Here is a 72,089-nt window from a genome sequence, read left to right as displayed (position 1 = left end):
ATTGTTTTTTCCTAGCTGCTTGCAATATTTTCCCTTAGTTTGGTAGTTCTGCAACTTTGCCACAATGTTCTGTGGAGTTCTTTTTTTAGGGTCTTTTTCAGAAGGTGTTTGATGAATTCTTTCAACGCCTATTCTCCCTTTTATTTCTATTATTTCTGGACAGTTCTCTTTGACGATTTCCTATAAAATAGAATCTAGGCTCTTTTTTTATCATAGTTTTTGGGAAGTCCAGGGATCCTCAGATTATGTCTCCTAGATCTATTTTCCAGGTGTATAGATTTTCCCAGTAAGTATTTGATGTTATTCTCCAGCTTTTCATTTTATTTTTTTTTTGTTTGTTTGTTTGTTTTGTTTGACTGGTTCTTGATTTCTCAGTGAATCATTCATTTCTATTTGTTCAATCCTGATTTTTAATGAGTTATTTTCTTTATTCACATTTTTAGTTCTTTTTGTATATGCCCAATTGAGTTTTTCAATGAATTATTTTGCTCTGTTGAATTATTTTTCCATTTCACTAATTTTTTTAGTGAGTTATTTTCTTTTTCCAGTTCACAAATCCTACTTTTCTGTGATTTTTTTAACCTTTTCTAATTCACAAATTTTGTTTCCCTGCACCTCCTTCGAATTCTTTATTTTTTCCAACTCAAATTTCAGGACATTTTTATTCTCTATCATAGCTTCTCTTTCCTTTCCCCATTTTTCTTCAAACTCTCTTAACTTTTTAATAGTCTCTTCTAGGAGAGAATTATATGATGGGGCGCAAGTATCATTCCCCTTTAGGGTGTTATCTGTAGACTCTCTGCTGTTAGCCTCATCGGGCTTGGATACCCGCTCTTTCTTTGTATAGAAGGTGTCATCGTTCTCTTCAGCTTCTTACTCATTGTTAAAAATCTGTGTTGGGTCTGCCCTTTTAGTAGGAAATTTATTTATTTATCAGCTATTTTTTTAGTGTGGCTGTGTTGTGATTGCATGCCCAGTGAAGGACCCTTGCTCTGTGGCCTAGCGACTGCCCTGAGACTAGAGGCTGAACAGTAATAACATCACAAACCCCAGCCAAAGCCTCCCATGGGGCCATGGATATTAGTAGCTGATGCAAAAAGCCACTGTGTCAAACAGGAAGTGTCTGCCTGGAGAGCACAGTTCCTGCTTTGAAGGTTCTGCTAGTATGGGAGTTTCGTTGCTGCTGGATTTTCGCTGCAGAAAGAATTCCACTGCCTCAGACTGAGCCCTGCACTATGTGGATTAGAGGCTGCCCTAAGCTGTGTCTCCCTCTGTTCAGGTTCTTAACTGCCCCGAGGAAAAGCCCCAGACAGCAGCAGAAGGCAGCTGCACAGCCATGCTGAGATGTTAGGTTGCTTCCGATTTGGGGTGATTATATTATCTGGCTATGGCTTTAATGTGGCTTTGATTTCTCTTCTGATCTGCTATTTTAAAAATCATCTAATCCTTGTGTTTTTTATCAGTCCAGCATTATTTTTGAGGCTGATTTAACTAATTGGTATTGAGGATAGAAGAGAGCTTACAAATTCGCGTGTATCTTCTCTGCCATCTTGTCTCCGCCCCCCATTTTATTTTTAACTCTTCATGTTTTGTTTTGTTATTTCTTAGTCTCTTAAACTTCATTGTCTTCCCCTTGCCCAAGTCTACTTTCCAAAAAATTTTCTTCTTCACGATTCTGTTCCTCCTTTTCTAGTTAATTAAATTTCCTCTCATAATCTTGTTTTTGGATTTTTTTCTTTCAAGTTTTTCTTCAATCTCTCTCATTTGATTTTTTTTTAATTGTTTGAATTTTTTTCTGACCATTTTTTCTGGTAATTTTTATAGCCATTTCATATTAGTCTTTGGGGTAGAAGAGACCTTATTTTTTACTTTACTGTTCTCCTCTGAAAACAAACTCCCATTTTTCCTTCTATCCATGATAAGTCTATGTTTAGGTTCTTTCTTAATTGACTGATCATTTTAAAAAATGAAATGAGAACTGTTTGCGTAAGCATTTCTAATCATAGGTAGATGGAAAGGTACCTTTAGCTTCACTTCAGAACTCTGACCTGGTCCACTCAGGCCACCAGTCTATCCTATCTCCCTGCTGGTCTGTTTCTGCCCCTCAGGACAAACCTTCTCTGGCAGTCCTTCAGATCATTTTCGGTTGGTAAGTCGTACATTTAATCTTCTTGAATTTCACCAGTCAAGCACTATTTTTGAGGCTGAAATCAAATATTGGTCATGAAGGCATGAGAGGAGCTTAGAAAGTTGTGTGTGCCTTCTGTGCCATTTTGGCTCTACCCCCCCCCCCCATTAATATTCTTTATCTCTTGTTTGGTCATACATCCTTCCCTTATCCATAAATCTGTCAGGTAAAATATTCCATTCTCTAAAGTGTGCTTATGATATCATCTTTTATGTCTAAATTCTGGACCCAATTGTAGTTTATGCTGGTATATAGTATGAGATTCTGATCTATACCTAGTTTCAGTTAAATTGCTTTTCAGTTTTGCCAGCAATTTTTGTTGAATAAGTATTTCTTATTTTATAGCAACATTATGGTGATATATAAATAGCCATTTAGGTAGGATTATAATTTTTTATGATATTTTCTCACCTAGTAGTACTCTTACTAGTTAGTGATCTTTCTCCCAGCTGTTCATTATTATTTACATAAAAAACAATTTTGTAATCATGTTTCATACAGTTCCTGGATTTGTCTTGGCAAGTAGAATTCCCAAGTATCTTTGTATTGTCTATAATTATTTTGAATGCAATCAAAGAATATTTATTAAGCCACCTACAAATGTGCAAGGAACTAATATAGGCATTTTGAAAATATAATGTAAAAATAATGCCATCAAAGGACATTTTGTTGGAATATGAAGAAGCTAATTTAGTATTCACTTTGATCGCTGAAATAAGTCTGAGACTAAAAGTGATGCCCAGAGTTCTGTAACTTGGCCTTAGAAAACACATTTTTTTCTGATATTCAATTCAATTTTGTATTCACACACACACACACACACACACAAAATTGAATTGGGTTTTATATGTGTGTATGTGTATGTATATATATATATATATATGTATATATATATATATATATATATATATATATATATATATATATATATATAGAGAGAGAGAGAGAGAGAGAGAGAGAGAGAGAGAGAGAGAGAGAGTTTTATAGAGTTACATATATATATCAAACTATATTTAATTAAAATTTCTCTATGTAAGTATAAACTTAAAAATTAGAGAGGGTTTGAGGGACAAAAATTGCACAAAAATTTACTAAAATATACATGTTTAAAATGACAATGTGAGCTCAGTTTTATGGAAAATACACAGATTAATCTTTAATTGTAAGAGTAGTGCACAATAAATAATATGTATCACATAATATGCAAATTTGTTCTCTGGTTCATTTTTTGTTTTACATTATCCATTGAATTTACACTCCTAAATTACAAGTTTAACCATTTCAGTTTATGTATCAAGAAGTTTTTACACTTCTCCATTTCTTCTAGTAAAAATTACAAGCAACTCTGTCATTTAAAGTCTTTCACAATCTCACTCCTGCCTATCTTAAGATTTTTTGTTTTGTCTAAAAGAGATGGTCTGTTATATCCTAAACTTTTTAGATCTGCCTTTTTGGAAAGTGTATGGAGATAGGTATTCAAAGCTACACATGGAATAAGGGCAGTATATGCTGGCATACTCTTGGAGTAGCTTTGTCATTAATTGACCTTGTCCTTAAAGAAATACAATAGCAGTTGCTCTATGTCCCTTCATTATATCAATATTTCAGTCAAATTGACATACTAGTTTTTTTTTTTTTTTTTCTCAGACATGACTTGCTGTTTTTAGCTCTGTGACAAGATATACGTCTCCCCTTATTGACTGTAATTCTCTTTTTTGTTATCCCGACACTTTAGAATCTCTAGGTTCCTTATGCAACTCTTGGTATTAGTTGCTACTGAAAAGTTTCTTGATACACCCGGATTTGTTTCCCTAGTCCCACTCCCTAATATGTGAATATGCATATAATTTATATGTATTCATGTATATACAAATGTCTTTTTGTATATATAATATACATCAATGGGTATGTATATACATGTTCACATACATTTGTTTCTATTTATCTGCATTCCTATTTAATTCCTCCCCCTATGTAACTAATTTAACAATGGGGAAGGAGGAAGATTAGGACAGCACTTATAAAGATGGTGGTGCTTGAGATGATATTTGAAGGAAACCATGAAATTAATGTAAAAAGGGAGAGTATTCCAGGAAAGGAGGATAGTCAGGACAAAGATAGAGAGAAAAAAGATGGGATGCCACATATGTATAAGGAACAATGAATAGATGAATGTGGCTAGGGTCTAAAGTAGATACCAGGGAGTAATGTGTGAGAAAGCTAGACAGGGTCATGTTGTAATGACCTCTAGATGTGAAATGAAAGACAATAGATTTTATCTTAAAGGTATTGGTGAACCAATGAAGTTAATTAAGTAGGTAAATGAGATTGTTATACTTGAGCTTCAGGAAAATCACTTTGATGGCTATTTGGATTATTGAATTATAATAAGGAGGGACTTGGGGAAAAGAAAAGCAGTCAGGAGACTATTGTAATAGGCTAGGTAAGTTAAATGAAAGAGTTTATATAAGACATGTGGAAATTATCTAGATATAAGCTAATATTTAGAAATGTATTAGATATATGGGGTGGATGGGAGAGCAGAGTTGAGGATGGTACTCAGGTTGCAAATATGAGTAACTTCATACTGTGCCCTTTACATTAATATGGACATTCAGACATGGGGAGAATTTGGGGAAAAGACACTGTTTTAGACATAGTGAGCATGATATACATACAGGATATCTAGTTAAAAATGTTCAACAGCCAATGGTGATGTAGGACTGAGATGGAGCAAAACTAGGGCTAGATAATCCCAGGCACATTTGTTATTTTTCATAGTTTTCTTGGCAAACATATTAGAGTGGTTTCTCATTTCCTTCTCCAATGTATCACCTTTTGTGAGAATTCCAAACTAACACCTATTTATCTTAGGTAACCCTGCACAGTTTAAGTCTTGTTTTCATTGAGCTACACAAACCCTTCCACCATATAACACTATACATAATTAAGGAGGAGCCAGACATATAATAGATGTTTAATAAATGTTTTTTTAATTCAGTTAAATAAGTTAGTATTATTTTTGTTTTGTGTAGTTCAACTTCTATTAAATTTATAAAGATTGATAAGGAAACTAGAAAACAAATTGCAGACATAAGTTATAAAACTTATGTTTGAATATTAATGGACAGTTAGTAACTATGTACCTGCACAAAAGTTTCTCAGACTCAATTTCCATTTGTAAAATTGAAATGATAATGTTATCATAACCCTCCTCAAGGAGTTATAAATCAAATACTTTTCCTCTTTTAAATTGTTATTATTTTTACAGGATTTAAAGTCAATAATTTAAAAATGTTATCTTTGCATTTTAACATACAATTAATTGATGACTTCATAATGAAATTTTGACTAAAAAAAAAACAATTAACTTGATTTATCTTTCCTTGCTTAAAATTTTCTGTTAGCATTGTGCTTTACCTCCATTTCAAGATCTTTTGCCTTTGCTATTAATCTCTGATGTGGAAACTTGTCAACTCTTTAAAAAGTAAAAGACTACTTTAACAGAAAACATTGAATTTCCCTTACAAGAAATGACTATTATCTCTTCGAAGACTCCAGCACACTATTTAAGGCATGCAACATGCTTTGACCCCAATCCTTTTCTCAACTCTAGTTTCTATTGTGCTAATTTGGTGCCTTATTGAGAAGTTGTCCACGTTTTGCTTGCAGGCTTGGACTCACATTAAAGAACCTTTTTACACAGTGTGGAACCTGGATGAAATTTTAATTAACCTAGACTGAATTTTTCAGGATAGTCTTTAATCTTTTTGAACATGAAGAATAAGTAGCAAAGGTTACCCTTGTAAGTTGTCTGCTATACTCAGAGCCTTACCTAGGTCTTTGTTTTCGAATCACAGAGCATGTCCTTCCTGATTAAGGAGAGTATTAGAGTTGTAGTATGAACTAATTTCAAACTATGGCTTGAAAAAAATGAAAGGAAAGATTTTTGGCAATTTAGAAATACCTATGGGATTTAGAGATATCAAGAACCACTGAAAATGTCTTTTTCTCTAAAACAAGCAATTCCACTGGGAATTGAGTGTAAACTGTCTGCGCTATTGTCTTTCTTCCCAGGTTACTTTTACCTTCTGAATCCAATTCTTACTGTGCAACAAGAAATTTGGTTTTGCACACATATATTATATCTAGGTTATACTATAACACATTTAACATGTATGGGATTGCCTGTCATCTAAGGGAGAGGGTAGAGGGAAGGAAGGGAAAATTTGAAACAGAAGTGAGTACAAGGGATAATGTTGTAAAAAAAAAATTACCCATGCATATGTAAAGTCAAAAAACTATAATTATAAAATTAATAAAATAAATAAATAAACAAACAAACAAACAAATAGATAGATAGATAGATAGATAAAATATGCAGTTCCTCTTCAGTCCCCCAATGTCATATGCTGAAAAGCGGAGATTTGAATTTATGTAGCACTGTTAAAGATGACTTTTACAACAGTATTCCCCACTACCATTTTTTGCTTGACAATTCAATTAAGTTGAAGTCAAGTTCACTGGTTTATGATTTGCAGACTTGGCTTATTTTCCTGAATTTGGAAATCCAGGGGCTTGTTTTTCCCCATCATCTATTTCATTCTTCATAGCAATTTCAAGATTCCTGACAGTGTCTCAGCAATAAAACATCAACAATTTTTTCCTAGTAGTATCCTTAGAGTTTTGAAATTTATTTTTACAGATCCAACTCATTTCCAGTTGATCAATGATGGACAGAAACAACTACACCAAGAGAAGGAACACTGGGAAGTGAATGTAAATTGTTAGCACTACTGTCTATCTACCCAGGTTACCTTCAGAATCTAATACTTAACATGCAACAAGAAAATTGGATTTACACACATATATTGTATCTAGGTTATACTGTAACACATGTAAAATGTATGGGATTGCCTGTCATCTAGGGGAGGGAGGAGAGGGAAGGAGGGGATAATTTGGAAAAATGAATACAAGGGATAATGTTATTAAAAAATTACTCATGCATATATATACTGTCAAAATTATAATTATAAAATAAAAATATTTTTACATATTTATTTATTCAATTTATTATTATTATTTATTAAAATATTCCTCCCTTTTCTAACAAGGTATTTGTGTGAAGGAAGATTGATTTCATATAGTTTGATCAAAACAACATATTCCAATGGCTTGAATGCAGAAGCAGATAAAAAAATTCAGTTGTCTTCTATTGTCATTAAGACACTAAAGATGGGGGTAGCTAGGTGGCAAAGTGGATAGAGCACCAGCCCTGAATTCAGGAGGACTGAAGTTCAAATCTGATCTCAGACACTTAACACTTCCTAGCTGTGTGACCTTGGGCAAGTCACTTAACCCCAGCCTCAGGGAAAAAAAAAGACACTAAAGATGTGCTAAAAATATATAAAACAATGCCACTCATTTTAATATTTTTAAAATATATACATCTACATTTCAAAAATATCATTTAGGTTAATATTTAATAATTTGTTGTTTTCCAAATGAATTAAATTAATATTTTCATCACTTTTGATTCCTAATTTTAAATTTCTAATAGAGTTTTAATTTCAAATAGAGTAAATACTAATAGTTATTATGCATTTATACATGTGTATACGTGTACCTTAATAATTTTAAACAGGTTAAAAAGATCCTTAGCCCAAAAATATTAAGTTCTGCTGGTCTGAAGATTTTCCTAACAGAAAATTCAGCCTCTTGCTTAGGTTTATACCGTCAATTTTCCTGAATTTGGAGTTATGTCTCTTATGTAGTCTTTACTGTTGGCCACAAAACCCCCTGAGATTTGTACTCTCACTCAGTTTGAGAAAATTAATTGGAGATCAGCCCTCCAACAAAAGAGGGTAGTCCTTTTTTCATATACATCTGTCAGAATAAGTTTTGGGAGGAGACCAAGAGAGGTGATGATTCTTTCATAGAAGCATTGCTATTGGGGCAGTAGGTCTTGGAATTGGCCACATCCTCAGGACCTTTTATGAGAATGGATTTATCAGTGTGCAAGCTGAAAGGTATGAGCCTATGCGTTTTTATCATAAGCACTTCTTCCTGGAGCAAAAACACTGAAAAGAATAAGTCAGTTCAGGAAAAGCTATATCTACTCTTGTCTAGCTTACTTCCTGCTTAGTTGTGTGTTTTAAAGAATATATTGTCTAAATTTAAAATTATTTTTCATTAATACCCATGCCTAAACCTATTCTTATCTTGCTGAAGGTATGTCTCTCTTTCTAGCAGAAAGGTGCAACAAGACCACATAGAAAGGAGATCAACTCCTTCTTCCCAGTACAGAGACTTTTGTTCTCTAGCTGGAGGCATAAGCACAAACTGTTTCATGACTAGCCTTCTAAATGCATTACCATGATGTATGTGAACCCAATTCTATAAATATGCCTCATAGAAATGAGTTATACTTGTGTGCCTTAAGAACAAAATAAAAATTAATTTTTCCTTTTGTATTAACCCTACTTATTTTTGTCATTTAACAATACACCCAAAGTCAGTTAACCCTTTATTCTCTTAATTACTGTTAAATTATGAAAATGTTTTTCTCTCTTACCCCACCCTAGATCATAAGCACCAAATCTTCATATAGATGATTCAAATCAAATCAAACTATGTTGTGCTTCTTAACATATTTTTTGTTTGCTATACTTATGATAAAAAACCCTGAACTTTGCTAATTTAAAAAGAACACTTAGAAGTCATTATTTTTTCCCCATTGGAAGCTTTATTAGAATTTCCAATCTAATAAACATCTTTTTAAAATAGTTTTTATTTACCAGATATTTGCATGGGTAATTTTACAACATTGACAATTGCCAAACCATTTGTTCCAATTGTTCCCTTCCTTCCCTCCCCCAGATGGCAGCCGACCAATGCATGTTAAATATGTTAGAGTATAAATTAAATACAATATATGTTTACATGACCAAACAGTTGTTTTGCTGAGCAAAAAGAATCAGACTTTGAAATAGTGTACATTTAGCTTGTGAAGGAAATCCAAAATGCAGGTGGACAAAAATAGAGGGATTGGGAATTCTATGTAGTGGTTCATTGTCATTTCCCAGAGTTCTTTCGCTGAGTGTAGCTGATTCAGTTCATTACTGCTCTTTTATAACTGATTTGGTTCATCTCATTATTGGACAGGGCCACTTCCATCAGAATTGATCATCATACAGTATTGTTGTTGAAGTATATAATGATCTCCTGGTCCTGCTCATTTCACTCAGCATCAGTTCATGTAAGTCTCTCCAGGCCTTTCTGAAATCATCCTGTTGATCATTTCTTACAGAACAATAATATTCCATAATATTCATATACCACAATTTATTCAGCCAATCTCCAATTGATGGGCATCCATGTAGTTTCCAGTTTCTGGCCACCACAAAGAGGGCTGGCTGCCACAAACATTCTTGCACATACAGATCCCTTTCCCTTCTTTAAGATCTCTTTGGGATATAAGCCCAATAGTAACACTGCTGGGCCAAAGGGTATACACAGTTTGAAAACTCTTTGAGCCTAGTTCCAAATTGCTCTCCAGAATGGCTGAATGTATTCGCAGTTCCACCAACAATGTATCACTGTCCCTGTTTTCCCACATCCCCTCCAACATTCTGCATTACCTTTCCCTGTCATTCTAGCCAATCTGACAGGTGTGTAGTGGTATCTCAGAGTTGTCTTAATTTTCATTTCTCTGATTATTAATGATTTGGAGCATCTTTTCATATGACTAGAAATAGTTTCAATTTTTTTATCCAAGAATTGTCTGTTCATGTCTTTGACCATTTATCAATTGGAGATTGGCTTGATTTCTTATGTATTATGAGTCAATTCTCTATAAAATTTGGAAATGAGACCTTTATCTAAACCTTTGACTGTAAAAATGTTTTCCCAGTTTATTGTTTCCCTTCTAATATCTGCATTGATTTTGTTTGTACAAAACCTTTTCAATTTGTTATAATCAAAGCTTTCTATTTTGTGATCAATAATGATTTCTAGTTCTTCTTTGGTCATGAATTCATTCCTTTTCTATAGGTCTGAGAAGTAAACTATCCTATGTTCCTCTAATTATTTATAATCTCATTCTTTATGCCTAGGTCATGAACCCATTTTGACTTGATCTTGCTGTATGGTGTTAAGTGTGGATCAAAGCCTAGTTTCTCCTATATTAATTTCTAATTTTACCAGCAATTTTCATCAAACATTGAGTTCTTATCCCAAAGGCTAGGATCCTTGGGTTTATCAAACATTAGGTTGTTAGAGTTATTAATAATTTTGTCCTTTGGACCTAACCTATTCCACTGATCAACTAGTCTATTTCTTAGCCAATATCAAATGGTTTTGGTAACCACTGCTTTATAATATAATTTTAGACCTGGTACAGTTAGGCTACCTTTATTTGATGTTTTTTTCATTAATTCCTTTGAAATTCTTGACCTTTTGTTTTTCCATATGAACTTTGTTGTAATTTTTTCTAGGTCATTAAAATAGTTTTTTGGGAGTCTGATTGGTATAGCGCTAAATAGTTAAGTTTAGGTAGTATTGTCATCTTTATTATATTTGCTTGCCCTATCCAAAAGAATTTAATATTTTTCCAATTGGTTAGATCGGACTTAATTCGTGTGGAAAGTATTTTGTATTTTACTCATATAGTTTCTGATTTTCAGATAGATTCCTAAATATTTTATACTATCAGTAGTTACTTTAAATGGGATTACTCTAGATAACTCTAACTGATGAACTTGGTTAGTAACATATAAGAATGCTGATGATTTATTTGGATTTATTTTGTATCCTACAACTTTGCTAACGGTGTGGATTATTTCTAATAGCATTTTAATTGAATCTTTGGGGTTTTCTATGTATACCATCATATCATCCTTAAAGAGTGATAATTTGGTTTCCTCATTACCGACTCTAATTCCTTTAATCTCTTTCTCCACCCTTATTGCCAAAGCTAGTGTTTCTAATACAATATTGAATAGTAATGGTGATAGTGGACAACCTTGTTTCACCGCTGATCTTAACGGGAATGGTTGCAATCTTTCTCTATTATATATGATGCTTATTAATGGTTTTAAATAGATGCTACTGATTATCTTAAGGAAAAGTCCATTTATTCCTATACTCTCAAGTGTTTTTAATAGGAATTGATGTTGGATTTTATCAAATGCTTTTTCTGCATCTATTGAGATGATCATATGATTTTTGTTAATTTGATTATTAATATGGCCAATTATACTGATAGTTTTCCTAATATTGAACCACCCCTGCATTACGGGTATAAATCCTACTTGATCATGATGTATTATCTTGGGGACGATTTTCTGGAGTCTTTTTTTAAAATTTTTTATAATTATAACATTTTCTTTGACAGCACATATGCATAGGTATTTTTTTTACAACATTATCCCTTGTACTCCATTCTATTCCGAGGTTTTCCCCTCCTTCCCTCCACCCCCTCCCATACATGGCAGGCATTCCCATACATATTAAATATCTTATAGTATATTCTAGGTACAATATATATATGTGCAGAACCTAATTTTGTTGTTGTTTCTGTTGCAAAGGAAGGATTGTATTCAGAAGGTAAAAATAATCTGGGAAGAGAAACAAAACAAAACAAAACAAAACAAAACAAAACAAAACAAAACAAAACAAAAAAACAATGCTCACAGTTTACACTCATTTCCCAGTGTTCCTTTTCTGGATGTAGCTGATTCTGTCCATCATTGATCAATTGGAATTGGATTAGCTCTTCTCTATGTTGAAGATATCCACTTCCATCAGACTACATCCTCATACAGTATCATTGTTGAAGTGTATAATGATCACCTTGTTCTGCTCATTTCACTCAGCGTCAGTTGATGTAAGTCTCTCCAAGCCTCTCTGTATTCCGCCTATTCGTCATTTCTTACAGAACAATAATATTCCATAACATTCATATACCATAATTTACCCAACCATTCTCCAATTGATGGACATCCATTCATTTTCCAGTTTCTAGCCATTATGAAAAGAGCTGCCACAAAAATTTTGGCACATACAGGTCCCTTTCCATTTTTTAGTATTTCCTTGGGATATAAGCCCAGTAGTACTACGGCTGGGTCAAAGAGTATGCACATTTTGATAATTTTTGGGACATAATTCCAGATTGCTCTCCAGAATGGTTGGATTCTTTCACAACAACACCAACAATGCATCAGTGTCCCAGTTTTCCCACAGCCCCTCCAACATTCATCGTTATTTGTTCCTGTCATCTTAGCCAATCTGACAGGTGTGTAGTGGTATCTCAGAGTTGTCTTAATTTGCATTTCTCTGATCAGTAGTGATTTGGAACACTCTTTCATATGAGTGGAAATAGTTTTCAATTCATCAACTGAAAATTGTCTGTTCATATCCTTTGACCATGTATCAATTGGAGAATGGCTTGATTTCTTATAAATTAAAGTTAATTCTCTGTATATTTTGGAGATGAGGCCTTTATCAGAACCTTTACCTGTAAAAATGTTTTCCCAATTTGTTACTTCCCTTCTAATCTTGTTTGCATTAGTTTTGTTTGAGCAGAAACTTTTTAATTTGGTGTAATCAAAATTTTCTATTTTGTGATTAATAATGGTCTCTAGTTCTCCCTTGGACACAAACTCCTTCCTCCTCCACAAGTCTGAGAGGTAAACCATCCCATGTTCCTCCAATTTATTTATGATTTCGTTCTTTATGCGTAAATCTTGGACCCATTTTGATCTAATCTTAGCATGTGGTGTTAAATGTGGGTCCATGCCTAGTTTCTGCCATACTAATTTCCAGTTTTCCCAACAGTTTTTGTCAAATAATGAATTCTTATCCCAAAAGTTGGGATCTTTGGGTTTGTCAAACACTAGATTGCTATTTTTATTCACTATCTTGCCCTGTGAACCTAACCTATGCCACTGATCAACTAGTCTATTTCTTAGCCAATACCAAATAGTTTTGGTGACTGTTCCTTTATAATACAGTTCTAGATCAGGTACAGCTAGACCACCTTCACTTAATTTTTTTTCATTAGTTCCCTTGAAATTCTCGGCCTTTTTTTGTTACATATGAATTCTGTTGTTATTTTTTCTAGGTTATTAAAATAGTTTCTTGGAAGTCTGATTGGTATAGCACTAAATAAATAGAATAGTTTAGGGTGTATTGTCATCTTAATTATATTTGCTCAGCCTATCCAAGAGTACTGAATGTCTTTCCAATTATTCAAATCTGACTTTATTTTTGTGGCAAGTGTTTTGTAATTTTGCTCATATAATTTCTAACTCTCCTTTGGCAGATATATTCCCAAATATTTTATACTATCGACCGTTATTTTGAATGGAACTTCTCTTTGTATCTCTTGCTGTTGGATTGTGTTGGTAATGTATAAAAATGCTGAGGATTTATGTGGATTTATTTTGTATCCTGCAACTTTGCTAAAATTCTGAATTATTTCTAATAGCTTTTTAGCAGAGTCTTTGGGGTTCTCTAAGTATACCATCATGTCATCTGCAAAGAGTGATAGTTTGATTTCCTCATTTCCTACTTTAATTCCTTGAATCTCTTTCTCGGTTCTTATTGCTGAGGCTAGCATTTCTAGTACTATATTGAATAGTAATGGTGATAGTGGATAACCTTGTTTCACTCCTGATCTTACAGGGAAAGGTTCTAGTTTATCCCCATTACATATGATGTTTACTGACGGTTTTAAATATATGCTCATTATTATTTTAAGGAATAGTCCATTTATTCCTACACTCTCAAGGGGGATGGGGCTGGATGGTGTTAATAGGCTTCCTCTACAGACTGGGGGGGAGGGCAGCAGCGAGGCACTAACAGGACCGCCATGGCTGTGCTGTGTCTGCACTCTGAGGCTGTGAGAACTCGATGAGTCACTCCAGGTGGTGGTTGGGGGTAGCCGGTTCCGAGAGACACTGGCTTTCCGGGGTTTTATTCTTCACCTCTGGTGTTTACTCCCTCTCTGCTGCTCCTGGCTTGCTGCCAAGATGGAATATCCACACTGGGGTAAAAATCTTTTCTCAGAAATGGCAGAGATCGTACCCCTCCCCCCTCTGTGTGAGCTGTGTGAGCTGTCTGTCTTGCTTTGGCTTGGCTGCCCTCAATCTGCACTCAGTCTGTTTGACCCTCCCCTGAGCAAACACAGACCTTCTCTGGCTATTTCAAGGATGTCATCTGTTGGTGATTATTTGTAGGTTTCTTTTCTGGTCAAGCATTAACTCTGAGGCTTGTCATGAAGTAAGTCCTGAGAGAAAACAAGGAGCTCAAGCAGCTGGCTGCCTCCATGCCGCCATCTTGGCTGGAAGTCCTTCTGGAGTCTTTTTGCTAATCATTAGGGAGATTGATCTATAGTTTTCTTTCTCCATTTCCAACCTACTTGGTTTGGGTATCAGCACCATGTCTGTGTCATAAAAGGAATTTGGTAGGACTCCTTCATTCCCTATTTTTAAAAATAGTTTATATAACATTGGAGCTAATTGTTCTTTGAATGTTTGGTAGAATTCACCTGTGAATCCATCTGGCCTGGAGATTTTTTCTTATGGAGTTGATTAATAGCTTGCTCTGTTTCTTTTTCTGAAATGGGACTATTTAAGCAACTTCCTCCTCTGTTAATCTGGAAAGGCTATACTTTTGGAGGTAGTCCTCCATTTCACTTAGGTTATCAAATTTGATGGCATAAATTTGGGCCAAGTAACTCCTTATTATTTCTCTAATTTCCTCCTCATTGGTGGACAGTTCCCCCTTTTCATTTTTAAGACTAACAATTTGATTTTCCTCTCTCCTTTTTCTAATCAGATTTGCCTAAGGTTTATCTATTTTATTGTTTTTTTTTTTTTCATAAAACCAACTCCTAGTTTTATTTATTAGTTCAATAGTATTTTTACTTTCACTATTATTGATTTCTCCTTCTAATTTTAGAATTTCAAGTTTAGTATTTGATTGGGGTTTTTTAATTTGGTCTTTTTCTAGCTTTTTAAGTTGCAAATCCAATTCATTGATTTTCTCTTTCTCTATTTTCTTCAAGTAAGCCTTCAAAGATATAAAATTTCCCCTTATTACTGCTTTAGCTGCATCCCACAAATTTTGGTATGATGTCTCATCATTTTCATTATCCTGAGTGAAATTATTAATTGTGTCTATAATTTGCTGTTTCACCCAATCATTCTTTAAGATGAGATTATTTAGTTTCCAATTACTTTTTGATCTATTTACCCCTAACTTTTTGGTGAATGTAGTTTTTATTGCATTGTGGTCTGAAAAGAAAGCCTTTACTATTTCTGCCATCCTTTACTCAGATCAAGCAAAAGCAAAAATTGATCTAATCAAAAGAGATAAGGAAGGAAACTATATTTTGCTAAAGAGTAGCATAAACAATGAAGCCATATCAATACTAAATATATATGCACCAAATAGTATAGCATCTAACATCCTAAAGAAAAAGTTAAGAGAGTTGCAAGAAGAAATAAACAGCAAAACTATAATAGTGGGAGATCTCAAACTTGCACTCTCAGAATTAGATAAATCAAACCACAAAACAAATAAGAAAGAAATTAACCCCTGCTTTTTTTACTTCACTTGAAGCATAATAGATTCTGCTCCATCCTTTTACCTTTATTCTGTAAGTGTCTCCCTGCTTTAAATGTGTTTCTTGTCAACAACATATTGTAGGGTTCTGACTTTTGATCCAGTCTGCTATCTGCCTCCGCTTAATGGGAGAGTTCATCCCATTCACATTTACAGTTAAAATTACTAATTCTGTATTTCCTGTCATCATAACATCCCCTGATTATGCTTTTTTCCCCTTATCCCCATCAAACCCCTTCCCCAGTATTAAACTTATCAGCCCCACTTGTGTCCTGCAGCCCTCCCTCTTTAATATCCCTCCCTCCTCCCTTTAAATCCCTTTCCCTTTCTTATGCCCTTTCCTTATTGCTCTTTTCCTTTTCCCTTTTCCTTTCCTTCTTTTTAATGAAATGAGAAAGAATTCTGTAAATATAATATGTTAATTATTTTCTCTTTGAGTCAATTCTGATGAGAGTAAGGTTTACACAATGTTTCTCCCCCTCTCCAACTTCCCTCAGATATGATAGGTTTTCTTTGCCTCTTTATGGGATGTGGTTTCCTTCTTTGTATCTCCCCTTTCCCCTTTTTCTTACACCATCCCCTATTTCTACTTCCCTTTTTTTTGTTATATCCTTAAAATCAAATTATACATGTAGTCTTAATGTATATCCACAACAGAAATATAGTTCTCAAGAGTCCCTTTTACCTTTTTCTGCTTCTCTTGAGTCATAGGCTTGGAGAACAAATATTTTCTTTTGATCTGGTTTCTTTACTTAAAAACATATGGAATTCATCTGATTCATTAAATGCCCATATTCTTCCATGGAAGGAAATGCTCAACTTACCTGGGTAGTTTATTCTTGGCTGCATTCCAAGTTCTTTTGCCTTGTGGAATATCAGATTCCAGGCCCTTCGATCCTTTAATGTAGAGGCAGCCAGATCTTTAGTGACCCTTATTGTGGCACCTTGGTATTTGAATTGTTTTTTTTTTTTTTTTTTTTTCCCCTGGCTGCTTGTAATATTTTTTCCTTAGTCTGATAGCTTTGAAATTTGGCCACAATGTTCCGTGGAGTTTTTTTTTTGTTTGTTTGTTTTTTTTTTAGGGTCTTTTTCAGAAGGTTTTCAATGTATTCTTTCAATGTCTATTTTACCTTCTATTATCTCTGGGCAGGTCTCATTGATGATTTCCTATAAAATAGTATCTAGGCTCTTTTTTTCATCATAATTTTTGGGAAGTCCAGTAATCCTCAGATTTTCTCTCCTAGATCTATTTTCCAGGTCTGTCATTTTGGCAAGTAGATAGATGATGTTTTTCTGCTGATTTTCATTTTTTTGGCTTTGTTTGACTGATTCTTGGTGTCTCAGTGAATCATTCATTTGTATTTGTTCAGTTCTGAATTTTAATGAGTTATTTTCTTCATTAGTTTTTTTAACTTTTTGTATGTGTCCAATTGAGTTTTTAAATGAGTTGTTTTGCTCCATTTAATTTTTTTCCATTTCACTAAATTTGTTTTTAGTGAGTTATTTTCTTTTTCCAATTCACAAATCCTACTTTCTTGGGAATTCTTTATCTTTTCTAATTCACAGGTCCCACAATCCTGACCATAGAAAGTTGTGAAGATGACAGGAAAGATCAAAACACACTTAAAAGAAGATAACAAAGCTCTTACATTTAAAACCTCTAAGAAAAATATAAATTAGTCTTAGGCCATAGAAAAGCTCAAAAAAATTTAAAAATCAAGCAAGAAAAGTAGAGGAAAAATGAGAAGAAAAATTCAAGAAAATCATTTTAAAAAAAGTCAACATCTTAGTAAAAATAGTTAAAATTCTAAAGAAATTCACACCTAAAAATAAACTAGATCAAATGGTAAAAGAACTACAAAAACAAAAACAAAAACAAAACAAAACAAAACAAAAATAATGAGAATGCCTCCTTAGAAAACAGAATTGTTGGGGGCAGAGCCAAGATGGTGATGAGGGCACATGACTTTTTCTGAGCTCTTCCCATGACCCTCAGACTAATTAGAAAATCCAGTCTCTGAATTAGTTCTGGACTGACAGAACCCACATATTTTGGGAGTGTAATATATTACCAATAGAATATAATTTTGAAGATCTCCAGAAAAGGTCTGTTTCAGTTGGGTACAGAAGGAGGTGGGCCAAAAAGCAAGCAAATTGAACATAGAAGTCAAGTGTAGGAAGCTCACAATCCTGGGGTGGTGTGGGCTTCGTGGCCTGGAGAATCTATAGGGCCAAATCTGCAGCAGTGTTGGTTACTCTGCTCTGATTGCAAACCAGTAGATCAGCAGAGAAATAATAAAACATACAACACAAACACAATAAGTAAATAGTTAATCCTGAAATGCCAGAATTTCATGGGACCTGGCCATGACCACCCAGCACTGGAGTCAATCAGCATTGACCTAGTCCAGCTGTTGCTGCTTGTAGAGAAAGCTTGGACAATCTCCCTTGTCTTAAAAGCAGATTGCAACTTTTTTTTTTTTTTAAATGAGCAAAAAAGCAGAAAAAGGAAAAAAAAGGAAAAACAAAACAAAACAAAACAAAACAAACAAACAAACAAACAAAAAAAACCACTCTAACCATAGATTGCTTTGATGGTGAAAGAGAAGAACAGATTTCTAACTCTGAGGTCACTAAAAGCAGATCATCTCCAGGTGAAACCCAAGTGGGTGATATAAATTGGTTTCCATCTCACAAGGCTCTCTTAGAAGAAATTATAAAAGACCTTAAAAGAGAACTAGAGAAAAATGGAGAAAAAAATGAGAACTTTGCAAGAGGGTTTGGAAAAAGAAATACAAAAATTATTTGAAGAAAATTCCTTACAAAATAGATTTAGTGAAGTGGAAAAAGCATCTGTTCCAAGTGAAAGATTATGATTTAGAGAAGAAGAGAACATCACACACCTTAAAAATAGATTTGACTATTGGAAAAAGGAAATGGAGAAAGGAAACAACTCCCTGTTTTTCGGGGAAATTGGAAAACATTTCACACTACAAAACAATTCATCTAAAAATTCAATTTTGACCTCCAAATATAGAACCCAAGAGAAGCATAAAAAGGTAAAAAGAAAAGAACTCTTGAGAACTATATCTCTGTTATAGGTATACACATAGAGTACATGTATAATTTGATTTTACTATTATGATGTAAAAAAAAAACTAGAGGTAGAAAGGAGATAGTACTGGAAAAGGGGGAAAATGGTAGTAAAATGAGGGAAATTACACCTTGTATAAGAGTCAAAGAAAATCTCTTATATTTGAGGAAAAGAAATGAGAGAGATGAACATTGTGTTAATCTTATTCTCATCAGATTAGGCTCAAAAAGGGAATATTAGATACATTTGGTTTTATAGAGAAACTTCTCTCACCTTATAGGGAAGTGCAAGGGAAAAGGAAAATGAAAGAGGGAGACTAATAGAAGGGAAAGCAGAAGTAGTAAAGAAAAGATACAAGAAAAGTGGGGCTATAAAAGGGAAGAGCTCCCTGAGGCCAATGTAGCTCATAAGCAAAATGCTGGGGAGGAGGGAAAGGGGAGTGGAAAAGAGAAAACCATAATTTAGGCTAAATAAAATGGTGGGAAACAAAGAATTAGTCATTTTAACTGTGAATGTGAATGGGATGAACTTTCCCATAAAATGGAAGCAGATAGAATACTGGATTAAAAGCCAGAATCCTACAATATGTTGTTTTCAAAAAGCACATTTAAAGCAGAGTGATACCAACAGAAGAGCCTAGAGCAGAATCTATTATGCTTCAAGTGAAGTAAAAGGACATCCTTATCTTAGATCAAGCAAAAGGAAAAAATGATCTAATTAAAAGAGATTAGGAAGGAAACTATATCTTTCTAAAGGGTACCATAGATAATGAAGCAATATCAATACAAAACATATATGAACCAAGTAGTATAACATATACATTTCTAAAGGAGAAGTTAAGAGAGCTGCAAGGTGAAATAAATAGCAAAACAGTAATAGTGGAGTATCTCAACCTTACTCTCTCATAACTCGATAAATAGAACCACAAAATAAATAAGAAAGAAGTTAAGCAGGTAAATAGAATACTAGAAAAGTTAGGTATGGTAGATATTTGGAGAAAATTGAATGGAGATAGAAAGGAATTTTTCTCACCAGTTCATGGAACCTATACAAAATTTGACCATGTGTTAGGAAATAAAGACCTCAAAATCAAATGCAGAGAAACAGAAGTAGTAAATGCATTTTTTTCAGATCATGATGCAACAAAAACTACATTCAATAAAAGGTCAGGGGAAATTAGACCAAAAAAAAATTGGAAACTAAATAATGTCAACCTAAAGAATGAATGGACTTCCAAGCAATATGGCAGCATGGAGGCAGACAGCTGCTTGAGCTCCTCATTTTTTTCTCAGAAATTACTTCATGACAAGCCTCAGAATTAATGCTTGACCGGAAAAGAAACCCGCAAGTAATCACCAACAGAAGACATCCTTGAAATTCACCAGAAAAGATCTGTGTTTGCTTGGGGGAGGGGACAAACAGACTGGACACAGACTCAGGGCAAGCAGTAATAGTGAGGCAGTCAGTTCACACTGCAGACCCGAGGGGGAGGGATGTGATCTGTTCAGTTTCAAGAACCATCAGGAAAAAAATTGGAAGCACTAGAAAAAAAGCAATTCAGATATGGAGGAGCCACAGTAAGGATAACCAGGATCTAGCAGCGTCCACATTAAAAGAACAAAGGGCCTGGAATATGATATTCCAAAGGGTAAGGAACTTGGTATGCAGCCAAGAATAGCTTACCCAGCAAAAATAAGCATCATTTTTGAGGGAAAAAGATGGATATTTAACGAAATAAATTAATTCCATCTATTATTGATGAAAAAAATAGATCTACACAAAATGTTTGATCTTCAAATACAGAACTCAAGAGATTTCTAAAAAGGTAAAAAGAAATCTTGAGAACTATATTTCTGCCATAAAGATATGTAAGGAACATATGTATAATTTGTCCTAGAAACTAGAGGTGGAAAGGAAATTATATCATAAAAAGGGTAAAGTGGTGGTACTACATCTTATGAAGAGGCAAAGGTGACCTTATTATATCTGAGAGAAAGAAAGGAGGGGGATGAACATAGTGTGTATCAATAGACATATTTCATTTATGGTGAAACTTCTACTTCATTGAAAAGTGAGAGGGAATGAGTAAGCTAAGGGGAAGGGAATACAGAAATTGTGAGAAAAAGGAGGAAAATAGGGAGAGGAACTTTAAGGTGGGGGAAAGATACTAAAAAGGGAGGGCTGTGAAAAGCAAGTGGTGTTCACAAGTTTAATACTGAATAGGGGGGGTAAGAGGGAAGGAAAGGAGAAAAGCATAAGCAGGGGTTAACAGGAACCTTTCCCAGTAAGATCAGGAGTGAAACAATCGTTGCCCACTATCACCATTACTATTCAATATTGTACTAGAAATATTAGCCTTGGCAATAAGAGCCAAGAAAGAGATTCAAGGAATTACAGTAGGTAATGAGGAAACCAAACTATCACTCTTTGCAGATGACATAATGGTATATTAGAGAACCCCAAAGACTCTGCTAAAATGCTACTAGAAATAATTCAGAACTTTAGCAAAGTTGCAGGATACAAAATAAATCCACATAAATCCTCAGCATCCTTATATGTCACTAACCAAGTCCAACAGTTAGAGTTACAGAGAGAAATCCCATTTAAAGTAAGTACTGATAGTATAAAATATTTAGGAATCTATCTGCCAAGGGAAAATCAGAAACTATATAAGCAAAACTACAAAACACTTTCCACACAAATTAAGTCCGATTTAACCAATTGGAAAAAATATTAAATGATCTTGGATAAGGCAAGCAAATCTGCAGCATTGTTATACATTACCAACACAATCCAACAGCAAGAGATACAAAAAGAAATTCCATTCAAAACTACAGTCAATAGTATAAAATATTTGGGAATATATCTACCAAAGGAAAGTCAGGAATTATATGAGCAAAATTACAAAATACTTGCCACAAAAATAAAGTCAGATTTAAATAATTAGAAAGCACAAAAGGTCGAGAATTTCAAGGGAAGTAATGAAAAAAAATCAAATGAAGGTAGCCTAGCTGTACCTGATCTAGAACTATAGTATAAAGCAACAGTCACCAAAACTATTTGGTATTGGCTAAGAAATAGACTAGTTGATCAGTGGCATAGGTTAGGTTCACAGGGCAAGATAGTGAATAAAAATAGCAATCTAGTGTTTGACAAACCCAAAGATCCCAACTTTTGGGATAAGAATTCATTATTTGACAAAAACTGCTGGGAAAACTGAAAACTAGTATGGCAGAAACTAGGCATGGACCCACATTTAAGACCACATACTAAGATAAGATCAAAATGGGTCCAAGATTTAGGCATAAAGAAGGAAATCATAAATAAATTGGAGGAACATGGGATGGTTTACCTCTCAGACTTATGGAGGAGGAAGCAGTTTGTGTCCAAGGGAGAACTAGAGACCATTATTGATCACAAAATAGAACATTTTGATTGCACCAAATTAAAAAGTTTCTGCACAAACAAAACTAATGCAAACAAGATTAGAAGGAAGTAACAAATTGGGAAAACATTTTTACAGTTAAAAGTTCTGATAAAGGCCTCATCTCCAAAATATACAGAGAATTGACTTTAATTTATAAGAAATCAAGCCATTCTCCAATTGATACATGGTCAAAGGATATGAACAGACAATTTTCAGATGATGAAATTAAAACTATTTCCACTCATATGAAAGAGTGTTCCAAATCACTACTGATCAGAAAAATGCAAATTAAGACAACTCTGAGATACCACTACACACCTGTCAGATTGGCTAAGATGACAGGAACAAATAATGATGAATGTTGGAGGGGCTGTGGGAAAACTGGGACACTGATGTATTGTTGGTGGAGTTGTGAAAGAATCCAACCATTCTGGAGAGCAATCTGGAATTATGTCCCAAAAAGTTATCAAAATGTGCATTCTCTTTGACCCAGCAGTGCTACTCCTGGGCTTATATCCCAAGGAAATATTAAAGAAGGGAAAAGGACCTGTATGTGCTAAAATGTGGCAACCCTTTTCATAGTGGCTAGAAACTGGAAAATGAATGGATGTCCATCAATTGGAGAATAGTTGGGTAAATTATGGTATATGAATGTTATGGAATATTATTGTTCTATAAGAAATGACCAATAGGCGGAATACAGAGAGGCTTGGAGAGACTTACATCAACTGATGCTAAGTGAAAGGAGCAGAACCAGGAGATCATTATACACTTCAACAATGATACTGTATGAGGATGTATTCTGATGGAAGTGGATATCTTCAACATAGAGAAGAGCTAATCCAATTCCAATTGATCAATGATGGACAGAATCAGCTACATCCAGAAAAGGAACACTGGAAAATGAGTATAAACTGTGAGCACTGTTTTGTTTTTCTTCCCAGATTATTTTTAGCTTCTGAAAACAATCCTTCCTTTGCAACAACAACAACAACAAAATTCCGTTCTACACACACACACACACACACACACACACACACACACACACACACACACACATATATATATATATATATATATATATATATATATATATATATATATATATATATATATATATATATATATATATTGTACCTAGGATATACTATAAGATATTTAATATGTATGGGAATGCCTGCCATCTAGGGGAGGGGGTGGAGGGAAGGAGGGGGAAAATTTGGAACAGAAGGGAGTACAAGGGATAATGTTAAATTACCTATGAATATGTACTGTCAAAGAAAATGTTATAATTACAAAAATTAATAAATAATAAAATAAAATATTAACGAGTCAGTTGCTCTCATAATTATCTATATCAATAACCAAGTTAACAAAGACCAAATAATTATCTCAATTGAATATGTATGGGAATGCCTGCCATCTAGGGGAGGGGTAGAGGAAAGGAGGGGAAAAATTCTGAACAGAAGGGAGTACAAGGCTTAATGTTGTAAAAAATTTCCTATGTACTATCAAAAATGTTATAAAAATTAATAAAAAATGAAGAAAAAAAAGAATGAATGGGTGAAATAGCAAATCATAGACACAATTCATAATTTCATCCAAGAGAATGACAATAATGAGACATTTATGGGATGCAGCCAAAGTGGTAATAAGGGGACATTTTATATCTCTATATGGGTACTTTCATAAAATAGAGAAAGAGAAGATCAAAGAATTTGGCTTGCAATTAAAAAAGCTAGAAAGGAAAATCAAATTAACCCCCCAATAAAATAAAAAAGCATTTGATAAAACCCAACATCCATTCCTATTAAAAACACTAGAGAGTATAGGAATAAATTGATTTTTCCTGAAAATTATCAGTAGCATCTATTTAGAACCATCCATAAGCAAGCATCATATGTAATGGGGATAAACTAGAACCATTCCCCATAAGATCAGGATTTAAATAAGTTTGCCCACTATCACCATTACTATTCAATATTGTATTAGAAATATTAGATTTGACAAGAAGAGAAGAAAAAAGATTAAAGGAATTTGAGTAGGTAATGAAGAAACCAAATTATCACTCTTTGCAAATGATATGATGGTATACTTACAAAACCCTAGATATTCTACCAAAAAAAAAAAACACAAAAACAAAAAAAACTATTAGAAACAATACACAACTTTAGCAAAGTTGCAGGATACAAAATAAATTCACATAAATAATCAGCATTTTAATACATCACCCACAAAGTTCAACAGCAAGAGATACCAAAAGCAATTCCATTTAAAATAACCGTCAAAATTATAAAATATTTGCAAAACTATCTGACAAAGGAAAGTCAGGAATTATATTTACACAACTACAAAACACTTTCTACACAAATAAAGTCACATCTATACAGCTGGAAAAATATCAAATGCTCTTGGATAGGTCAAATGAATATAATAAAAATGAAAATACAGGCTAAATTATTCTATTTAATGCTATACCAATCAAGCTCCCAAGAGCTCCATTATTTTATGGACCTCAAAAAAAGAATAACAAAATTTATCTGGAAGAACAAAAGATAAAGAATTTCAAAAGAATTAATGAAAAAAATAGTGCAAGTGAATAGGCCTAAAACTATATTATATTACATCTGTGATCAAAACCATTTGGTACTGGCTAAGAAAGAGAGTAGTTGATTAGTGGCATAGGTTAGAAAACTGGGACACTGATGCATTGTTGGTGGAGTTGTGAACGAATCCAACTAGTCTGGAGAGCAATCCGGAATTATGCCCAAAAAGTTATCAAACTTTGCATACCCTTTGATCCAGCAGTGCTACTACTGGGCTTATATCCCAAGGAAATACTAACGAAGGAAAAGGGACCTGTATGTGTCAAAATGTTAGTGGCAGCCTTTTTTGTAGTGGCTAGAAGCTGGAAAATGAATGGATGCCCATCAGTTGGAGAATGGTTGGGTAAATTCTGGTATATGAATATTATGAAATATTATCCAGCAGGATGAATACAGAGAGGCTTGTAGAGACTTACATAAACTGATGAAATGAGCAAAACCAGGAGATCATTAAACACTTCAACAACAATAAGGTAAGAGGATGTATCCTGATGGAAGTGGATATCTTCGACAACGAGAATTGATCAATGATGGACAGAATCAGCTACATCCAGAAAAGGACCACTGGGAAATGATTGTAAACTGCATTTTTCTTTTTCTTCACAGGTTATTTTTACCTTCTGAATCCCATTCTCCCTCTGCAACAAGAGAACTGTTCAGTTCTGCACACATATATTGTATGTAGGATATTCTAAAGCATATTTAACATATATAAGACTCCTTGCCATCTAGGGGAGGGGTGGAAGGGAAAAGACAGAACAGAACTGAGTGTAAGGGATAATGTTGTAAAAAATTACCCAGGCATATGTTCTGTTAATTAGAAGTTATAATTTAAAAATAAATAAATACATAATTTTAAAATAGTTTCATTCAGATACAATAGGAAAAGTGCATGGTAAACATGAACAGACTGCAATGTTGGCCAATGAGGAGCTTTAAAGATGGATGCGAATAAAAGTTCTTTAAAAATTATAATTGATGAAGAATATAGGTTTATCAAGTGATAAGAACTGCCCAGTGATCCATTGGTACTCCCATAATGTCACAAGAAATTGGGAATGGCTTTTAATACTTGATGCATGTCCCTTGTGGCAATTAAAGAGAAGAAATAGATGAGAATCACATAGGATGGAATAACATAGATGTTTAATCAGTTCCTGAAGGAATGTTACAAATATGTGAGGTTTCACAATCATTTTAGCATTTGAGTAGAAATTCAATGTTTATGTGAGCTATCAGTAAGGACATGAAAATAGTTGTATGTGTGTGTCTTTTTTTTTTTTTTTTTTTTTTTTTTTTTGATTAAATCATAGAATAGAAAACTCTGGATTTGGGTACAGAGAAATTGACTTTAAATCATTATGGTGCTGTTTACTAGGTATATGTCCTTGGGTAAACCACTATGGGTTTTTGGACTTCAATTTCTTAATCTGTAAAATGAGAGGCTTAGATTACAAGAAGTTGAGTCACATCCATCTCTAATAAAGAATTCTATAAATAGATACAATACGATTTAATAAAATAGCATTTCATTTGTATTTCTCAAGGAAGATATTGTTTTAAGTATTTGTCCCATTCTCCAAGATGAGAAGGAAAAAGAAGCAGAAGAATGATATAGACTTTGTGATCCAGTACCACATTGGGAATCTCGAAATCTATGTTCTAAGAAGTCATCCCCTACAGAAATCCCCTATTGCATAGACTGTCTGTTAAGGGGGATATTTTGAGTGCTATGATGCATGAGTTAATTTCCTTGGTACTGAACACTAATTAGTTCCTTAAAACTAGAACACAACATTGGATTGCTACCTATAATTAAATCTGACTAATGAAAGTAGTTGAACAAAAAACATCCCTAAGCAGTTCAAAAAAGATTAGACTTTTGCTGCTTTCCAAATTTGACTTTGGATTTTGTAGTGGGGGAAGATGAGGGGCAGTGTATTGTACATGTTTGTTCTTTGATTTACTTGCTGCTTATTATTTGGTAACAGTTAACGAGGCTTCTGATGACTTGCAGATTAATAGTTTAAAAAAGTCCATTTTTTAAAAGAAAAATATGACACATTTTCTCCTGCTTAAAGTGGGGATTTCTGAAATTTCTTCCATTTTTAATATTCTACCACTGAACTGGGTATTTCTCTAATTTACAGCTTTCATATTACCAAAAATGCTAAAAAAAATCTACTTAAAATTATACAATGACTTTTTTTTAAATTCAGCAACACCTAAAGTAACACTGTTAGGAAACAAGAGTACATTATATACAATGATTACATTTGATAAAAAATTCATTTTAATATGCATTTAATTTTGCATCAATTGATATTTTGGTCATGCTTTACACAAAAATGTACCTTAATAAATGTGGTAATATTATTCATCATTTGCTTATTAATTCCTTTATGTTACAATTAATATACATCATTAGTCATTTCAATTTTAGTTATTTCAATGAAAAATTTCAGATCATTTTCATGATGATATCTTATGACAGGCATAGGTACTGGACCTGCGATTTCAATATTGTAGGAAAGCTCCAGATGACTCTGAATACCAAGGCAGATTAGAACCTTCTATTAGAACAAATAGACTTAGAGAATTTCCTATTTTATTGAGATATTTGGTAATTTTCCAGAGATACACAATCAGCATGTTTTAGAGACTAGAATTAAATTTAGGTCTTCCTGCCATACAGGATGATTCTACCCACTATACTACTTGATTTCCTATAGATATTAAATTTAATATTTCTAAAATTAAACTTATCACCTCTGTAACACAAACCTCTCTGAATTTCTCATTTCCTTGAATGGGGATCCAACATGTCTAAAATATGACTCACAATCTTTATGTATTCAGTCTTCTAAACTTACTTATATCTGTCAAAAGTACACCACCCTTCCAGTCATTTAGTTTATTGACTTTGAAGTTGTCCTTGACTCTCACTTCCATATTATTTAATATATTTAATTTAACAGTTGTCAAGAGTTAATTCCATCTTCTTCTCCATCTTTCTGATCTTTTCAGACCCTCATCATCTCTTAATGAATGGCCTTAATTAGTCCTCCTGTTTTTGCTTCACCCTTTAATCCTCAGTTCAAATCTAGCATTGGATTCTTTTTTTTTTCTTTTTTTCTTTTAATAATTTTTATTTACCAGATATATGCATGGATAATTTTACAACATTGACAATTGCCAAACCTTTTGTTCTAATTTTTCCTCTTCTTCCCCCCACCCCAGATGTCAGGTTGACCAATACATGTTAAATATGTTAAAGCATAAATTAAATACAATATATGTATACATGTAGAAACAGTTGTTTTGCTTACAAAAATAATCGGACTTTGAAATAGTGTACAATTAGCCTGTGAAGGAAATCCAAAATGCAGGTGGACAAAAATAGAGGGACTGGGAATTCTGTGTAGTGGTTCATAGTCTTCTCCCAGACTTCTTTCACTGGGTTTAGCTGGTTCAGTTCATTACTGCTCTATTGGAATTGATTTGGTTCATCTCATTGCTAAAAATGACCACATCCATCAGAATTGATCATGATATGGTATTGTTGTTGAAGGATACGATGATCTCCTGGTCCTGCTCATTTCACTCAGCATCAGTTCATGTAAGTCTCTCCAGGCCTTTCTGAAATCATCCTGTTGGCCATTTCTTACAGAGCAATAATATTCCGTAATATTCATATACTACAATTCATGCAGCCATTCTCCAATTGATGGGCATCACAATGATGGACAGTTTCTGGCCACTACAAAGAGGGCTGCCACAAACATTTTTGCACATACAGGTCCCTTTCTCTTCTTTGAGATCTCTTTGGGATATAAGCCCAGTAGGAACACTGCTGGGTCAAAGAGTATATAGCACTGGAATCTTAATAGCTTTATGACTGTGAGGAAATCACTTAAACTCTATCAGGCTTGTTTTTTTTCAACAGAAAAAAAGGAATGATATTAATACCTAATACACAGGGTTGTTGTGAAGAACAAATGAAATAATTATAAAGTAGTTAATATAGTGTCTGGAATGTAATAGGAATGTAATAAATACTTATTTCTCCCTCACTTCCATTTGTTTCAAAGCTGCCAAAATATTCTTTCTAAAGAACAATAATCCTTTCAATGCTTAAAAGTCATCAATGTTTCCCTATTGATATTCCAGGTTTTCTACAGGTTTTTTTTTCCTAACCTGCAATTTCAGCTTTTATTTTACATTACTTCTTTTCATACATGTTCCATTTGAACTGGCAATCTAACTGAGATATTACACAAACTTCACATGACATTCCCATAGCCTAGGTGAATTTCTCCTATATCCCTTCAGATTTCAATGCTTTCTTCTTTCACAATTTAACTTGTATGCTCTTTCTGTGTTCATGTTGAATTTCTTCTTTCCTTCCTCCCCCATCAAGAAAATGACTAATCATAGGATTTTAGGACTATAGGGTCCCAGATCTTGAGGAGAACGGGAACTCAGAGGCCAAATATCATAAGTCACCAATGAATATTTCATTTGTATCTTTTTATAATTAATAGCTAGTAAGAAACTGGAAGATGAATGGATGTCCATCGATTGTAGAATGGTTGGGTAAATTATGGTATATGAAGGTTATGGAATATTATTTCTCTGTAAGAAATGACCATCAGGAGGAATACAGAGAGGCTTGGAGAGACTTACATCAACTGATGCTGAGTGAAATGAATAGAACCAGAAGATCGCTGTACACTTCAATGCTGTATGAAGATGTATTCTGATGGAAGTGGATATCTTCAACATAAAGAAGATCCAACTCACTTCCAGTTGATCAATGATGGACAGAAATAACTACACCCAGAGAAGGAACACTGGGAAGTGAATGTAAATTGTTAGCACTACTGTCTATCCACCCAGGTTACTTATACCTTCGGAATCTAATACTTAATGTGCAACAAGAAAATGGTATTTACACACATATATTGTATCTGGGTTATATTGTAACACATGTAAAATGTATGAGATTGCCTGTCATGGGGGGAAGGGAGTGGAGGGAGGGGGGGGGATAATTTGGAAAAAAATGAATACAAGGGATAATGTTATAAAAAAAAATTGCTCATGCATATATACTGTGGAAAAAAATTCTAAATAAATAAAAAATAATTAATAAGCTAGTAGCTGTGTCCTACACATTTTAGTCACAATAATATTTTAAAATGAATCAATCCATTTCTTCAGTTCCTTTTAAGATAACTCTATTTTCTCTCTTTAATTCATAGCCTTTTCATCTACATTCCTACACCAATACTACCTTAGGTTGTCATCATTTTATGCTTTTCTTAAATTTAATTCTTCCTTTTTTAAAATATGATTTTATTTACCCCTCAATTTCATGTGAAGTACATTTTTAGAATTAATTTTTATAATATTTTGAGCTCCAACTTTTTCTCTCTGTTTTCTTCCCCTCCTCTTTTCCAAAGATGGTAGGCAATCTGCTATAGTTTATATATGTTCTATAATGTAAAACATATTTTCACATCAGTCACATTTGTAAATGAAAAAAATATGAGAATGAAAAAATAATGAGAAAGAATAAAGTCAGTTTAAAAAATATACTTGGATCGGCAACCAATCTCCATCAGTTCTTTATCAGCATATGGTTAATATTTTCTTTTTTGAATCCTTTGTATTTATTTTAGATCATGTTGCTTAGAAGAGATGAGCCATTCATAGTTGATCAGCATACAATATTGTGTTTTCCTGGTTCTGCTTCTTTCACTTTGCATCAATTCATACAGGTCTTTCCAATTTTTTTTTTATTTTTCTTTCTGAAATCTGCCTTTTCATCATATCTAATTAGCTACTAGCATTCCATTATATTTATATGCCACAACTTGTTCAGTTATTCTCCAAATGATGGGCATCCCTTCAATTTCTAACATTTTACTATAATAAAAAAGTGTTTTTTCAAACATTTTCGCCAATGTAGGATCTTTCCCCTTTTTCTTTGGGATTTCTTTGGGATACAGTTATAAGAGTGATATTGCTGTGGTATTTGCACAGTTTGGTTGTCCTTTAGACAATGCCAAATTGCTCTTCCATATTGTTGGGTCAATTCACAACTATCAACAGTGCATTAGTACTTTCAATTTTCCCACATTCTCTCCAAATTTTATAACTTTTTCCTTTTTTTTTTTGTCATAGTGACCAATCTGATATATTTGAGGTGGTATCTCAGAGTCATTTTAATTTCCATTTCTCTAATCAAAAGTGATTTAGAACATTTCTTCATATGTGCATAAATAGCTTTGATTCCTTCATATGAAAATTGCCTGTTCATATCCTTTGACCATTTGTAAATTGGGAAATGTTTTTTACTTATAAATTTAACTCACTCCTCTATGTGTTTCAAAAAGGAGGCCTCTATCAGAGACGCTGAGGTTGATTCTCAGCTTTCTGCTTTCCTTCTAATCTTGGTTGCACTTTTTTGGGAAAGAAGTTTAAAAAAAAAGCTTTTAAATTTAATATGTTCAAAATCATCAATTTTGCAATTTGTAATACTCTCTATCTCTCATTATGCCAAGGATTCTTCTCTTCTTTCATAGATTTGACAAGTAAACTATTTGTTGCTTTTCTAATTTCATTAGAATGTCAATGTTTAATTCTAAACCATGTACCCATTTTGACTTTGCAGTGTGAGATGTTGGTCTATAGCTAGTTTGTGTCTTACTGTTTCCCATATTTCCCAGAAGTTTTTGCAAAATAGTAAGCTCTCATCTCAAAATCTGGGAGATTTGAGTTAAGCAAATATACTGTGGTGTATATTCTGTATCCAATCTATTCCAACTAGTACCAGATCATTTTGATAGTTACTACTTTACAATATAATTTGAGATTTGGTATTGCTAGGCCATCTTCCTTTGAAATTTTTCATTAATTCCCTTGATATTCTTCAGCTTTTTTCTTCTGAATTAATTTTGTTTTTATTTTTTCTAGTTCTATCAGAAAATGGCTTTTTGCTTTTTTGTCAGTTTGATTGGTATAAAACTAACTAAATAAATTAGTTTAGGCAGAATTGTAATTTTTGTTATATTAGCCTGGATTACTTATGAACAATTGATTCATATCTGACTTAATTTGTGTAAAAAGTATTATATAATTCTTTTTACATAGACTTCTAAATATATTATATGCTTAAAATTACTTTAAAGTAGAATTTCTCTTTCTATCTCTTGAGGCTGGACTTTGTTAGTCATACAAAAATGCTGAAGGTTTATGTGGATTATCTTATAAAATGCAACATTACTGAAATTGCTAACTATTTCAAGCAAATTTTAGTTGATGTACTAGGGTTCTCTAAGTATACTATAATATCATCTGCAAAGAGTGATAGTTTTGTTTCCTCATTCCTTATTCTAATTCCTTTTATTTTTTTAGATATTTGGTTTGTTTCTATCTTTTTCTTGACTAAATTAAACAATTGTTTATTTATGTTTTCATAAAATAATCTTCTACATTTATTTATTAGTGTAATGTTTTTTCTTTCAATCTTATTATTTCACTTTTGACTTTCAGTGTTTTCAATTTGATGCTCAATTTGGGATTTGTAGTTTGTTCTTTTTAAAACTTGCTTTTGTTGTTCAATTCATTGATCTGTTCTTTTTCTATTGTGTTAAAATGAGAATTTAAGAGTAATACATTTCCCCAAAAGCACTGTTTTGGCTGCCTACCATAACTGTTTTCTTATTGTTATAATTCTCTTTGATGAAATTATCGATGATTTCTATGATTTTTGAACCACTTATTCTTTAAGATTAGATTATTTATTTTCCAATTAATTTTAATCTATTCACTGCAAATTTTTGAATGTAATTTTTCTTGCATCATTAACATTTGATTTTGAAGTTTTTGTGCCTTATTACATGTGGTATAGGTGACATTTACTGCTGAGGAAAGTGTATCATTCTTTTTAATCCCATTTACTTTTATCCAAAGGTCTATTTCTAACTTTTAAAATATTCTATTTACCTACTTAGTTTCTTTCTTGTTTATTTATTTATTATTTTTTGTTGAGGCAACTGGGGTTAAGTGACTTGCTCAGGGTTACACAGCTAGGAAGTGTTAAGTGTCTGAGACCAGATTTGGACTCAGGTCCTCTTGATTTCAGGACTGGTGCTCTATCTACTGCATCACCTAGCTGCCCCTCTTGTTTATTTTTTTCTTGGATTTATCAAGTTCTGCAAGGGGACATTTGTGATCCACCATTAGTATAGCTTTGTTGTCTATTTCTTCCTGTAACTCATCTAACTTTTCGTTTAAGAAGAATCTGGGTCTTATACCAATTGGTACATGTATAGTTTGAATTTTTATTGTTCCATTTTCTGTTACCTTTTTTGCAAGATGTAGTTTCCTTCCTTATTTCTTTTCATTAGGTCTATTTTTGCTCTTACTTTGAGGAGGGAATTGCTTGCTCTTTCTTTCTCTGTCACTCTGTCTTTTTTCCTCTGTTGGTCTCTCTGTCTCTGTCTCTTTGTTTCTCTGTGTCTCTAATTTATTTATTTATTATTTTTCTGGTCATACATGTAAATTCTTTTTTATACACATTTCTTTGTGAATAATGTTGGGTGAGAAAATTAGAACAAAAGGGAAAACCCACAAAAGAAAAAAAAATAGAAGAAAAAAGAAAAAAGAAAGTGAACAAAGCATTTGTTGATTTATATTCATTCTCCATTGTTCCCTTCCTGGCTACAAATGGTGTTTTCTATCCACACTTTATTAGTATTGCCTTGGATTACTGAACTACTGAAAAGAACCAAGTCTTTCATAGTTGATTATATCACAATGTATATATATATATATATATATATATATATATATATATATATATATATATATATAACATATTCCTCATTCTGTTTATTTCACTCACCATCAATTAGTGTACATCTTCCGAGGCCTTTCTAAAATAATTTATCATTTTTAGAGAAAAATAATATTCCATTACTTTCATATACCATTTGTTTTCATCTTTTCCCAGTTGAAGGGTATCTACTCTTGTTTACAATTTTTTTTTTGCTTACCACAAAAAAAGCTGCTACAAACATTTTTGTACATATAAGTCCTTTCCCCTAGTAATGGTACTGTTGGATCAAAGGTTATGCAGTTTCATAGCTCATTGGCCATAATTCCAATTTGCTCTCCAAAATGATAGGATTATTTCACAACTCCATCAACAATGCATTAATGTATCAATTTTTCTACATTCTCTCCAACACTTAAAATTATCTTTTCCTATCATTATAGCCAGTCTGAGAGGTGTGAGCTTATACTTCAAAATTACTTCAATTTGCATTTCTCTAATCAATAATGATTTAGAGCACTTTTCCATATGAATGTAGATGACTTTAATTTCTTCATCTGAAAATTGTCTGTTCATATCCTTGAACCAATTATCAGTTGGGGAATGACTTGTATTCTTATAAATTTGACATGGTTCTTTATGTATTTTAGAAATGATACCTTTATCAAAAAATCACTGCCTCTTTCTCTCTCTTACTTCAGCTGAAATATAATAGATTCTTCTCCAGCCTCTTACCTTTTTACTGTGTGTCACTCTAATTCAAGTTCATTTCTTGTAAACAATGTATTATAGAATTCTGGTTTCTGATCCATTCTGCTATCCAACTTTAGTTGTTGTGTATGGAAGAGTTTATACTATTCACATTCACAGTTATGATTGCTACTTGTGTATTTCCCTCTATCCTATTCTTCCTCTTGTTTGTCCTCTCCTTTATCTCTTTCTCTCCTTACCAGTATTTTGCTTCTGTTTACTACCTCCATTGATCTGCCCTTCAGTCTGTCTATTCCCTGGCACCTTTACTTAATCTCTTTTTCTCCTCTCTCTCTCTCTCTCTCTCTCTCTCTCTCTCTCTCTCTCTCTCTCTCTCTCTCTCTCTCTCTCTCTCTTTCTCTCTCTCTCCCTCTCTCCACACACACACACACACACACACACACACACACACACATATATATATATATAATCTACACATTCTATATTCAACAGATTCAACTTATTAATTTTTTGTTAAACCAATACTTATAAGACCAAGATTCAAGTGATATTCATTACTCACCTTCTCATCTTCCAGAATAGTCTTTTGTATCCTTTCATGTAAAATAATTTATAGGATTCTACCTCTCCCTTTCTTCTGTATTCACTATATATTTTTCATCCCTTACTTTTTTTCTTGTCATTTCTCCATATTCACCCTGGGCCTCTGCATCTATATATATTCTTTCTAACAATACCATTATTAATACAATTTTTAAGAATTACAAGCATCACCTACCTGTGTATGAATGTATACAGTTTAGCTCCATCAAACCTCTTATGATTTCTATTTTCTTTTTACCTCTCTATGCTTCTCTTATGTCTTGATACTAGAAGTTAATTTTTTTTTGGTTTAGTTCTGGTCTTCTACTTATGATACCTTGAAATAATTTTATTTTAATGAATGGCCATTTTTCCCTCTTGATGTATAATGCTTAATGTTACTGGGTAAGCGATTCTTAGTTGTAGTCCTAGCTCATTTACCTTCTGCCATATCATATTACATGACCTCCAGTCCTTTAATGTTGAAGTTTACAAGTCCTTTGTAATCATGATTGTGACTCTCCAACTTTTTAATTGTTTCTGGCCAGTTGCAATATTTGTTTTATCTAATAGTTCGGAAATTTGGCTATACTTTTCTTTGGAGTTTTTATTTTGGGATATCTTTACTGAAGTGACTCGTGAATTACTTCAGTGTCTATTTTGGCCTCTGGTTTTTGTGATAATTTCTTAAAATATATTGTCCAGAGCCTTCTTTTGATAATGACTTTCAGGTTGTCCAACAATTCTAATAATGTCTCTTATGGATCTATTTTTCAAATCAGTTGTTTTTCTTATGAGGTATTTTATATTTTCTTCCATTTTGTTTTTCATTTCTTTGTGTTTCTTTGACTGATTCTTGATATCTTATAGTCATTAGCTCCTCAGTTCTGAGGTTTAATGTCTTGTTTTGCACAATTAACTTTTGCATTAAAAAAATTAATTGATTAATTGTTCTCTTCAAGGAGCTGTTTTCTTCATTGTATTTTTGCTTTTCCTTTTACATTTGGACATTTCTATTTTTCCCCTGAGGCAATTGGGGTTAAGTGACTTGCCCAGGGTCACAAAGGTAGCCATTTCTACTTTTCAAGCAGTTTTCTAAGCAATTGAATCTTTTCCCCCCATAATACTCTTGCATCATTCTTATTTATTTTCCCATTTTCCTTACATTTCTCTTATATGATTTTAAGTTCCTTTTTAAGCTTTCATGAGTTCTTTCTGGGTTTGAGACCACTTCCTGATTTTCTGTGGAGTTTTGTCCACTGTTGTTTTGACAGTATTGTCCTCTTTTAAATTTGTGTCTTACTAGAATAATGTCTTTGCTCTATCCTATTTTTGTGGTCATTGTTGTTGTTTTGCTCTCTCTCTCACATTTTAAGTTTCCTTTCCTTTCTTTTAAATTTGAGTTTTGTGCCTAGGAACAAAAGAGTAATATCTCAAAATTCTTTGCCAGTAGCTACAGATCCTGGCTGTTTACTTGGTGTTGCACCAATGTTGTCTTGAGGCCTGTGGAAGCCCCATGTATCTGGTGCTTGGCTGAGGGAGTGTGAAGATAGGTTGAAAGTGCTGCTAGAGGCTATAGGGATCTGGTAGTTTACCTGCTCCTGAATTTGTGTCCTAGTGCGGTTTCTGGTAGTACAGAGGTGTACTTGCATGTTTTTCTATTTTCCAGGGGTGACATTGAATTATGTAGTTATATGGATGTTGGAAGATCCCTGTTTTCATAGAGTTGTACTAAAGAATATAGTGGCTATATTTCCCTTGTGCTGTGCTGAAATATATAGAGGTTTGACTGATTGAGGTTGCTGTTCGCCAGGGCTAAACCAAAACATTTGGTGGTTCCCCGAGTTGGAGTCTGCCAGCACCTCTGGCCATATAAGGCACTTGGGGGATCCTATGTTAGTGTATACACACTCCACTATACTGGAACTCAGGATTTCTTTTTAGTTTGGTGAGCTGAACCTTGCCGAAAAGCTTCCTGTCCTGGTCTGGACCACCATACACACCATTTTACTGATGCAAAGGTACCTCTTATTCCAATCATCCAAATTTTCTGGACTAAAATATTGCTTTATTTCATTTTTTTTGCAGGTTCTGTTGTCCCAGGAGTGTCTTGGGGCACTATTTTTAGTTGCCTTAGGGTGAACACGTGAAGTTATAATGATTGATTACTTACTCTGTGATCTTGGCTACTAAAAGCAGTTTTCTCTTCCATTCTTTCTAAAAGTTTGCATTTCACTGATAAGATTCTAATTTTTGCCCCCAGCCTACCCCAGTCCAAATTTGCCCCAGTCCCAATCCTTACAGACATTATTAATTATGAGTATCATTAGAAAAATAAACAGGTCAGCATATTTTGTAAACACATCATCAGGTTACCACAAAACAGAATACAGAACTCAGACAATAAGAAAGGAGCATCAATAGGATGCAGAACAAAACCTTGAACCACAAACTTCAATAAATTTTCTCTCCTGTGCAGAACCTGTGCAGTTCCCCTTTGCTATCCTTGCGTGAACTTATGCTAGCTATAAAATCATTATCAAACATTAATACCCCCTTCAATAGGCTCTTCTGTATACATTCTGGGTAACCACAAGCACAGTTCCTCTAAAGTTTTAGAGCTTCTCTATATTAACAAACTCGTCCTTGTGATGAACTCAACACCATTTACTTTATTAAAAGTATTTTTTTTTTATTTTCAGGGCTGCTGACTCCTTTGGGAACTTGGCCTGCACGTGGAATATGTAAGTCTCATTAAATTGCTTTTGACTGTCTGATCCTGCATTCTTTCAGAGGTGATACCAAGGCACTTGCCTAATACTTCCACATCACTAATTCATCAAACTCTATAAAATACCACTTTAGACAAATCAATTACATTCAGTTCAATTTAAGCAACAAGCACTTCCCACCTTCTACTGTGTATCAGAAACATAGATACAAGCAAAACAAAACCTGATCTTGAGCAGCTTCCTACTTTATTTCCATGATGGTTAAAAAATGAGTTATAATCAAAGGAGAGTTTCATATGTCAGGAATTAAACTTGTATAGAATAGTCAGTGGTAACCCAGAATGCATACAGAAAAGGCAACTCAGAAAAAGCATGCGTATAAGGATGTCAAGACAGGTGGGCAAGGGGTATCAATGAAGTAAACAACAAGGGAGAGGAATGATATATGAGAGTACATAAAACTATTAATACAAGAGAAGACAATTGGAAACCCAAATCAGGCATCAGTAATTGTGATTATGTGCCAAGGTTAGGGAGACCTGATGATCAAGGAAACATTTCTTTGAGCCTCCTTCTTGTCTTTTCTGACTTCCATGTGTCTGAAGCTAATTGCAGTATAGCTGATCTAGGCCTTTGAGAGGGAATAAATGATTGTCAGTAACTGGCTAAAGTTGGCAATGGAGTTATATGGGGCACAGCAGCTCCTTAAGAAGCTAAATCAAACATATTCCCTGGCTCAAAAAACCTATGAAGTTTTCCCTACACTCAAACCTTTGTTTCTAAGAAAATCCTTACTAATACCTAAAGTGCTAAGAACTGGGGGAACAAATAAAAGCAAAAGGCAGTTACGTTATTTTAAAAATATATATTTATTTAAAACAAATACAAAATAAGAAAAATGAAATAGAAAGGAATATTCTTTCTCAGTCCCAGGTTGTTGCTCTGAAAAAATGAGAATATAACAATAATTTTTGTGGAAACCTTCTTTAATTTAATGTAATCAAAATTATCTATTTTATATCTTGGAGTGCTTTTTATAACCTTTTTGGTCATAATTTTTTTATATTTACCCATAAATCATAGAGGTAAAATATTCCATGCTCCTTAATCTGCTTACAATATCATCTTTTCTAATTTATTACCCCTTTTGACTCTATCTTGATAAGCCGTGAGATGTTAGTTGATACCTAGTTTCTGCTAATATGTTTTTTAGTATTTCCAGCTGAGTTCATGTCTCAAAAATTTGGGTCTTTGCATTTATCAAACACCATATTACTGTGGTCATCTAGTACTGGGTGTTGTACACCTAGTCTATTCAACTGATCTACTATTTCTTATATTCTATATTCTAAATTCTTAAATTCATGAAATACCCATTCCACTCAAAAAAGGACTATTTTCATAGATATATGTTGGAAGTAGGGTAATTTGGAGTTCCCAGAGCTTGATCAGATGTGAAAGACACAAAGTCATCTGCTGTATCCTGGACCATCACCAGTTATATTGAGTGTTGTCTTGCTACTGAACTTAGATGATTCTGGAAGAGAAAGTGAGCCTGATGATTGTGCAATTTAGTATCACTTAAATCCAAGTCACATGAAGGTGAAGATATTACACCATTTTATTAGTCTTCTTCAAAAAGGAACATCCAACAAGATAGTTGGATAGAGTAGTAGTTCCATTCTAAGTAGTAGTTCCATTCTACTGCACTTTGTAGAATTGAAAGGGTTTTTAGGCCTCAGCACCAACAAAGAAGCAATTAGATATTAGTTGCACAGATAGGCTGGAGACAGCTCCTACCCAGAAAAGCTTCCTATGGTTCTCAGCCAATAATACCTTAAACATATAAATCCATTCCACAGTTCTATAGCCAGTTTCCACATAACCTATTTCTTCCTTTCTGGCAATGACTTCATTTTGCCAATATTTCTTTTTATGGACTTTACTTTTAAGAAACACTACTGAATTCCTGATTTTTCATAGTAAATGATCTCCATGGCATGACATGGAATGAGATACTTCTCAAATTAAAAGATTTGTTATTATTTACAACAGACTAATAAATTTCAAGAAATGTCAGAGAAGGAAGGACCCTCAAAGGCCATCTAGCCCAAATTATAACTGAAGAAATATTCTTAATTTTCTCTCCCCCCATCCTGAGATATGTGGTCTAGTCCTTACATGAAATCTCCTATTACCTCCTAAGGCATGAAGGCAGACTATCTTCCTTAAGGTCATCTCTAATTGTTAGGATTTTTTTCTTCATTGAAAACCTAAACTGTCCTACTTATATCTTATACCTCCTTCTATTTCTTCCTTTGGGGCATACTTGGTAGAAATCTAACTTCTCTTCCAGAAATCTAACAGTCTCATGAATAGTCACTTGTCATTGGATTGTCTATATTCTCCAACATATTGCTTATGTTTCATAATATTAACTAGTAATATTTACATTACAAATATATCATTTTGCCTCTACAACAAACTTATTAGATTTTATACTTTCCCCATTTTTCAGATAAAGAAAATGAGTATGAGATGTTAAACGTTTTGCCCTAAACTACATACCTAGTAATTAACTGAGACAGGAATTGAACCGAATTCTATGCTGATTTCAATTCTAGCACTGTATATACCACAGCATTGATCTTAATATTAAAGTTGGTGAATACCTAGTCACAAAATAAAATCAACTATTTTCTCTTCTATACATTTTCTAGATTCTTCTTCATTTCCTTTTTTAAATGGTGCAATTTTTTACCCATAGACTAAGTTTATGAAAAGTATAAATATGCTTACTAAAAACTAGCAGACATTGCATTGGTAGGTTTAATTTTGGTCTCAATTTATTCTCTCAGTTCTTTGGATATTTTAGAATTTTGTCTCATTTTAGAAATAACTAACATTTTATCTCAGGATAATGCAGAAATGTTTATTCAAACTTAAAAAGTTTATTTGTGCACTCTTTAATTCAACAACAAAAAAGTTCACTAGCTACTCTAAATTTAATTCAGCAATTCTGATAATTGTTATTAATGATGATGATTATAATATAATTTTTAATGAATGCTTAACGTCTTTACCTGTTGCTAAATTTCACCAAGGCAACACACTACACAGAATGGAAGTTGAATTGAGAGAAAGTTTTTGTAATTACAAAAGTAGCAAACCTATCACAACAAGCAAAAAAAGTTTAAAAAATTCTGAATGGTTGGCATCCTTTGAATTAGTGGCATCACAGAAGAGAGATGTATGCCTAGACATCATACCAGGAAGCCAGATAAAAGGGTCATGCCAAAGAGAGAACCATTGACCATATCATTTAAAAAATCACTTTCTGACTTCCTTTTTTCTCTGCTCCCACTCTGCTCCTTCCCTTCCTCCTCTGTTTTTGTTTTGTTTTTTATTTCTCTGTGTGTCTCTGTCATTGTCTGTGTCCCTATCTCTGCATCTTTTTCTATCTCTCTGTGTGTGCATCTATCTCTTTATTTTATACATATAGACATAAACAAAGGCAAACAATCATATCTGTCTCTCTCTTAGTTATCTGGAGTAAGAACTCTGAACAAAGTTAGAATTATAGCATAGCAATTGATGCAGGAACATTATTTAATACTACATAATACCTGTTTAAAACTCAGACATAAAGCTTGTGATCTTGCAACTTTAGCTCCTGAATTCCTGGTTTATGGGACTAGGAGTAAATATTAAAGAAAGTCTTCCGTCCCTCTTTCCTAGAGATTATAATTTTCCTGAGTGGTGGTAGGTAAGTTAAGGCATCAGTAAATAGATATCATCATTTTTTTCTTTTAAATTTTATCATTTTTATTTTATTAAAACTTTTTTTATCTACAAAACATATGCCTGGGTAGTTTTTCAATATTGACCCTTGCAAAACCTTCATTTCATTTAGCATCAGTTCATGTATGTCTCCCCAAGCCTCTCTATATTCATCCATGGAACAATAATATTCCATAACACTCATATTTGTTCAGCCATTCTCCAATTGGTGGGCATCCCTTCAATTTCCAGTTTCTTGCTACTCCAAAAAGGGCTGCCATAAACATTTTTGCACATATAGGTCCCTTTCCTTTCTTTAAGCTCTCTTTTAGATATAAGCCTAGTAGTAACACTGCTGGATCAAAGGGTATGCACAGTTTGATAATTTTTTGAGTATAGTTCCAAATTGCTCTCCAATAATGTATCAGTGTCCCAGTTTCCCCACATCCCCTCCAGTATTTGTCATTATCTTTTTTATTATTATTTGTTATTATCTTTTCCTGTCCTGTTAACCAATCTGACAGCTGTGTAGTGGTATCTCAGAGTTGTCTTAATTTACATTTCTCTGACCAATAGTCTGTCTCCATTCAATTTTCTCCAAAAATCTAGCATACCTATCTTTTCTAGTATTATATTTACCTCTTTAACTTATTTAACTTATTTATTTTGTGATTTGATTTATCTAGTTCTGCAAGAGCAAGTTTGAGATCTCCCACTATTATAGTTTTGCTGTCTATTTCTTCTTGCAGCTCTCTTAACTTCTCCTTTAGGAATTTTCATGCTATATCACTTGGTGCATATATGTTTAGTACTGATATTGTTTCATTATCTATGGTACCCTTTAGCAAGATATAGTTTCCATCTTATCTCTTTTAATTAGATCAATTTTTGCTTTTGCTTGATCTGCAATCAGGATGGCATTCCTGTTTTTTGTTGTTGTTGTTGTTTGTTTGTTTGTTTTTTTATTTCACCTGAAACATAATAGATTCTGCTTCAGCCTTTTACTTTTACTCTGTATGTATCACTCTCTTTTAAATGTATTTCTTGTAAACAACATATGCTGCTTCCATCTTTTGGGAGAATTTACCCCATTTACATTTATGGTTAAAACTCCTAATTCTGTATTTCCTGCCATCTTATTAAGCCAAAATTATACTTTTCTCTTTCCTTTTCCCCTTTCCCTCCTCCCCATATTTTATTTATGAGCACCACTTGCCTCAAGCAGCCCGTGGCCTTTAGAGACCCTTTCCCTCTCTTTCTCCTACTATTTCTATTTTCCCCTTTTTCTGGTACAATCCCCTTTCCATCTCTAGGTTCTTTTTTACATTATAACAATAAAATCAAATTATACATGCACTCTCAATGTATACCCATAACAGAAATCCAGTTCTCAATAATTATTTTTTTAACTTTTTATGCTTCTCTTCTATATTTGGAGGTCAAAATTTTTGTTCAGTTTTGATCTTTTCATCAGAAATAAATTGAATTCACCTGTTTCATTAAATATCCATATTCTTCCCTAAAAGAAAATGCTCAGTTTAGCAGAATAGTTTATTCTTGGCTGAATTTCCAAGTTTCTTTGCCTTTGGGAATACCAGATTCCAGGGTGTTTAGTCCTTTAAGGTGGAAGCTGCTAGGTATGGGTAATCCTTATTATGGCTCCTTGGTATTTGAATTTTTTTGGCTGTTTGTAATATTTTTCCCTTGGTCTGATAGGTCTGAAATTTAGCTATGATATTCCTTGGGGTTTTAATTTTGGTGTCTCTTTCTGTAGGTGTTTGGTAAATTCTTTCAATGGCTATTCTCTCTTCTGATTCTATGACATCTGGGCAGTTGTCTTTGATGAGTTCCTGAAAAATAGGCTCTCTTTTTCATCATGGTTTTCATGAAATACAATAATCTTTAAATTGTCTCTACTGGATGGATTTTCCAGGTCAGTTGTTTTCCCAAGTAGGTATTTTACATTTTTTTCTATTTTTTTTCATGGGTTTTGTTCCACTGAATCTTGATGTCTCATTGCGTAATTCATTTCCATTAGTTCAGTTCTGATTTTTTAGTGAATTATTTTCTTCATTTATTTTTTGACTTCTTTTTGTATTTTTCCAATTGAATTTTTAAATGAGTTGTTGTTCTATGGATTTTTTTCCATTTCACAAATTCTATTTTTCTTTGAGTTGTTTTCTTTTTCCACTTTGTCAAATCTATCTTTTAATAAATTATATGCTTTTTCCATTTTACTAAGTCTATTTTGTAGTGAATTTTCTTCAGATAATTTCTGTGTTGCCTTTTCCAAACCCTCTTGCAAAGTTTTCATTTCCTTTCCTTATTTTTCTTCTAGCTCTCTTTTAAGATCCTTTTTTATTTCTTCTAGGAGAGCCTTGGGTGATGGGGACCAATTTATATCACCTTTTGTGGCTTCATGTGGAGATGATCCGCTTTTAATTTCTTCTGGGTTTGGAATTTCTTTTTCTCTTTCATCATGTAAGAAAATACCTACCTACATATAAGGAACTCCCATTATGTAATGCTACTTTTATTGCTCCTAGCAAAACAAATAATAATAATTTACATTTATGTGGCATTTAAAACTTAATCATATTCCTCCTTTCACCAAGTTGATAGTGAAACCAGAATATCTTGCTTTATTTATTTATTTATTTGCTAAGGCAATTATGATTAAGTGATTTGCCTAGGGTCACACAGCTAGGAAGTTTTAAATGTCTGAGGCCAGATTTGAACTCAGGTCCTACTGACTTCAGGGTTGATGCTGCACTACTTAGCTTCCCCCAGAACATCTTATTTTAAATGCTTACTGTAGCCAAGGCATTGTATCAGGTGATAGGCATTAAATTTTTTTAAAGAAATATATATCCTATTTTCAAGGATTTTATATTCCAATAAGATGCAATTTATCATACATATTTAGGTAAATGCAAGGTAATTTGAAGTGAAAGAGAAATTCAGAAAGGACTTCACAAGGAAATAAACTAAGAGTCAAACATTTAAGTTAAGATAATTCTGCAAGGCACAAATGAAGAGGAAATGAATTTCAGACTTTGAAGATCATTTACAAAAATTTATAGATATAAGAGATATATTGTTGATTATAGATACTATAATTTGTCTGCATCATTGAGTATATGCAAAAGATAAATATGAAATAAGACAAAAATGGGAAGGTGAATATAGGTTATGAGGTATCCTACATGTCAGCCTGAGGGTTGTTGGAAGTTATAAGAAGCTACAAGCTACAACAAATTTTTCAACAGATTAATAATGTGGCTAGACATTACACTGTGGAAGACCATTTTAATATTTGTGTAGGGCACAGAATTTAGAAGAAACATATCACAGCAGACCATGCCAAAGATGTTGAGAACCTCAGTAAAATTTAATCTATTTAAAATATGAGGGACTTTGTTTCTCCAGATGTTATAGACAGAGAATCAGTGAGATTTAGTGGGGGAGGATGGTTGGTTGGTGGGGGAGGGGCGGGGAAGAGGCAAAGGGTAGAGGCAAAGATGCATACAATTTTTGTATGTAATACTGACAAACACCCACACATATACATATCTTATTTAGCCCCAGAATGACTCATAAAGTCACACTTGAGTCAATAATCCAACAAGAAAACACTATTCCCCTTCTTTCCATTGACCCATAAGTCTGAAAGACTTATATTATTGGTCTGCGTGGTGACATTAGAAAGGGGAAATAATTTGAGGTTTCTAGCAAAGTAATAACTAATCTTTAGCATATTAATAGCTAATGAATAAATAATTAAGGTATGGAAAGTAACAGCATTAATTGAAATCAGAAGACTTGAGTTGAAATCACTGAAGTTTATAACTAGTATAAATATGAGGGAGTTATCTAACTTCTCTAGAGTCAAACTTGATTTAATTCTAAAATTAGTGGGTCAAACTGAATGGTATATAAGGTTCTTATCACTCCATTATTATATGACCCCATAAACTAGCTTCTAATTCATCCGTCATTGATACATCTTCATAAACCATGTGCTGAAAAGATGACAAGTATACAAAAGTCAAAAAATAGACTGAGCACAAATTAATCATTTATAAGATTTTTGCTTTGAAACTGTTTACGTTGTTTATAGCAGTCTCTCAATTATACAGCAGAATGAAGTATTAGTTTTATAATTAGTTTAGCAATGTTAGTATAGCTCCATGCATCATTAATATTGTTTTGTGGAAATAATTTTTAGCATTCATATTTTATTTAAATTCATGCAAATACAATTACTAAGAAAAAAACCAATTTAATGAAGCATTGTTATTGCCCTTTTCTTTTTTGTTAAAATAAAGCCTTTTGATAAGTTGACAAAGTACTAGTGGGAAGAATCTCAACAATTAGTAAGGAAAACAAATGGGAAAAGGTAAACTAATTTGTATAATGATATTCTGTTTGTTGGGATCTAAGCACAGTAAATATTGTGAATAAATACATCTAAGTGATATAAACTTGCTTAGAGTCAACAAATAGTCATTTCCCCCCATTTCTAATTCCCTATGCCTTCTAAAAAGCCATGATTTTGATATATACAAATGATGGGGAAATAGCAATATGGATACACTTATAACATAGAGGTATCATTCAGAAAGGACTATTTCCACTCAATATTCTAAGTACAGAAAATTTAGTTTATGCCCATTGTTAGAGAAATCTGCCCTTATTTACCATGAACAGCACATAGAGAGAATTGGAAAGGCATATGATAGTAGTGAGTGGGGTGTTAATATAAGCCATTAATTAGGCCAAAGAACAAATAAAATAAAGGTTTTGTCATTAGAGGAGTTTTATGGTGGGAAGAGAAGAACTAATCAGAAGACAAGAGTAAAAGATGATCCTTAAATAGACAAAGCCTCAAACTCTGTGTGTGTGTGTGTGTGTGTGTGTGTGTGTGTGTGTGTGTGTGTGTATGCAACATGGATATACATTGAGTATGCAAAATATTCTCTGATTACATCTAATTAACCATATGGGAGCCATAGGGGTCCTACTTCCAATCAAATAATAATATTTAGTTCACTGTCCCTCATACTGTTGGAGGGCCAGACTATAGTAAAAACAAAGGCTCACACTCTGTCTTCACCCCTCAGCCCATTTACCATAACCTGGCAGGCCGCATAAACGTCTTCAGTAGGCTGCATCTGGCCTGCGGGCCATAGTTGAGAACCCCTGGTATAAAGCATTGTCTATGGAAAAAAAAAATCATGGATTTTGAGTTCAAGAGCCAAGTTCTAGTTCTGGTCTTGTCATGTCATCTTTCTAAGCTTCAATTTGCTCCCTTGTAAAATAAGAAAGTTGTAATCCGGAATAGTTCCAGGAAATTATATTGAGAGAACAAAGCAAAACTATCCAAAATCCATGATTTTAAGCATGAACAATTTTATTTGCCAATTAAGCAAACTACTCTTACTTACTTCACTGTATTTTTTTTTTTTATTTCTAAGAAAAAGGAAAATCATTGTAAGGCAGCCTGAGTACTTAAAGTTTTTATAACATCTTTATCTACACTGATGTAAATATTGATATAGATATATTGTAATGTCCTCATTTGGTTTTCTGGAGGTCTTGGAGCATTCTTCTTTTCAGTTCAGTAATCACCACAAGAATATCCAGGTCTTAAAATCCAAATCCTTTATTATCTCCTTCACAATCTAGTTTCCTTGCCTGAGGCCTGGGCTAGCTTTCTTAGAGGCCTTCTGGAGTCTTGGATTCAGTGGGGGGAGCAGGAGCACAGGCCAGCCACCATGAGGCTGATGAAGATGGAATAAATCTCTCTGAGTCTGAGGGCTTATGCTTCAGTCTCCAGACACCACAAAAGTGGACAATGGAAGGAATATGTATCTGGGTCCCTTCCAAGGATGTGTCTGGCCCTTCTGAGCCTGTCTCTGGCTCTGTCTCCAAACCTCTTGGTCCCCCAGGAGAACCACCAGGAGCCTGATCCAAAATGGAATGAATCTCTTTCCTTATCTCTGAGCTTGAGCTCCCACCTCTAATCCTTAGTCTTCTCTGGATCTCACTCTGGCTGAGTTTGTCCCAGCTTATAAGCTCTTTTATAATTACATAATTTTATAATTACATAGGTGTGAATCTGGTAGAACTATATTAAATACTAAGTACGTGTACTGAACTAGAAAACTATTAAACAGCATGCTAAACTAGATGATCATTGTATTTATCAATTCCACTGCCTTAACACCTTGCAAAAATCCTTGTTTTAAGTACAAGAGTTCTGGCCCATAACAATATATGATTCTATTCTATAAAGCATAGGATATTGAAAAAAATCACCAGATTTTGAGTTCGAGTCAAGTTCTAATTCTCATCTTGTTCAAATCATGTCATCTTTCTAAGCCTCAATATATTCACCTGTAAAATGAGAAAATTGTTGATCTCTATTATTTCTTCTATTTCTGATATTTAGTAACAAAATATAGAATATAAGTCAAAATACCACCTTAGAAAGAGTATTTACTTATTCTACTCCTTGGGCTCAGGAAAAAAAAAAATCTTGTACTACTTTTTCCTAGGAATTCAGAAAATGTGTGAATGGGAAAAATTTGATACTCAGTTAATACCAATGCCTCATTGTAAAAACAATTATATTTCATTTATGTTAACATATTCCTCTACCATTTTTCTTTGTTCCACTGTCACTGAATTTAGACCTATACCTTCATGGAGAAATGTCTTTTTCCTTCAACCTAAAGGCCTCATTTAAACCTAAAGCTCTCCTCCTCACCTATTAATGTAATGGAAAATGTTAAAAAGAAAACTAAAGGAACATTTGATATATTTTATTTTTTTATTGGTAAGCCATTGTCTCATTTGTATGTTTTGTATTTTGTAGTAGCTAGTGTAGGATTTGAGATTGGCACAGAAATAATGTCCTTTTACTTCAGGCTTCTTACATTGGACTCCTTGGTTTTATTCAGAAGGAAATTATAGTAATCAGCTTTTTACTATTTAAGGACCCTTTCATAAATATAATTTCATTCTATCCTTTTAACAAATCTGAGAAACACCTTCTATTTATGTCATCTCCATTTGAAGAAATTAAGGCAGATAATGGTTAAATGACTTTTCAAGGATCACATAATCAATGGATATAATAGGTTTTGAACTTAGGTTTTCATGACTTCAAATTTATGATTTCAACTAGTTAATGTAAGACAGTATCATTATATTATAGATAAATAGTAAAAGAGATATGAAGAGTTTTTAGAAGTAAAGCAGCCTATAATTTTAACACACAAAGGAAGAGAAAAAATGATCCAAACCATTAATAATAAGAGAAATACAAATTAAAACAACTCTGAGATTTTAAATCACACCTATTAAATTATCAAACATGAGAAGTGGTGAAAATTTTCAATCTCAGAAGAGTTGTGGAAAACCAGGTAAATTAGTGTATTACTGAGCTATATGAGGTGCAGTTTGCAGAAACAGCAATGAGAGATGGAATATCAAATATAAGAAGTACAAAAGCCAATAAATCAAGGCCATGTCACATACATAGTAATTGAATTTAACTATACATGTAACAGAATCTCTCACGCAATGTGTCTACAAAACCTCTGAGTGCTGTAACACTATTAAAATGTAATCGGGAAATATTTAATAAAATAAATAATATTAATTCATGGTTCTCTAAGTTTATACATGGCCATTAAGAATCTATTTTATTTCTGTTTGCTTGATCTAGATGAGTTGTTAGTTATATTTAGAACTTTTTAATGATAAGAACAAAGGAAACATAACCAGTATCAGACTGATAGAACAATAGAATAAATTTAATGTAATAAATAAAATAATAAATAAAATTTGATGTAGAGTAAAATATTAATCACAATGTGTAGACTATTCAAAAGCCTTAATACTATATGATGAATTCTAGATCAGGCAATAAGTATTCATTAAGGCCTATTATGTGCCAGTCACTGTGCAAGGAAGGGCAAAGATGCAACCTGTTTTCAAGGAGCTCACAAATTAATGGGAAAAACAACAAGAAAACAACTTTCTATTATGATGATGATTATGAATGATGAATGATGAAAAGCTTACTTTAGAATGTAGGATTTTAACTGGAATATGAAGGAATCTAAGGTCAGCAGGAAGCAGAGATGAGGAGAAAAAAAATATTCCAAACAAGAGAGCGCAGAGGAAAATATCTGGAGTCTCAAGAGGCAATGTTTTGTTAGAGGAACAAGACAAATATCATTGGATCATGGAATATAATGGTGTAAGGCATAAGAAAGCCAAAAGATGAGTGGAGAGATAGGATAAAAATACTTTTACTTTAAAATAAGGATTTATATTTTTAAGATTCATTATTTAAAAGGGCACAGATAGCATCACAAGCATATCATTCTATCTTAATTAACAGACAATTATTGGTTAATGATAATGGAGGCATAAAAATCAAGTTTGTGAAACCATATTTTGTTACAGCAAAAAATAACACAAAGTATCAACAGCAAGTTAGAGAGCCGAGAAGAAACATTTACAGACAGTTCTAATACAATTTATTTAAACAATTTTTGTTGTTTAATCATTTTCCAGTCATGTCCAAATCATTATGATCCCTTTTGAGTTCTTTTTAACAAAGGTACTGGAGTGCTTTGCCGTTTCCTTCTCCAGATCATTTCACAGATGATTACACTGTGACAAACAAGGTTGAGTGACTTACCCTGGGTCATCTAGTTAGTAAATGTCTGAGGCTGAAATTTAATTCAGAAAGAGAAATCTTTCTAAATCTATGTCCAATACTCTATCCATGTCACTACCATTAAAAATTATTTATGAAAAACAAGAAATGAGTAAGTAGAAAAGAACTTACTCTGATCATTTCATATATCAATACTCCAGTACATCTTTGACCTCATTGATATAGCTATTACTTTCCTCTGAGCATAGGGAACCACTTTTATACCCTCTTCTTTACTGCTCATTTTAAAGAATATCCTGTCATAAATATCCCAAAAAGACCATTCCTATGGATGCAATTTATATCAATGGTGTTTATACCTGGGCATTAGCTAGCACTCACCCTCACTGCATGACTATTCATATCATTGCCTCTTTTAGTGATACATTTATTTGATGACTTCTTATATTTATTTCTGTTCTATTATTTATCAATAACATGTTACAGCTTGCATGTGGCTACCACATACCTCTTCATATTTTTATTTTTTGTCATTTTTATTTACTTTAATACACATTATTTTATGAATCATTTGGTAGAGAAAAATCAGAGCGAAAGAGATAAACCATGGGAAAGAGTAAAAAAAATGGAAAAAAGAAGTGAACATAGAATATGTCAATTTGCATTAAGTTTCTTTAGTTCTTTTTCTGGATGTAGATGGTATTTTCTGTCAAAAATCTATAGGGATAGCTTGGGATCAATGAACTACTGAAAAAAAAACAAAAAACTAAGCCTTTCATGGCTGATCATTGCACATTCTTGCTGTTTTTGTGTGCAATGCTTTCCTGCTTCTGCTCATTTTGCTCAGCATCATTTCATGTAAATCTTTCTAGACCTTTAAAAATCAACTTGTTCATCATTTTTAGAATAATAATATTCCATCATTTTAATATACCACAACTTGTTCAGTCATTCCTCAATTGATGGGTATTTACTCATTTTCCAATTCTTCGCTACCAAAAAAAGAAGTGCTACAACTATTTTTTCCCATATGGTCCTTTTCCCTTCTTTATTATTTCCTTGGGATACAGACCTATTATTATCACTGCTGAGTCAAAAGGTAGGCACAGTTTGATAGCCCTTTGGGCATAATTTCAGGTTGCTCTGCAGAATGATTGGATCAATTCACAACTCTACCAGCAATGCATTAGCATCTCATTTTTCCAACATCTCCTCCAACATTTATCTTTTTCTTTTCTTTTCATCTTAGCCAGTCTGAGAGGTGTGAGGTAGTATCTCAGAGTTGTTGTAATTTGCATTTCTCTAATTAATAGTGATTTCATATAACTATAAATGACTTTATCTAAAACTTATCTGTTCTTAAATTTTGACCATTTATCAATTCGGGAATGACTTGTATGCTTATAGATTTCCAAATTATCCCCTCCCTCCCTCCACTCCCTCCCCCCGATGGCAGGTAATCCCATACATTTTACATGTGTTACAATATAACCTAGATACAATATATGTGTGTAAATACCATTTTCTTGTTGCACATTAATTATTAGCTTCCGAAGGTATAAGTAACCTGCGTAGATAGACAGTAGTGCTAACAATTTACATTCACTTCCCAGTGTTCCTTCTCTGGGTATAGTTATTTCTGTCCATCATTGATCAACTGGAAGTGAGTTGGATCTTCTTTATGTTGAAGATTTCCACTTCCATCAGAATACATCCTCATACAGTATTGTTGTTGAAGTGTATAGTGATCTTCTGGTTCTGCTCATTTCACATGCTTATAGATTTGACACAGTGTTAGAGACTTTCCTTCTGAGAACTGTCATGTATGCTATGTCAGCTGGTAGGATGGGCCCAGGAGGTAGAAGGGGGCTTGGCCTCTGAGACAGGAGGTTGTGTCTTACAGGTGTGTTAGATCTTTTCTTAAGACCCAGCACTAACTCCAGGTATTTCTCTTCTGCAGATACACCTATGCAGTGCTGAGTGTGCTAGGCACAGGGCAATCTTAGAGGAGAGTAAATATAAATGGCCATCTTTGCCATAGCCAAAAGAGAAGTATGCAGAGGGAAGTAGAGAGAGGCAGAGATGTAGAGTGATTCAGAGATGCAGCAAGAGAGATGCAGAGACATACATACACTTGCTCTTGTTTCCTGGTAACCTCTGCTGAAATTGTCAATAAAGAAAGGCCACTTGGCACTTTAACATCAGTCTCCTCTCCATGTCTATCTGGGAAGGATTGGTATATATAACCCTGGCAATTGGTAGCCTCAGTGGGAGGCTACAAATGACACTCGAAGAAGAGGGATGGGATTGGCCAGGGACCTCATGAGTCTAGCTGGTCTGATCATGGGAAGGGAGATGAGACCCCAAGACTGATAAAGCAAGCCAAAGGTAGATGTGACATCACAGGAAGAGGCAGTGGGGAAAGAAGCAGGAAGTAGATATTATGATGTATATTACAGAAGACATCAAAGGAAGGGAAATAGGAAGCAAAGATTTGGTGTGTTTGATAGCCACCAGGAAAGAACTTGGGCCCCATTTGAGTGGAAGAAAAGCTGCAGTTAACACTTACAGGGCTAAATCTCCATATCTTGAGGAGCTGCTGGTTCTTCTAGCCTCTAGCAGTATATCCTTTCCAAGATTTTGTGGCTTGCCTACAAGTGGCTGTAGAGAAGTTAGTAGATAAAGGAGAAGCAGCTGGTCTTCTTATCCAGAAATTTACTAGAGAGAACACCAATGCTGTTGCCAGAAAGCCATATCCTCCTTGGATAAGGATGCAAGTCTTGAGGAGATGATAAAAAGATGTGAGAATGTTGGCTCCAGTGTCTTTCAAATGTGAGCTTGCAAGCTCCTATGTCTGGGGGATCTGTTGAACAAGAACCACTGCTTAGTTTCAGTTCAGTAATCACAAGTGCAGCCAGGGATTAAAGTCCAAATCCTTTATTGTCTTTATCTCCTTTCCTGAGTCCCAGTTAGCTTTCTTAGAGGCCTTCTATAGTCTTGGTTCCGAGAGCTTGAGCTCTGGCTTCTGAATCTCCCTGACTTCCAAGGATTTGTGCTTCAGCCTCCAGCCACCACAAAGGTGGAAGATGGAATCAATCTGTCTCAGCCTCTGAGAGATTCTAGTGAGTTTGTCCTTTTGGCCCTGAGAGCTTCTTGCTTATATGCCCCACACTGAGTGAGTATACACCAATCATTATATCCCATAGGAAACTATTATTTGTTATAGGATTAAATTAATGCTAAACTAGATTTAACTATTGTCTCTTCAATTCCACTTAGTACCTTGTTTCAAGTTGTGGCCCATAACATCTCCTTGTAGGATCAGATCAATCATACTGAACTATGCTAAATTAGATAACTATTGTGCCTATCAATTCCACTGACTTAGTACCTTGTAAGAATCCTTTGTTTCAAGTTCAGAGTTCTGGCCCATAACAGAGAGAGATTCAGAGATGCAGAGAGAGAGAGACGCAGAGATATACATACATTTGCTCTTGCTTCCTGCTAACCCCAATAAAGAAAGGCTGCTTGGCACTTTAACATCTGTCTCATCTTCATGTCTATCCGGGGAGGATTGGTATGTATGGCCCTGGTAATCAGTAATCTCGGGATAGGAGGTTACAACACAGTTCTTATATGTTTTAGAAATAAGACCTTTATCAATAATATTGGCTATAAAGATTTTTCCCAGCTTTGTACTTCTCTTTTAATCTTGTTTCTGTTGGTTTTGTTGGTGCAAATTATTTTAATTTAATATAATCAAAGTTGTTCATTTCGCCTTTCACAAAGTTCTCTAATTCATCTTTGGTCATTAATTCCTCCTTTGTCCAAAGATCTGATAGGTATATTATCCCACCTTCTCTGAATTTGTTGATGGTAGCATCTTTTATCCCCAAATCATAAATCCATTTTGACTTTATTTTGATATAGTGTGTAAGATGTATGTCTAGGCAGAGTTTCTAACATATTATTTTCCAGTTTTTCCAGCAATTTTTGTGAAATAGTGAGTTCATATTCCAAAAACTAGAATTTGGGGGTTTATCAAATATTAAATTGCTATAAGCCTTGATTACTGTGTCATGTGTGTCTAATCTGAATGGATTTACTGATATAGCACTCTGTTTCTTAGCCAATACCAAATGGTTTTGATTACTGCTGCTTTATAATAGACTTTTAAGTTTGGTACTGCTAAGCCACCATTATTTCTATTTTTTTTTTCTTTAAGATATGGCACTGAATAAGTAGACCAATTTAGGCATAATTGTAATTTTTATTATATTAGCTCAGCCTAGTCATGAACAATTGATATTTTCCAATTGTGTAGATATGATACTATTTGTATGAGAAGTATTTTGTAATTCTGTTCATATTGTTCTTGGCTTTATCATGATAGGTAAGATCCCAAATATTTTATTTTATCAACAGTAATTTTAAATGGAATTTCTCTATCTCTTGCTGATGGACTTTCATTTGTGTGTGTGTGTGTGTGTGTGTGTGTGTGTGTGTGTGTGTGGGTGGGTATTTCAGCAATATATAGAAATGCTAATGATTTGTGTGGATGTAATTTATATCTGGCAACTTTGCTAAAGCTGTGAATTGTTTTTAGTATGTTTTTGGATGATTTTCTAGGATTCTCTAAGCATATCATCATATCATATGCAAAGAATGATATTTTTATTTCCTCATTTTGTTTTCTACTTTTTTAAATCACTTTTTCTTTTCTTATTACTAAATCCAACATTTCTATTACATTGTTGAATGATGATGATGATAACTGGCATCTTTGTTTCACCCAGTCTTATTGGAAATGTGTCCAACTTCTCTCCATTCCAAATAATGCTTGTTGTAGATAACATTAGTTATTATTTTAAGGAAAACACTTTTATTCCTATACTCTTTAGTATTTTTAATAGGAATGGATGCTGTATTTTATCAAAAGCTTTTTCTGCATCTTTTGAGATTATCATATGATATCTGTTGGTTTTGTTATTGATACAGTCAATGATGGTAATATTTTTTTCTTGATATTAAACTAGCCATGCATTCCTGGCATAAATCCCATTTGGTCATAGTATATTATCCTGTTAATTAGTTGCTGTAATCTGTTTACTAATATTTTATTTAACATTTTTGCATTACTATTCATTAGGGAATTTGATGTGCAAATTTTTTCTCTGTTTTAGCCCTTCCTGGTTTGGGTAAGAGTACCATATTTATGTCATAGAAAGAATTTGGTAGTACTCCTATATTTTTGCAAAGAGTTTACATTTTATTGGAATTAATTGGTTTTTGAATGTTTGGTAGAATTCACTTGTGAATCCATTTAGTTCTGAAGATTTCTTCTTAGAGAGTTCATTAATGAGTTGTTCAATTTCTATTTCTAAAACGGGACTATTAATAAAATGGTTCTGAATCACTTCATTGTTGATGAGAGCCGTGTATAATGATCTTCTAGTTCTGCTCATTTCACTTAGTATCAGTTCATGTAAGTCTCTCCAGGCTCTCTGAAGTCATCTTGTTGATCATTTTTATAGAATTGTATATTTATTAATATTTATATAGCATAACTTGTTTATTGATGGACATCCACTCAGTTTCCAGTTTCTTTCCAGTCCAAAAATGCTGCCATAAATATTTTTGCACATGTGAGTCTCTTTCCCACTTTTATTATCTCTTTGGGATGCAAGTCCAGTAGAAATACTGCTGGATCAAAGGGTATGCACAGTTTAAAAGTCCTTTGAGCTTAGTTCCAAATTACTCTCCAGAATGGTTGAATCAGGGTACAATTCCATCAACAATGTATTGGTGTCCCAGTTTTCCCACACCCCCTCTAACATTTGTCATTATCTTTTCTTGTCATCTTAGAAAATCTGAGAGGTGTATAGTGGTACTTCAGAGTTGTATTAATTTGCATTTCTCTAATCAGTAATGATTTAGAGCAATTTTCATATGACTAAAAATAGTTTTAATTTCTTCATCTGAAAATTATTTGTTCATATCCTTTGTTCTTCTAATTTTCTTATAATATCACTCTGTATGTCTAAATTATGAAGGCATTTCGATCTTATCTTGGTATAGGGTATTAGGTGTGGTCAATGACTAGTTTCTGCCATACTAATTTCCTTTTTTTTATTATTATTATAGCTTTTTAGTTACAAGATATGTGACAGGTAGACCCATACATGTTAAATATGTTAAAGTATATGGTAAATATATTATATGTTTGCATATCCATACAGTTATTTTGCTGCACAAGAAAAAAATTGGACTAAGACATAAAGTAAAAATAACCTGAGAAGGTAATAAAAAATATAAGCAGACAGAAACAGAGGAATTTTTGAATTTGTGCTTCATACTCATTTCTACAGTTATGTTCCTGGGCATATCTGGTTCTCTTCATTATTGAACTTATGGAACTGATTTGGTTCATCTCATTGTTGAAGAGAGCCATGTCCATGAGAATTGATCATTATATAGAATTGTTGTTGAAGTATATAATGATCTCCTGGTCCTGCTCAATCCACTCAGCATCAGTTCATGTAAGTCTCTCCAGGTTTTTCTGAAATCATCCTTTTGGTCATTTCTTATAGAACAATAATATTCCACAACATTCATATATCGCAACTTATTCAGCCATTCTCCAATTGAAGGGCATCCATTCAATTTCCAGTTTCTGGCCACTACAAAAAGGGCTGCCCCAAACATTTTTGCACATACAAATCTCTTTCCCCTCTTTACGATATCTTTGGGATACAAACCCAGTAGTACACTGCTAGATAAAAGGGTATGTCCAATTTGATAACTGTTTGAGCATAGTTCAAATTACTCTCCAGAATGGTTGCATTCATTCACAATTCCACCAACAATGTATCAGTGTCCCAGTTTTCCCATATCCTCTTCAATATCCAGCATTATTTTTTCCTATCATCCTAGTCAATCTGACAGGTGTATAGTGGTATCTCAGAGTTGTCTTAATTTGTGCATTTCTCTGATTAATAATGATTTGGAGCATCTTTTCATATGGCTATAAATAGTTTTTATTTCTTCATCAGAAAGTTGTCTTTTCATATCCTTTGACCATTTATTAATTGGAGAATGGCTTGATTTCTTATAAATTAGAGTCAATCCTCTGTATATTTTGGAAATGAGGCTTTTATCAGAACATTTTATTGTAAAAATGTTTTCCCTTCTAATCTTGTCTGCATTAGTTTTTTTTTTCCTACAAAAGCTTTTTAATTTGATATAATCAAAGTTTTCTATTTTGTGATCAATAATGATCTCTAGTTCTTCTTTGGTCACAAATTCCTTCCTCCTCCATAGGTCTGAGAGGTAAACTATCCTATATAGTTCTAATTAATTTATAATCTCTTTCTTTATGCCTAGATCATGAACTCATTTTGACCTTATCTTTGTGTATGGTGTTAAATGTCGGTCAATGCCTAATTTCTGCCATAATAATTTCCAATTTTCCCAGCAATTTTTATCAAATAGTAAAATTCTTATCCCAAAAGCTGGGATCTTTGGATTTATCAAATACTAGATTATTAAAGTTATTGAGTATTTTGTCCTGTGAAGCACACCTATTCCACTGATCAACTAGTCTATTTCTTAGCCAATACCAAATGGTTCTGGTGATTGCTGCTTCATAATATAGTTTTAGGTCTGGTACAGGTAGGCCACTTTCATTTGATTTTTTTGTCATTAGTTCCCTTGAAAGTCTTAACCTTTTATTTTTTCAGATGGATTTTGTTGTTATTTTTATAGGTCATTAAAAATTGTTTTGTTTTTGTTTTTTTGGTTTTTTTTTTGGGTGGGGAGTCTGATTGGTATAGCACTAAATTAATAGATTAGTTTAGGTAGTATTGTCATCTTTATTATATTCACTCAACCTATCCAAGAACACAATTTTTCCAATTGGTTAGATCTAACTTTGTGCAGAAAGCATTTTGCAGTTTGCTCATATAGTTCTTGACTTTCCCTTGGCAGATAGATTCCCAAATATTATATTTTTTCTACAGTCACTTTAAATGAATTTCTCTTTTTATCTCTAACTGTTGGATTTTGTTAGTGATATATAAGAATGGTTATGTAGGTTTATGTTGTATCCTGCAACTTTGCTAAAGGTGTGGATTATTTCTAATTGTTTTTTAGTAGAATCTCTGGGGTTCTCTATACCATCATATCATCAGCAAAGAGTGATAATTTAGTTTCCTCATTACCTATTCTAATTCCTTTAATGTCTTTCTCAACTCTTATTGCCAAAGCTAGCATTTCTAATACAATATTGAATAGTAATGGTGATAGTGTGCAACCTTGTTTTACTCCTGATCTTATTGGGAATGGTTCCAGTTTAATCCCCATTACATATAATGCTTACTGATGCTTTGAAATAGAAGCTCCTGACTATTTTAAGGAAAACTCCGGGGGGAGGGAGGAGGCAGAGCTAAGATGGCAGAGAAGATACACGCCAATTTGTAAGCTCCCTTCTTCCTTCAATACTAACTAGTTAAATCAGCCTTAAAAATAACATTGGACTAATAAAAACCACAAGGATTATAAACACAACTTACCAGCTGAAGAGAATCTGGAATTTCAACAGAAAAGTCGGTTCTGAGAGAAGGAAAAAAAAAAAAAAAAAAGATCAGCACAGACAGGGTTAGGTGCTGACACACTGTGCTGATTGGGCTGGTGAGAACTCTGGGATCAGAGAAGCCACTGAGATAGAGGAATCTGGCACAGGCTGATAGCTCTTCTCTTCTTATAAAACAGCAGATCAGAAGAGAAATCAAACCACTTCAAAATATAAAGCCAGATCCTAGATCCACCCCAATCTGGAAGTAGCCTAGCACCAATTTAGGCACGGCTGTGCAGCTGCTTTCTGCTGTCCAGGGCTTTTTTCTTGGGACAGTTAAGAACCTGAACAGCAGGGAGGGGACACAGCCTGGGGCAGAATTTAATCCACTTAGTGCAGGGCTCAGACTGAGGCAGTGGAATTCTAGCAGCAGAGAAACTCCAACAGCATTGTAACTCCCAGAGCAACAGAACCTCTGAAGCAGGGACTGTGGTTTCTGGGCAGGCAATTCCGGTTTGAGCACAGGGGCTTTTTGGATCAGCTGCTAATATCCATGGCCCCACAGGAGGTTTTGGCTGGGGTTTGTGACACTTTCACTGTTTAGCCATAAACCTCAGGGCAGTTGCTAGGCCACACAGCAGGGTTCCTCACTGAGCACTCCTCTAAGCGCAGCAGTGCTAAACACCTCTGAGTCATTTCGGGGGGGGGGAGGGGAACCCTCTCCCAGAGCTCTCTCTTAGCCCAGTCCCAGGATTGTTGCATTCTACCCTCCATCTGGGAGGAAGCTGATACATTTCTTACCCAAGGGCAGACCCCCCCCCCCACAGAGTGTTAACAATGTAAGAAGATGAAGAGAATGATTGACACCTTCTATAAAGAGAAAGAGTATCCAACCCCAAGGAGGCTAACAGAGAGTCTCCAGATAACACCCTAAAGGGGAATGATACCTGCCACCAATCGCATAATTCTCTCCTAGAAGAGCCTATTAAAAAGTAAAAAGAGTTTGAATAAAAATGGGGAAAGGAAAGAGGTTATGATAGAGAATAACAATGTCCTGAAATGTGCGTTGGAAAAAATAAAGAATTCACAGGAGGTGCAGGGAAACAAAATTGGTGAATTAGAAAAGGTTAAAAAATCACAGGAAAGTGGGATTTCAGAATTGGAAAAGATAAAAAAGTTCCCAAGAAAGAAGAATTTCTGATTTGGAAAAAGAAAATAACGAATTTAAAAAAAAAAATGTGAAATGGAAAAAAATTCAACAGAGCAAAATAATTCATTTAAAAATTCAATTGCACATATACAAAAAGAACTAAAAAATGTGAATGAAGAAAATAACTCATTAAAAATCAGGACTGAACAAATAGAAATGAATGATTCATTGAGAAACCAAGAATCAGTCAAACAAAAGAAAAAAAAAATGAAAAGCTGGAGAATAATGGCAAATATTTACTGGGAAAATCTATAGACCTGGAAAATAGATCTAGGAGAGATTATCTGAGGATTATTGGACTTCCAGAAAATTATGATGAAAAAAAGAGCCTAGATTCTATTTTACAGGAAATCATCAAAGAGAACTGTCCAGAGATAATAGAAACAGAAGGGAAAATATGCGTTGAAATAATTCATTGATCACCTTATGAAATAGACCCTAAAAAAAGAACTCCACAGAACATAGTGGCTAAGCTTCTGAACTACCAAACTAAGGAAAAAATATTGCAAGCGGCTAGGAAAAAAACAATTCAAATATAAAGGTGCCACAATAATGGTCACACAAGATCTAGGTGCCGCTATATTAAAGCATAGAAGGGCCTGGAACCTGATATTCAGAAAGACAAAAGTATAAGGATTGCAACCAAGAATAAACTACCCAGCTAAGTTTAACATTTTATTCCTTGGCAGAAGATGGTCATTTAATGAAACAGAAGAATTCTATTTGTTTCTAAGAAAAAACAAAAACAAAAACAAAAACAGACTTAAGTAAAAAAAAATATCTACATCCACAAGACTGAAGAGAAGCAGAAAAAGATAAAAAGAACTCTTGAAAACTGTATCTCTGTTGTGGATATACATAAAGTCCACATGGATAATTTGAATTTACTGATATAACATAAAAAAGGGAAGTAGTAAAGAGAAGGGGATAGTATCAGAAAAAGGGAAAGGAGAGATTAAAAAGAAAGAAACTATATCCCAGGAAGAGGCATAGAAAATCTAACACATCTGAGGGAATTTAGAAAGGGGGAGAAAAAATGTGTGAATCTTATTCTCATCAGAGTAGGCTCAAAGAATAAATAATTGACATATTAGTTTTTTAAGAAAATTCTCTCTCACTTCATTATAAGGGGGGAGAGGAAAAGGGAAAAGGAAAAGGGGAATGAGAGAAGAGTATAAGAAAGGGGAATGAACTTAAAAGGAGGGGGTAGGAATACTAAAAAGGGAGGGCTGCAAGTCACAAGAGGGGTCCATAAATTAAATACTGGGGAATGAGTTCAAAGGGGACAAGGTGGGAAAAAAGCATAATCAGGGGATAATATGTTGGCAGGAAATACAGAATTATTAATTTAACTGTAAATGTGAATGGGATGAACTCTCTCATAAAGTGGAGGTGAATAGCAGACTGGACCAAAGGCAGAACCCTTCAATATGTTGGTTACAGGAAAAACACTTAAAGCAGGGAGATACATACAGAGTAAAGGTAAAAGGTTCAGGTGAAGCCAAAAAAGCAGGGGTAATCATCCTTATCTCAGATCAAGCAAAAGCAAAAATTGATCTAATTAAAAGAGATAAGGAAGGAAACTATATCCTGCTAACGGGTAGCATAGACAATGAAGCCATATCAATACTAAACATATATGAAGCAAGTGGCACAGCATCTACTTTCCTAAAGGGAAAAGTTAAGAGAGTTGCAAGAAGAAATAGATAGCAAAACTATGATAGTGGGAGATCTCAAACTTGCACTCTCAGAATTAGATAAATTAAACCACAAAACAAATAAGAAAGAAATTAAAGAGGTAAATAGAAATTTAGAAAAACTAGGTAGGATTGATCTTTGGAGAAAACTGAATGATTATAGAAAGTATACTTTCTTCTCAGCAGTTCATGGAACCTGTATAAAAATTGACCATATATTGGGACATAAAGATCTCAAAATTAAATGCAGAAAGGCAGATGCTTTTTTCTCAGATCACAATGCAACAAAAAATACATTCAACAAGAAGTTAGTGGTAAATAGACCAAAAAGTAATTGGAAAGTGAATAATCTCATCTTAAAGAATGACTGGGTGAAACAGCCAATTATAGAAACAATAATTTCACCCAAGATAATGACAATGATGAGACATCATACCAAAATTTGTAGGATGCAACTAAAGCGGTAATAAGGGGAAATTTTATATCTTTAGAGGCTTACTTGAATAAAATAAAGAAAGAGAAGATCAATGATTTGGGCCTGCAACTTAAAAAGCTAGAAAAAGACCAAATTAACCCCCCCCAACCAAAAACTAAACTTGAACTTCTAAAATTAAAAGGAGAAATCAATAATATTGAAAGTAAAAAAAAAAAGTATTGAATTAATAAATAAAACTAAGAGTTGACTTTATGAAAAAAACAATAACATAGATAAAAGTTTTGTAAATCTGATCAGAAAAAGGAAAGAGGTAAATCAAATTGTTAGTCTTAAAAATGAAAAGGGGCATCTTTCCACCAATGAAGAGGAAATTAGAGCAATAATAAGGAGTTACTTTGCCCAACTTTATGCCAATAAATTTAATAACTTAAGTGAAATGGATAAGTACCTCCAAAAATATAGGCTTCCCAGATTAACAGAGGAGGTGGTAAACTGCTTAAATAGTCCTATTTCAGAAAAAGAAATAGAACAAGCTATTTATTCAACTCCCCTAGAAAAAATCCCCATGACCAGATGGATTTACATGTGAATTCTACCAAACATTTAAAGAACAATTAGCCCCAATGTTATATAAACTATTTGAAAAAAATAGGGGATGAAGGAGCCCTACCAAACTCCTTTTATGACACAGACATGGTACTGATACCTAAACCAAGTAGATTGAAAACTGAGAAAGAAAACTATAGACCAATTTCTTTAATGAATATTGATGCTAAAAATTTAAATAAGATATTAGCAAAACGAATTCAGAAATTCATCCCCAGGATAATACACTATGATCAAATAGGATTTATACCAGGAATGCAGGGCTGGTTTAATATTAGGAAAACTATTAGTATATTTGAGCATATTAATAATCAAATTAATGAAAACCATATGATCATCTCAATAGATGCATAAAAAGCATCTGATAAAATCCAACATCCATTCCTACTAAAATCACTTGAGAGTACAGGAATAAATGGACTATTCCTTAAAATAGTCAGGAGCATATATTAAAGACTGTCAGTAAGCATAATATGTAATGGAGATAAACTGGAACCTTTCCCAGTAAGATCAGGAGTGAAACAAGGTTGCCCACTATCACCATTATTATTCAATATAGTACTAGAAACTCTAGCATCGACAATAAGAGTAGAGGAAGAGATTAAAGGAATAAGAGTAGGTAATGAGGAAATCAAACTGTCACTCTTTGCAGATGATTTGATGGTATACTTAGAGTACCCCAGAGATTCTAATAAAAAGTTATTAGAAATAATTCACAACTTTAGCAAAGTTGCTGGATACAAAATAAATCCACATAAATCCTCAGGATTTTTATACATCACCAACAAAATGATACAGCAAAAGATACAAAGAGAAATTCCATTCAAAACAAATGTCGAGAGTATAAAATATTTGGGAATCCATCTACCAAAGAATAGTCAGGAATTATATGAGCAAAATTACAAAACACTTGCACAAAAATAAAGTCATATTTAAATAATTGGAAAGACATTAAGTGCTCATGGATAGGCCTAGCAAATATAATAAAGATGACAATACTCCCCAAACTAATCTATTTATTTAGTGCTATACCAATCAGACTCCCAAGAAACTATTTTAATGACCTAGAAAAAATAACACCAAAATTCATATGGAAGAATAAAAGGTCGAGAGTTTCAAGGGAATTAATGAAAAAAAAAAGTCAGATGAAGGTGGTTCAGCTCTACCTGATCTAAAGCTATATTATAAAGCAGCAGTTACCAAATCATTTGGTATTGGCTAAGAAATAGAATAGTAGAGATCATAAATAAACTAGAGGAACATAGGATAGTTTACCTCTCAGATTTGTGGAGGAGGAAGGAATTTATTACCAAAGGAGGACTACAGATCATTATTGATCACAAAATAGAAGATTTTGATTGCATCAAATTAAAAAGCTTTTGTACAAACAAAACTAATGCAAACAAGATTAAAAGGGAAGTAACAAATTGGGAAAATAGTTTTACAGTTAAAGGTTCTGATAAAGGCCTCATTTCCAAAATATATAAAGAACTGATCCTAATTTATAAGAAATCAAACCATTCTCCAATTGATAAATGGTCAAAGAATATGAACAGACAATTCTCAGATGATGAAATTGAAACTATATCCACTCATATGAAAGAGTGTTCCAAATCTCTACTGATTAGAGAAATGCAAATTAAGACAACTCTGAGATACCACTACACACCTGTCAGATTGGCTCAGATGATGTTGGAGGGGATATGGGAAAACTGGGACACTAAATCATTGTTGGTGGAGTTGTGAAAGAATCTATCCATTTTGGAGAGCAATTTGGAACTATGCCCCAAAAGTTATCATACTGTGCATACCCTTTGATCCATCAGTGCTACTACTGGTCTTATATCCCAAAGAAACACTAAAGACAAGAAAGGGACCTGTATGTGTCAAAATGTTTGTGGCACCCCTTTTTGTAGTGGCTAGAAACTGGAAGTTGAATGGATGTCCATCAATTGGAGAATGGTTGGGTAAATTATGGTATATGAAGGTTATGGAATATTATTGCTCTGTAAGAAATGACCAGAAGGATGAATATATTAATAGAGGCTTGGAGAGTCTTACATGAATTGATGCTGAGTGAAATGAGCAGAATCAGAAGATCACTATACACTTCAACATCAATACTATATGAAGATATATTCTGATGGAAGTGGATACCTTCAACATAAAGAAGAACCAACTCTCTTCCAGTTGATCAATGATGGGCAGAAACAGCTACAATCAGTGAAGGAACACGGGGAATTTAATGTTAACTGTTAGCACTACTGTCTTTTTACCCAGGTTACTTATACCTTCAGAATCCAATTCTTAATGTGCAATAAGAAAATTGGATTTACACATGTATATTGTATCTAGGTTATACTGTAACACATATAATATGTATAGCATTCCCTGTCATCTAGGGGAGGGAGTAGAGGGAAGGAGGGGAAAATTTGGGAAAATGAATACAAGGAATAATGATATAAAAAAAATTACTCATGCATATGTATTGTCAAAAAATTTATAATTATAAAATTAATTTTTAAAAAAGGAAAACTCCATTTATTCCTATACGCTCTAGTCATTTTAATAGAAAAACAGAGAAAGAAAATTATGGACCAATCTTCTTAATGAATATTGATGCAAAATCTTAAATTAAAATATTAGCAAAAAGATTACAGAAAATCATCCCCAAGATAATACAACACGGCCAAGTAGGATTTATATCAGGAATGCAGGGCTGGTTCAATATTAGGAAAACTATTAGCATAATTTACTATATCAATAACCAAATTAATAAAAACCATATGATCATCTCAATAGATGCAGAAAAAAACATTTGACAAAAAAAAATCCAATTTAGTTTTTGAGTGAGTTTTTTTCTTCTATGGAATTTTTTTCCCATTTCATCCATTTTATTTTTTAGAGAGCTGTTTTCTTTTCCCAGCTCACTAATTTTATTTCTCAATGATTTGTTTTCTTTATCCACTCTAAATGCATGGAATGGCTTCTCCAGGCTGTCTTGCCAAGCTTCCCTTTCTTTTTCCCATTTCTCTTCTAGCTCTTTTGTGAGAGCCTTTTTGATTTCGTTTTTGAGATTCTTTTGTATTGAGGAGCAGATCATATTCCCCTTAGGGGATTCCTCTGGAGAGAATCTGCTTTTAGTCTCCTGAGTGCTTGAAGTCTGCTCTCCATACAGAAGCTGTCAATGGTTAGAGCCTTTTTGAATTTTTTGTTCATTTTGTCAGAGCGGGAATCAAAGAAAACAAATTGACAAGAGAAACAATTGGTTTGTTTTGCAGGGGGATGGGCCTGGATGATGTTACCAAGCTTCTTCCACAGACTGAAGGAGACAGCAGCAAGCCACTAACAGGAAAGAGATGACTGTGCTGTGTCTGTGCTCTGAGGCTCTGAGAACATGCTGAGTCACTCCAGGTGGGGGTGGGAGTAGCCAGGTGCCAAAAGACTCTAGCTTTCTGGGGTTTTATTCTTCACCTCAGGTGATTACACCTTCTCTGTTGCTCTTGGCTTGCTGCCAAAATGGAACATCCACACTGGGGTAAAAGTATTTTCACAGAAACAGAAGAGATTGTACCACTCCTCGCTCTGGTCAGAGCACTGTGAGCCACCTGTCTCACTCTCACTGCCTGCCCTCAGTTTGCACCCAGTCTGTTTGACCCTCCCCCAAGCAAACACAGACTTTCTCTGGTGAATTTCAAGGATGTCTTCTGTTGGTGATTATTTGTGGATTTCTTTTCTGGTCAAGCATTAACTCCAAGGCTTGTCATGAATTAAGTCCTTAGAGAAAACGAAGAGTTCAACAGCTGTCTGCCTCCAGACCGCCATCTTGGCTGAAGGTCCAGAAAGTATACTTCTTTGTGTCTCCATTCATTTTTACCCTTCTACTTCCCTTTGTTTTTTTATATTATAATATACAAGTAAAATATATATTTGATATATGTATATCATATATATTATTTATACATGATATCTAGTATATAGAGTATATATATATATATATTTATTTATTTATATATACTATTTATAAATAATATTATAACATATAACTAAACTCAAATTATATATGCACTCTTTATGTTTGCCCATAATAGAAATACACTTCTCAAGAGTTTTTTTTTTTTTTTTTTTTTTTTGTCTTTTATGCTTCTGTTGAGCCTTATATTTGGAGGTAAAAGTTTTGTTTAGCTTTTGTCTTTTTCATTAGGAATAAATGGAATTCACCTGTTTCATTGAGTGTTCATCTCCTTCCCTGGAAGAAAATGCTCAGCTTCACTGGGTAGTTGATTCTTAGCTGAATTCCAAGTTCTTTTGCCTTACAGAATATCAGAATGAAGGCCTTTTGATCCTTTAATGTGGAAGCTGCTAGATCCTGAATGATCCTTAATGTGGCTGCTTGGTATTGAATTATTTTTTTCTGAAAGCTTGTAATATTTTCCTTAATCTGATAATTCTGAAATTTAGTCACAATATTCCTTGGAGTTTTCATTTTGGGGTCTCTTTCAGAAGGTATTCCATGAATTCTTTCAATACCTATTTTACCTTCTGATTCTATTACATCTGGGCAGTTCTCTTTGATGATTTCCTGTAAAATGGTATCATAATTTTCAAAATTATCATAATTTTCAGGAAATGCAATATCCTCAGATAATCTAATTTTTATTAGTCTCCTCAGGGTTAGAAACATTCTCTCTTTCTGTATAAAAGCTGTCTATAGTTAGAGTTTGCTTGGCTTTTTTACTCATTTTTTAAAAAGCCCTTAGGGTCTGCCTTCAGGGCAAGGAAGTTCTCAGCTTCCTCTACAGAACAGGAATATATGGAGAGTAGCTTTCCTGCAAAAGGGCTGTGAAGAGCAGTCACACTGCTGAGGAAGTCTTACTGCCCTGGGTTGAGCACTGTTGGGTAAAACAAAGACTTCCCTGGGACTAGCAGCTGAACAGCAGAAGTGTCCCTGCCATGGAGAGCACCCCATTGTAGGAACAAAGCCTGACCCGTTACTAGTGGCTAAGCAGCAGAAGTATCACTGCCCTGGACAGAGGCCCCCTGAGGTGCAGAAGTGTAATTGCCCTGAAAAGAAGGGGAAGATGAGAGGAAAGAAAGCAAACAAATAGAATCATATAGTCGAAAGGTCCCTATGGATCCTGTGAGAATTTTGATCCTACAGAAAGAGAAATAATGGGTGTTTTGGTAGGAATTTATGTTTCTATATTCCAAGTTTTATTTTTGATAGGTGGAAGGAAAGTATGTTTGCAGAAAACAAACAAGCTTTGCAAATTTGGAGAAGTGGGAACTTAAGAATATTAATAAATTCAAATGTGGAATTGGGGTAGGATATAATTTTAAGCACTTTTGGCAAAAGTGAAAAACTGATACAATTAATTATTCAAGAAACATTAAAATTATGTAACATTAAACAGATGATCATTTCCCTAGAAAGAGCAATAATCAGTTTCTAATTTGAGAAGAATAAGCAAATATAGTTTTTCTCTGATACTTCCCTTGTGTATAACTATTGATTTTCTACAATTAAAAGTCCAACTAATACTTGGTTTTTCTTCAGTTAGAACATTCAATAATTCTGCATTTTCAATCTGATTTTTCCATGGTAAAAACCAAGTTAATTATAATGAAAGAAATATTTACTTATATCTATAAGAGTATATGTAATGTTAGTAAGATCTGAATTTAAATTCTATATCTGACATCTCTCTTTAATGCATTTTCTTCACCTTATAAAATGATGATAGTAAGCTGTCTACCAGGATTGTCATGAACATCAAATGGGATAATATATAAAATGTTTTACAAAGCATAAAAGCTATTTAAAGTCATACTCCTGCTCATCATTAATCTTATTATACTTATTTGGATTTTTTTATGTTTGGATATATAATTATTAAATCTTATATAAGACAAAATAATTCCTTCCCATGTTCTGGTTAACAAGTGGATAGAAATACTCAATTAAAAAATTATTTTAGCTTTTATTAGCTATTGTGATAAATGATCTAGTTTTTATATCATTAAATTTTACTCCGAAAGGTAAAATAAATGTGAGATTAACTCACAATATTCTCCCTGAAGGAAAATGATTAGACAGACCTTAGTAAATAAGACAAATCACATACTTATAGAATGGAGCACTATGGAAATAAAGGTTGGAGGGAATAGTGATCCAAGGTTTATTAGAATATAGTTTTAAGACCAAGCTTTAGAACATTTTACTTGAGTATAATTAAATTTAGTAGAATTTGCTGCTGGACCTGAAACCTAAATTAAGTATGGATCAGTAGGGCCTGTGATTTTTTTTTCAAATTTCTCTTCAGCTTAATATAAATATTGAAAATTGCTGCAGTCAAAAAATTCATCCCACTGACTACAGCCAAACTAAAAATGAGCCTTCCTCACTTATCAAGCTGTAATGAGGCCTAATATTAATCCTTATAAACAAAATAATATATTTATGAAATCTGAACAGTATATCACTGCCATGCCAAGAAACTGAATTGCTTCCATTTGATTTGTCTTAGGAAAATTCTGAAGATCACCTCACAAGATAAGATACCAGGCACTAAAGTTGTTTCTTGAACTAAATTAGCCAAGAGAAAACACAACTCCTTTGGATTAGACACATTGTTCAAATGCAAAATGTATGTTTGCCAAAAAGATTATTTAAAGGAGAACTCACACAGAACCTATATTAACAAAGTGGTCCAAAATAGCAATACAAGAACATTCTCAAGGTGTCTCTTAAGAATTTTAAAATTGATTTGTGATATGGCAGACACTGGCACAGGACCACCCAGCATGGTATGCCCTGATCAGAGAAGATGCTGTGCTCTATGAGCAAAGCAGCATTGGATTATCTCTGAAAAAAAAATGTTAGATGTCCAAAATTAGAGAAGACACCTCAAATGTTCATAGGAACTGTTTGTGTCCTATCTGTGGCAGAGCATTCTAAGTTTGTATTTGTCTGATCAGTGACAGTTGGACACACTGTAACTCAACTGAAATATAGTGATGTAATTTTGAGAATGAAGGTCAACCCTCACCATAACCACTTAGACTATAACCTCTACCCACTTCCCTATGATAAGATTATTTTCTAGTTTCTCTCAGTTTAGATAGGGAAATTTTTGCTTTACTTTGCCACATCGAGGTTTCCATTTCACTTCCAATTCTGTTCAGTGCAAGTACTAATTTTCGGCTCCATGTAGGGTTTTCTGGGCAAAAAGACTGGAATGGTTTGATATTTTCCTCTCCAGCTCATTTTATAGAGGAGGAGACAAGATTTGCTCATATTCGTGGAGCTAGTAAGTGCCTGAAAACAGATTTCAACTCATGAAGCCAAATCTCCAGTCTAGGCACTCTTAGCTACTGTGCCACATAGCTGCCCTAGATACTCTCTTCCTCTTGTTATACTAGAATGTAACATCCTTGAAGGCAAGTATTGTCTTATTGTCTTGTCATTTTATCTTTAGAACTTAGTACACTATCTAAAACAAAGTGAATAGCAAATGTTCATGTTCTCTTAATTATTCATTCACATTATATTTGGCAGTCTTCAAACAAACTGCTGTTTTAAAAATTTTGATTTAATTAATTAATTAATTTTGAGACATTTATGAGTGAGGTTGGGAAAGAAAAATCAGAACAAAATGAAAAAAAAAAACATGGCAAAGAAGAAAAAAACAGAAAAAAGAATAAACATAGCATGTGTTGATTAACACTCAATCTCCATGGATGCAGATGGCATTTTTTGTCCAGTCTACTGGGATTGCTTTGGATCACTGAACCATTGAGAAGAACCAAAAATTTCATAGTTGATCATTGCATATTCTTGCTGCTATTGGGTACAATGTATTACTAGTACTGCTTGTTTTTCTAAGTATCAGTTTGTGTAAATCTTTCCAGGCCTTTCTATAATCAGTTTATTCATTACTTTTATGCAACAGTAATATTCCATTAACATGCAACAGCTTATTCAAACATTCTCCAATTGCTGGGGATCTACTTATTTTCCAATTCTTTGTTACCACAAAAAGATCTGCTACCAACACTTGAACAAATGAGTCCTTTTCCCTCCTTTATGATTTCCATGGAATACAGACCCAGTAGTAGTACTGTTAGGTCAAAGGAATGCACAGTTTTATAGAGCTTTAGGCATAGTTTCAGAATGCTCTCTAGAATGGTTGGATCACTTCCTCCAACAACAATGCATTAGTGTCCCAATTTTCCCAAATCCCCTTCTGTAAAGGCCTAAAACTCTGAGCAGATGCACTGGGACAACCTAGCACTTAAGACTAATTACCAATTGGACAATAATCTATTAACATATACTTGGAGGATGACCCCATTCAACAACTCTGTGCTGGCTCAATCTGTGGGTGTGGACAGAGAAGGAGAAGAGAGATCAGAGGGTGAAGTAGGACAAGCAGGAGCATTCCTTGGTGGTGGAGAGAAGGAGGTGTGTAGATTCCTATATCTAATCCCCTGACAGCGACCCCAAAAGGCCAAGAATAAAGACTTTTGCTTATCCTGACTCTAGCTGATTTTAAGATATCCAGGGTACTAATTCAGTCACAACACCCTTCAATATTTGTTATTATCTTTTCCTGTCACCTTAGCCAATCAGACAGGTTTGAGATGGTACCACAGACTTGTTTTAATTTGTATTTCCCTAATCAATAGTTATTTAGATTATTTTTCATATGATTATAGATGGCTTTAATTTTATCATCAGAAAATTGTCTATTCATATATTTTGCTCATTTATCAATATCAATGATATTGACCATTATCAATAAATTTATCAACTTTATCTATTTGACAAAATATCAATGACTTGTATTTTTAAAAATTTGACACTGTTCATTATATATATAGAATTGAGACCTTTTTCAGAAATATTGGGTGTAAAGATTTTTCCTAGTTTTATACTTCCCTTTTAATCTTGTTTTTGTTGATTTTGTGCAAAAACTTTTTAATTGAATGTAATCAAAGGTATCCACTTTGTCTTTCATAATGTTCTACAGTTTTTCGTTAGTCATAAATTACTCCCTTCTCCAAAGATCCGATATGTAAAGTATCCCTTTCTATTCTAATTGTTTATAGTATCATCCTCTATGCCCAAATCATGTACCCATTTTGTCCTTATTTTGGTATAGGATATAAGATGTAGGTCCATGACAAATTTCTGACATTATTTTCTAATTTTTCCAACAATTTTTGTCAAAAAGTGAGTTCTTATTCCAGAAACTGGAGTTTGGAAGTTTATCAAAT

The sequence above is a fragment of the Sminthopsis crassicaudata genome, chromosome 6 (genome assembly GCF_048593235.1).
Source record: "Sminthopsis crassicaudata isolate SCR6 chromosome 6, ASM4859323v1, whole genome shotgun sequence".
NCBI classification, from domain to species: Eukaryota; Metazoa; Chordata; class Mammalia; order Dasyuromorphia; family Dasyuridae; genus Sminthopsis; species Sminthopsis crassicaudata.
The sequence above is the reverse complement of the archived record's forward strand: the minus strand, read 5'-3'. Positions refer to the sequence as shown.